Source organism: Populus trichocarpa, chromosome 19 (genome assembly GCF_000002775.5).
Source record: "Populus trichocarpa isolate Nisqually-1 chromosome 19, P.trichocarpa_v4.1, whole genome shotgun sequence".
Taxonomy (NCBI): domain Eukaryota; kingdom Viridiplantae; phylum Streptophyta; class Magnoliopsida; order Malpighiales; family Salicaceae; genus Populus; species Populus trichocarpa.
This window is the reverse complement of record NC_037303.2, coordinates 5,558,515-5,630,603: the sequence shown is the minus strand read 5'-3', so window position 1 is coordinate 5,630,603 and position 72,089 is coordinate 5,558,515. Positions and strand designations below refer to the sequence as shown.

The 72,089-nt window shown below is 33.1% G+C and overlaps 4 protein-coding genes across 12 annotated transcripts; 2 read left to right on the top strand and 2 right to left on the bottom strand.

Moving 5' to 3' along the window:
• Positions 1-39,463: 39,463 nt before the first annotated feature.
• On the bottom strand, positions 39,464-43,109 carry LOC7459189 (cyclic dof factor 3). 2 transcript variants are annotated; one of them, XM_002325405.4, is made up of 2 exons: positions 42,870-43,109; positions 39,464-41,450 (listed from the first exon to the last, which is right to left on the bottom strand). In XM_002325405.4, the coding sequence occupies exons 1-2, from the start codon at positions 42,960-42,962 to the stop codon at positions 40,062-40,064; spliced, it is 1,482 nt and encodes a 493-aa protein (XP_002325441.2). In that variant the 5' UTR covers positions 42,963-43,109; the 3' UTR covers positions 39,464-40,061. The 2 variants fall into 2 exon arrangements, with proteins under 2 accessions (XP_002325441.2, XP_024446888.1); XM_024591120.2 differs by having other exon boundaries at positions 39,464-41,445; positions 42,870-43,106.
• A 13,369-nt stretch (positions 43,110-56,478) lies between these two features.
• Positions 56,479-59,120, top strand: LOC7459188 (uncharacterized). Its single transcript, XM_002325830.4, has 3 exons — positions 56,479-57,280; positions 57,577-58,719; positions 58,812-59,120. The coding sequence occupies exons 1-3, from the start codon at positions 57,194-57,196 to the stop codon at positions 58,944-58,946; spliced, it is 1,365 nt and encodes a 454-aa protein (XP_002325866.2). The 5' UTR covers positions 56,479-57,193; the 3' UTR covers positions 58,947-59,120.
• LOC7491066 (uncharacterized) lies at positions 58,714-61,587 on the bottom strand. 8 transcript variants are annotated; one of them, XR_002979255.2, is made up of 5 exons: positions 61,189-61,587; positions 60,507-60,752; positions 59,569-59,632; positions 59,279-59,355; positions 58,714-59,034 (listed from the first exon to the last, which is right to left on the bottom strand). XR_002979255.2 is itself a non-coding variant. In XM_024591017.2 (5 exons), exons 1-4 carry the CDS (start codon positions 61,381-61,383, stop codon positions 59,310-59,312), a joined length of 564 nt encoding a protein of 187 aa, XP_024446785.1. In that variant the 5' UTR covers positions 61,384-61,587; the 3' UTR covers positions 58,714-59,034; positions 59,279-59,309. The 8 variants fall into 8 exon arrangements, 6 of the variants coding, with proteins under 6 accessions (XP_024446785.1, XP_002325440.2, XP_052305520.1 ...); XR_002979254.2 differs by having other exon boundaries at positions 59,279-59,313; XM_024591017.2 differs by having other exon boundaries at positions 60,494-60,752.
• A 5,129-nt stretch (positions 61,588-66,716) lies between these two features.
• LOC7459187 (cation/calcium exchanger 2) lies at positions 66,717-69,176 on the top strand. Its single transcript, XM_024591258.2, is given in 2 exon segments — positions 66,717-67,534; positions 67,536-69,176. Coding segments are annotated over 2 exon segments (1,716 nt in total). The 5' UTR covers positions 66,717-67,235; the 3' UTR covers positions 68,953-69,176.
• The last annotated feature ends 2,913 nt before the right edge of the window (positions 69,177-72,089 follow it).

Sequence of the window (72,089 nt, the reverse complement as noted above, 5' to 3'; positions counted from 1 at the left end):
AAAGTTCTTATAGTTTTTAATCCCTTTAAATCAAATTTATGGTTTTTCTTCAATAGTAATAATATTTTTTTTCAAATTTAATAATAATAAAAATAATAACAATATTAAAAATAAGAATAACACTAATAATCATAATAATAATAATAAGAATAACAACAACAACGACGACGACGACGGCAACAACAACAACAATTTTTAATTTTACTCTTCAAATCAAATCTATTGTTTTTTTCAATAGTAATAATATTTTTTTTTCAAATTTATTAATAATGAAAATAATAATATTTATAATATTAATAAAAATAATATTAAACATGCCTGACTCAAGTTCTTATAGTTTATAATTTTACCCTTCAAATCAAATATATGGTTGTTTTTTAATAGTAATAATATTTTTTTCAAATTTATTAATTATTATATTAGCAATATTCATTATAAAAAAAATAATAATATTTATAATACAAATAATAATATTTTTAATATTAATAATAATATTAAACTTGCATGACTCAAGTTTAAGTGGGTCTGGCTGCAACGCCAGACCCAAGAGCCTTAGGTCTGGCTAAAACACAAGACCCAAAAGCCTTGGATGCGGGGTATGGCTGCATGGTCGTGTCATGAAAGTATTATAACTAAATAGAAATTTTTTTAATATTAACGAATGAAATTAAACAAAAAAAAAGATTAATTGAAAAGGAAAAAACAAAGAAAAAAAATAAAGCAACACTATTCCAATGAATAGTGCTTTGCGAGGAGGGGTATAGTAAAATCCCCTCATGAGATCACGATAATCTAATGAAAAGCACAAATCATGAAGTGTAATTCTCAATAAAATCGATATTAAAAGATGAAATTGAAAGAAAATCTAATTAAGAAATAGAAAAAAAATCTAAATCAAATAGGTTAATCCGTCAAACCAGGTTAACCCGTCAAACTTAGAATTTGTGTCATGAGAGTGTGATAACTAAATAGAAAAAAATTTAGTATTAACAATATAAATTAAACAAAAATAAGATTAATTAAAAAGAAAAAAAAAACAATAACTAAAAGGGATCTGCCTTTCACTGTGGATTTGCACAGTGAAAAGCTGATGCCTTTTAATAAAGAGTATAATATTAACCCTTTTAGTTTTTTTATCCTTATATTAAAAGTGAATACTATTTTCTTCCAAAAAAAAATTTAAAACATTTTTTAAAAATATAGGCCAAAATCATTTGAAATTTTACAAACATGTTGTAAAATTCATGCAATATATTAAAAAATAAACAATGCAAAAAGTGTTTTTAATTTTCTTTAAAAAAGATGCTCAAAAATAACTTTAGGATTTTTTTGCCATTTTTTTTAATTTTATTTTTATTTTTTAGACTTTGTTTGATAAAAAACAATTGTAATAAAACAAAACAAAATAAAGCCTAAAGGGTGTTTGCCAGCCACATCGTTAAACCAAAAGACCCTTAACAAAAAAGATGGCAAATCAAACAGGGTATAAGTTCTTTGACCCAGATTTTTTTATGAGCAAACCCAACTAGGTTGACCCGACTAGGTAGACTCGACTAGGTTGATCGGAAATCTTTGGTTCGTTCATAAACCAAACCAAAAACTCTGGTTTGACCCGAAAACAAAACCAAAGTAAAAAACCATATTAAACTTGCCAAAAACACAAAAACTAAAAAAAACTTGTACAAAACGGATCAAATGCACAAAAAAATGGAAAACACGAAGAACACCAAACGTGAATCCAACAACATGAACTCAGATTCAGACCAGATTTGGTCAAATAAAAAGCACATACATGTTAGAAATCATGCAAGGAATAATAATCTAGCATCCAATCTCTTCGATTTTCACTAAAAATTCACGGTTTTATCAAAATGAGTTTCGATTCAAAATCGAAAGCTAAGGCTTAAAATCTATTGTAAACATGTTATTTATGCAAATAAACAATAAATTACTTGTTAATCATGTATGAAGAAGTGTCCTGAACAAAGAAATGGACTAAAATTGGTCTAAATCATGTAGCTAAGGCAATGTTTTTGGGAAGAACACGAAGAACAACCCAAAACCAAACCCAGCAAATGTGAAATTCAAATCAGACCTAATATGGGCAAATCCAAGGGATAGACATGTTGAGAATCATGCAAAGATCTATAATCTAGTATCCATTTATTTAATTTTTCAACAAATCAATACAATTTGGCCAAAAATAGGTTTCGGTGCTGAAACAAAACCTTAGAATTTAAACTCATTAAAACAAGTTATTGATGCTTATGAATCATAGATTATTGACTAATCAAGTCTAGAGAATAGTTCTGCATAAAGAAATGGAGCAAAATTAGTCCAAATCATGTAGCTAAGGCAATGTTCTTCGCAAGAACATGAAGAACATTGCTTAACCAAAAACCTAGCAACATGCCCAAAATGTAGCCATTGTCAAGCCTTCAGAACTCATATTTTTTGCTTCTAAAACATGTTTTTTTTCTCAACAGGTCACACTAACATACACAAACATATTTGAATAAAAAACATTATAAAAAAACATCAAAACACCAAAATCAAGCTAGAGGCACAAATCTAAAATAGCAACTTAATACAACTTATATGTTCATGCAATATGGATTCAAAATTAGTTTTTTGAACCTATTTTATGCATGAACATGCATAGCAAAGCCAAGGTAAAAACCCTTGCATTAACATGCAAAAGGTAGGTAAAAATATAAATTAAAACAACATTATATATAAAAAATAAAATTAAAACACCAATAAATAATATAAATATAGAACCAAAATGAATAAAAAACAACTAAAACAGGCCATAAGGACCTGCTTTTGGATTAGCACTTCTCTCCCCCTCCTTTTTGTCTTCTAACACCCCTATCGCCACTGTCAAACCTATTTCTGGGTTATTCCCCAAAATTGCATATTTTTATTTTCAAAATAAAAATCAAAAAATAAAATAAAGGCTAGCAACGTGGAGAAATCAGGTCGTGGAGGATCTCAAGCATATGGAAAAATCAATCTGCAATTTTCGAGGAAATTCAAGGCCTAATTATACCTTATTATACTAAAAATGGAGAAACAAAGCAAATTCAAGATCACATTAAATGATTATTGGACGAATCTGCATAAAAATTAAGTCCACGAACATAATTAAATTTTTAATAGGACAATTTGATTTAATCATAGGCCAAATTAAATTTTAATTATGTTTAAGAATTAAATTGTGTTCAATTAAAGCATTTAATTAAGTGCAATGACTTAATTATACTTTAAATGGGTTAACTTAATTTTATTAGGGGCTGAATTGGTGAAACATTAAGTTTGGGAGTCCAATTTGAGATTAATTCAGAAGATTGAAATTTAAAAAAATCAAATTTAATTTTTACCAAGTCAATTGATTGAATCAGGAGCAAAATCACAAGAAAATTAAAGTTTTGGGGGGTGAATTAAGGGTTAAATTGAAGAAATTCGCAGCCAAGGACCATTATGCAAAAGGCTTCGAACTATAGTGGCTTAATTGATTGAAACCCGAGGTGAAATTGAAGAAATGAAAAGTTTAATGGTTCATTGAGGGTAAAATTGCATCAATCCAAAATCAAGGACCAAAGTGAAAAAGGTGTGCCAAGTCGGGGCTGAAATTGAAGTTGTACAGGGGCTAAATGACATAATATTTAAAGTATAAAGCCAATCAGGAGTGTACGTGAGATCAATTAGAAATTGAAGGACCAAAATGCACTTTACCAAAACGACGTCGCTAACCTTCAATTTTCTCTGAAATGACAACTGAGGGAAGCTACTTTGCAGATGCATTTAAAGCCTCTAACCTTCACCAAATTTGACAAAACTTGCATGCTAACCTGACATTTCTCTACAACCTAGTATGGTCCGTTCAGGCTGATTGACAACATAATGGCCGCGATGTTGGCCTAAAGTGACCACCTCAGGCAGCCTTGAATTATCAGATTTGACTGTCACATTGCCTACTTTGAAACAATGATTGAGATCATTTCCAGTCGAATCAAAGGCATAAAGTTTTCTCCAGTGAAGAAAAGATTATCCTCTTCCACCCTCTATAAATAGAGGTGGATTCCATGGCCTGAGAATGAAGAAATTTGGGTTAAAAGTAGGCGAAAAACCAGCCTCCCTCACCAATTTTCTTCCCAACCAACATTTCCTTCTATTCTTTCTCTCTCATTGCTGCCAACCACCTCATGTTTTTAAAAAGCAAAAAATAGATATTATAAGCAGTTTATGATTATCCATTAGGTTTCGACCAAAATATCAAAAACCCTTTACCAATTTATTTTATTTTATATTAGGGTTTAGATGTAGACTTTAATATTTAGAGGTGTAAAACTATACCGTAGAGTATACTCTCAAGTATTAAAGATACAAAGTGCAAAATAAACACAAAGGGAGATCTACCTTGAATTGTAGACAAGACCAACGAATAGAAATTTGACCTATAAAAATAATCAAACAACAATGCAGCTTATCTTAGGTAATGTATATTGGGGGTGATGTATCTTCCCTTTGCACAACCAGTCCCTTACCCAGACTCTCATAAACCATAGGTTCCTAGTAACCATAATACTAGATGGCGACTCCTGAACCTTAATCATAATTTTATGATTAAACCCACACCCATTTGTTTTCCCAACAACAATACCTCTTAGGAGGCACGGAAAGCTCGTCGTCAACTTGACGTTACACCCGCGACTGGATGGCGACTCCACTGGAAGTACCTTGTCTGGTCGGACTAAGCTTTGCTTGTTTGATTATTTGTTTATCTATTTATTTGTTTTGGTCTTTTTAATTTTAGCTCGTATTTTCACTGCTTTAGCATTTTTATTTATTGTTCATGCATAAGTACATCGGGTATGGGTTGATGCACTTGTGCATTTTGATTTCACGAGTTTACCCAATTTTAGGTTAGGTGGGGAGTAACAGTTTGCCTCATGACTTTCAGTCGGGGTTCAAATTCGTAAAACATCTAACTATGAACTGAATGTTTACTCGATAATGGCAGTCATACTGTGCCCTAACCATTCCTTGTAAACCCCTATACTGCCTTCATATAAGGTAGTCACTAGGCAGTTCTTAGACCTTTTTTAGACAAGGTAGAAAGTCTACCCATCATGTAAAAGCCTAGAACCTTCCCTTAGAGTATGGACTCCCTAAACATTCATTTTGCATGGGTTTTCGCCATCCATACCCAATTTGTATATTCATTTTTGCATCCATAAACATGCATCCATTCATTGTAAATAACATACATGCATCAGATTGAAATATAGGTCTCCAAAGAATTTATAACACCCGACTCTGACTAAGAAATATGGAAGATGAAGAACGCACCCACCATGACGCTTATTTTTACGAAGAGTTGGAGTCTTTGAAGACAAGCGTGGCTCGCCTCATTAGCCTACTCGAGCAAGCACTTAAAAATGCCTTTAGTGAAAGTCCTTCCATGTAGTCAACTTGAAGAAAGAATGAGCGAATATGGTTAAGAGCATCAACACAATCCAACATTTATGCAGTCAACGATATTAGCACCAACCATGTAGTCTGTCATAACCCATTTTTGGGTCACTTCCAAATTTTTTTTCCTTTTCTTAAAAAAAAAAAAACTGCACGGTGCCGTTTTGAACGGCACGGTGCAGCTTCTTCTCCCCTGCAAATGCAGAGACAGGGGAGAAGAGGATTTTTGAAATCATTTTACCGCTCACCCTCTCCTTCTCTCTCCCCCAACTTGGCTAAACCATGAAACAAGGCGCTATGACACAACCCATACCCTGCCACTATTATGGAAGAAACAGAGGCGCCATGCCTACAAACAGGCGGCCACCTTACCCTGCAGAGGTAAGGTAGCCCCGCTCCTCCTGCACCACGATGGGACAGAGCAGGGGGGAACTCCCTCTCCTTCTGCTTATAAATAGAAGGAGAAGAAAACGGCAAAAAGGGGGGCAAAAATTTTGGGGAAGGAGAGAAGCCAACGACTGATTCAGGGAGGGAGAATTTTTTGAGAAAAGAGGGAAGCAAGCAGGAAAGAAGCAGAAACAGGGGAGGGCGGAAGGTTTTGAAAAGAGAAAAGAGGAAAACATTTGAAAACAGAGAAGGAAGGAGAGATTTGAGAAACAACTGGAGACGCGAACCGCTACCATTCTCCATCACCACCGTCACCAGCACAGCCTCTCACCATCCTCCTCCCCCTGCTGCAATACCCGTGAAGAAGAAGAAGCCTTCGCCTCTGCACAGACAAGAAGAACAGCAGCAGCACCGCCAACGCCATTGCCAAGTCTTGGAAGTGAAAACAAAGAAGGAGAGAAAGGAGAAAGAACCACCGTCTGCTGTCCACATAGCCACCACCAGCGCCACCCCAGAGCCACTGCCGTCCTCCCCGTCATTGTTAACAGCCCCTGCACCGTGAGAAACAGAAGAAGAAGCAAAAACAGAGACAGACAGAGGAAAAGCAGAAACAGAGGAGAAATGAGGAGATGCCGCCGCCTGGAACCACCATCTACAGCCACATTCGGCCACCACCGTCACCACCAGCACCGTGAGCAACAACAGTTGCTACCACAGAAACAGAAGAACAGCAAAGGGAAGGGGCAGAGAACCGAAAGCAGCAGGGAGAAGAAAAAAAAGGGAAAAACAGAAACCGACAACTGCCACCAACCGCCAACTCCACCACCGTTTCCACTGCCGGCTTCAGGTCGTCCTCCCCGTCTAGCCAGCCATCACCGCCACGCCAGGTGATCCGCCCCTCTTCCTTCTTCTTCTTCTTCTTCTTCGCTGCACCATCTCCACTGTTCTGCGTGAACAGTGGAGAGTGAATTAATTCACTCTCCACTGTTCACGTAGCATGGATCAGTGGAGAGTGCTCCACTGTTTACTGGGCCGGACTTGTCCAAAATGAGTGGGCCGGGTCCAGCCCGGTCCACAAAAAAAAATTTCAAAAAAATATTTTCAAAAATTTGTAACTCTTCCGCGTATTTTTCTACTAAATTTTGCTTAATATTGATTTGTATTTTTACATCGTAAAAATATACATCCGGTATTAAAATACCCGGTTTTCGTCAAAACATTAAAAAAAAACATGTTTTTGTTCTCATGCATACGGCCGAGTCTCCAAAAATTAAAAAAAAAACTCATATTGTATTTTCATACAACAAAGAAAACTTAAAAAAATAAATTGTTTTAGCATGCATTTTGGCTTTAATAACCAGTTTATTAAAGTCACGAGAACTTGACCAATATTTCAAAAAACCAAAAAAAATATTTTATTTTCTTTTAATATCAGGGATTATGAATTTATACGTAAAATGTACTCCCGATATTAATAAGGTAGTTTTCTTTTATAGACATTAGAACGGTTAGGCTTTGCCCCATAAGATAAGAACCTCCTTACTGAGGAGGGCTTTTCTTGAACCATAGACGGACCAACAATTAAAAAAACATGACAAGACCGTAGATTTTTATCAGACAATAAAACAATGCAGCTTACCTTAGGTAGGACGTATTTGGGGTGCTAATACCTTCCCTTTACGCAACTAGTCTCCGTACCCGATCTCTGAGACCAGTTAGGGTTCCTAGTGACCAGAATACTAGGTGGCGACTCCCATTCTATTTTTTTCCACTTATAAAAAGATAAGAACTCCTTGTCTCTCCATATTTTCCAGATACACACACATATGAGTGAGGGTGGACGATCGCCGCGATGCCGCACACGTGGGACAGAATGGCGACTCCACTAGGGACCTTGTGGACTAAGCTTTGTTTTTGTCTGATCATCGTGTTTTATTGTTTGGTTTTGTGTTATTGTTAATTTTCATTCTCATTTGCTCATGCGCTTTAATTTTGTACATATTTGTTCATGCATTGTATAAAATTATTTCATGCATCATTCACATTTGAGGGGAATTATACTGGAAAAAAAACTTTAGGTTAAGTGGGGGACTAGCAGCTTACCTTACGACTTTTAGTCAAGGTTTAAGTTTGTGTAAACCCCAACTCTTCGCTGAGAGCTTAGACTGGTAATGATTGGTGCATATGTCATCCTGTTACCTACTGAGCCCCTATATTGCCTTCACGAGGGTGATCACTGGGATAGCAAGAGACCCTTTTGAGACCAGGTAGAATGCCACCCATCATGTAATGGCCCAGAACCTATCCTTAGAGTATAAGCTCCCCTAATATAGTCATCCATAACCAATACACATGTACATACATTTGCATATATCATTGTAAATAACATACATACACGCCAGGTTGAAATATAGGCCCCCAAAGAGTCTACAACACCCAACTTTGAGCGAGAAACATGAAAGATGAAGAGCACGCTCACCGTGACGCCCATTTTCAAGAAGAGTTGGAGTCTCTGAAGACAAGCTTGACTCGCCTCTAGCCTACTCGAGCAAATACTGAGAAATAACTCTGGGGAAGTTTCTTCCAATTGACCTATCATCTTTGTTCAAACCCCAACAACGACTCAGCCTGAAGAAATTGGGGGCAAATATGGTCAAGAGCCTCAACACAATCCAGTATTTCTGCAAAAGCTTTTGTGGGAAGGCTGCTGAAGGGGAATTGCACCACTGTTGCAGAATGAAGCATGTTCTTGTTCTGCCAAAACATAACTACCTCTGTTCGATCATGCCTGCAAGTTCTTGATTTTTAGTTTCAACTTGTTTCAGTCTTGTTAATTTGGCTCATAATGCCACAAGACTTTCTCTGTCAAATGAGCCTTTCTTGTTAAATAAGATCATATGTTTTCCTGTATTCATGATGTACCTTCATTTTTGTTGCCATTTCATGCAAATAACACACTAAGCTTAAACTTCACCCACGAAACCACTGATGTGTTTCCCTTTTTCCCTCCAAAATTATGCATCGATCATACATGTTCACAAGGATTTTTGGGAATTCAAAGTTTAGTACAAAACAGAAATCATATTGGTGTTTGTTCAAACAAACAAGTTCTGGAAATTCAAGTGATTACTTAGAAAGGTAACCATACTCCGAGAAAACCTGAAAAAAACAAAAACACCATGAAGTGACTCTAAAGCTGAGTTTTATTTGAATGAATAATGAGAAATCACTTTGCAAATTCGCATGAAAGCAAGGCTTACCGATCCTAAATGCATGCATTTGAGATGAAGAAAGGTCATCTTTGATAATCCTTTCACAAGGCTGAAATATATCCTTTGCAGTCCCTTTTTGAGCCTGGTAACATTTTTTGGAAATAACCTTGACTAGGATCACACCCTAAATTGGGGGCAAGTGCGAGAGACATAGAAAAAAAACCTCGATAATTGAAAGTGTCCAAACAATACTCGGGGGTATAAAAGAAAATTCTCAATCATCAAAGCTGCCCAAGTAAAGTTGGGGGCATGAAGAAAAATCCAAAGGATCCAAAAGATCTGAGCTTCTAAAAAATAACTGATATGATGATGCTTGACCAAGTGAGGAATGAAGAGAAAGAGCCCAAGCCCAACACTGGGGGGCACGATAAACCATTTCAAAAATAAATTCAAAAGACAAAAGGTCAAGAAACAAGCACAAGTGATCCTTAGTCTTGAAATCCCTTAAACACCTTTTAAGTTTGCAAATATCTCATTCTTCATAACCAATAGCCCAAGCCTACATTACGTGCCTAATCAAGCCCTTTCTGATCAAAGGCAAGTAATTTGGATCGGTAGGCAGTGCTTTCTCATGCAAACCAAGTCATTATTCATGCAAATAAAATGAATGCTTTGAAAATGGTTTTCAATAACCCTCAAATTGAAATTTAAACCTTTTGTGACCAACCAGATGTCACTTTGTGTTCTTCACATTTTCGTCAAAAGCGAAACAAAAAGTTTTCATCACATCTGAAAACCTCTCCATAGGAATCACTTGAATTTCTTTAGAATGAGTTTGCTTTGAATCAATGTCAAAATGATTTCTATGTCTGGAATAGCTTTGAAATTCCAAAATTTCAGCATGAAAACAACTCCTGGCCAAACCTTCCTTCACATAGCCTCATCCCTAAACCCGATTTGAACACTTGAGGGCATGATCAAGCTTGGGGGCAATCAAAAAATTCATGGTAAGGCTGGCTCCATGATTCCCTTTCTAAGAAAAATACCGGGCAAAATGAGCAACCCTTGAGATAAAGGGCGGAGGACAAAGAAGTATGATGACATCAAGTCCTTCCTAGAGGTCAAGATCACAAGATATGACTCGAGTAAGCAAAAGCGAAAAAACCATCGATGTTTACTATCAACACTCCAACTTTTGAGAAAAGAAAGACACCATGAAGAAATGGGGACCTATATTTCTCAGGTAAGTATACATGCATATCAATCATAATGCATTGCTTTCAACGTTGTCAGATCGGTGTTTCAACATCACCTTTTGGGTAGTGCGTTTTCTAACCCTACCTCATTTCGAGTGCGCCTTTGAGCCCTCACTTCCTTTTATGTGCGCCTTTGAGCCATCATTTCTCAGGTAGTGTGTTTTCTAACCCTACCACATTTCGAGTGCGCCTTTGAGCCCTCATTTCTTGGGTAGTGCATTTTCTAACCCTACCTCCTTCCGAGTGCGCCTTTGAGCCACCATATCTTAAGTAGTGCGTTTTCTAACCCTACCTCCTTCCGAGTGCACCTTTGAGCCCTCACCAACTTTTTTCTGGGTAGGTCACCCATTACAATTCGACCACTTCTTCATGGTTTTTTAATCTGGGTAGGTCACCCATTCCAATGAGGTCATTCTTCCACTTGGGTAGGTCACCCATTACAATGAGACCACTCTTTCCTTTTTCCTTGGGTAGGTCACCCATTGCAATAAGATCAAAATTTTTCTGGGTAGGTCACCCATTACAACTCGACCATTCTCCATGTTTTTTATCTGGGTAGGTCACCTATTACAACTCGACCATTCCTTCACCTGGGTAGGTAACCCATTACAACACGACCACTCTTCCTTTTTCCATTTTTTGGGTAGGTCACCCATTACAACTCGACCATTCTCCATGTTTTTTTATCTGGGTAGGTCACCCATTACAATGAAACCATTCCTCGACCTGGGTAGGTCACCCATTACAATGAAACCATTCCTCGACCTGGGTAGGTCACCCATTACAACACGACCACTCTTCCTTTTTTTCATTTTTGGGTAGGTCACCCATTACAACTCGACCATTCTCCATGTCTTTTATAGACATTAGAACGGTTAAGCTTTACCCCATAAGATAAGAACCTCCTTACTGAGGAGGGCTTTTCTTGAACCATAGACGGACCAACAATTAAAAAAACATGACAAGACCTTAGATTTTTATCAGACAATAAAACAATGCAGCTTACCTTAGGTAGGGCGTATTTGGGGTGCTAATACCTTCCCTTTACGCAACCAGTCTCCATACCCGATCTCTGAGACCAGTTAGGGTTCCTAGTGACCAGAATACTAGGTGGCGACTCCAATTCTATTTTTTTCCACTGATAAAAGATAAGAACTCCTTGTCTCTCCATATTTTCCAGATACACACATATATGAGTGAGGGTGGACGATCGCCGCGACGCCGCACACGTGCGACATAGTCATAGATGCATTTTCCAATAAGTCCCATAAGACCAAGTTATCTGATGGCATTGATCAAGATAATATGACGGTGTTGGAAGCCAAAATCAGAGCCATTAAAGGTGTAAACTTGTATAACCTAGTAGGGGCTGTAAAAATATGTCTGGTTCCGAATGTAATTGTACCAAAGAAGTTTCGTGTTCCTGAATTTATCAAATACACTGGAACACAATGTCCCATGACTCATCTCAAGTCCTATTACAATAAAATGACAGAAGTAGTACACGATGGAAAACTACTGATGCACTTTTTTCATGATAGCTTAAATGGGTAGCATTAAGCTCGTATATGAGATTGGACAACACCAAGATCTGGAAATGGAAAGATTTGGTGGATGCTTTTGTCAAACAATACAAGTACAAAATGAACATTGCTCCAGATATAACTAGTTTGTCCAATCTAGAGAAAGGGGACAAAGAAAGCATAAAGAAATATGCCCAAAGATGTATAGATCTAGCTACACAGGTGCATCTCCCACTCTTGGATAAAGAAATAGTGACTCTATTTTCCAACACGCTCAAGGCACCTTACTAAGAGCATGTGATGGGTAGTTCATCCTATTAATTTACTAACGTTGTGGCAGTAGCTGAGCTTATAGAGGAAGGAGTCAGAAGTTGTAGAATTTCTGCGTCCATAGAGAAAAAAGGATTTGAAGGGAAAATGAAGCAGGTCGACCATGTTGAAGGTGGTCATAAGGGTAAGAAAAACCAATTCCAAAACTACCACACTCTATCCCAAATTGCCAACATCAATCTCAACTCTCTATTTCCCACCAAAAAACCTGAGCCCCTAAACTTTCAAGCCAAATTGAAAATTTTCCAAAGAAGAATTACCAAAATGTCTAAGAACAGCTACCCTCATTACCACTGCCCTTGAATGAGATGTACCAAAAGCTGCTGAGCATCGGACATATAGCTCTAGAAACCACTCACGTCGCTGCAGCCACCTTACCCTAACTGGTATAAACCCGACCTCACCTACGAATACCATGCTGGTGCTACAGGACATAACATTTATTCATGCCGTGTCTTTACAGCTCATGCATTTGATTAAAGTTGAGTGGATAATGTTCGAAAAAACTCTAAATATAAGTACAAACCCCCTACCTAATCATGCTTCAGGTAGTGGATCGGTGAATGCACTGGAGGTGGAATGTTCAGGAAATCTGAAAGCACCAATAATGAAGTCAGGGTGCAAAAAAGGTAGCATAAGTTCTTGAGGAACTCAAATTTAAAGGCGTGTCTGCAGTTTGCTGTCCATACCAATAAGTAAATACCTATAAAAGCTTTTGTAAGCAGAATGGTCAAAAGGGAAGTGTACTAGAGTTAGAAAATGGAGACTGCCCCTACTGTGTCAAAAAATAATTGCCTCTATTTGATCATGCCTACAAAGTTATTTTGATTTTGTCATATTTCAACTTGTTTTAGTCATGTCGGCAATTTGACTCATGATGCTACAAGACGTTTTCTATTAAAGGAGCCTTTCTTATTAATAAGATCATATGCTTTCTTGTGTTCATGATGTGCCTTCATTTGTTGTTGTTTCATGCAAATAACACACCTATACAAGCACACCCTTTCACTCATAAAATCACTGCACCAAGAATTATTTGGTATCTTCCTCTTTTCTCTAAAAAAAAACTACGCATGATCCCATGTTTACACAAAGATTTTTCAGAAAGCAAAGATTTAATACAAAATAAAAATCAAATTGGTGTTTGTTCCAACAAAAAAGTTCTAGAAATTCAAGTGATCTCCTAGAAAGGTGATAATAAACCTATAAAAGAAAAACCTGAAAACAACCCAAACACTATAAGATGATTTCAAAGTTGAGTTTTAGCTGCAATAATAATGAGAAACATTTTGCGTAATCGCATGAAAGAAAGCAAAGCTTGCCAAAGATGATCGCTTGCCGAAGAGGATCGCAGCCATTTCTAGGTTATTCCCTAAAATTACATATTTTTCTTTCCAAAATAAAAATCAAAAAATAAAATAAAGGTTGGCAACGTGGAGAAATCAGGCTGAAGAGGATCTCAAACATATAAAAAAATCAAGCTGCAATTTTAGAGGAAATTCGAGCTAATTGTACCTTATTATGCCCAAAAATAGAGAAACAATGCAAATTTAAGGTCAAATTAAATGATTATTGGTCAAATCTGCATAAAAATTAAGTCCAATAACATAATTAAATTTTTAGTAGGTCAATTTGATTTAATCATGAGCCTAATTAAATTTTAATTTTGTTTAAGAATTAATTTAGGTTCAATTAAAGGATTTAATTAAATGCAAGGACTTAATTATACTTTAAATTGGTCAAATTAATTTTATTAGGGGCTTAATTGGTGAAATATTAAGTTTGGAGGCCCAATTTTAACTTAATTATGAAGATTGGAATTAAAAAACCAAATTTAATTTGTACCAAGTCAATTGATTGAAATTAGAGAGAAAATCGTAAGAAAATTAAAGTTTTGAAATTAATTAAGGGTTATATTGAAGAAATTCTCAGCCAAGACCAATCTGCACAAGGTTCCGAACTATAGGGGCTTAATTGATTGAAATATGGGGTGAAATTGAAGAAATTAAAAGTTTAATGGTCACTTGAGGGTCAAATTGCATAAATCTAAAACCAATGTCCAAAGTCAAAAAGGCGTGCCAAGTCGGGGATGAAATTGAAGTTTTATATGCGCTAAATTGCATAATATTTAAAGTTTGAATCCAATCAAGGTTGTATATGAGATCAATTAGAAATGGAAGGACCAAATTGCCCTTTACCAAAATGACGTTGTTTTACTATTCATCTTCTTCTTCTTCAATTTTCTCTCAAATGACAACTTAGGGAGGCTACTTTGCAGGTGCGTTTAATGCCTCTAACCTTTACCAAATTTGACAAAACTTGCACGCAAATGCTCATTTGACATTTCTCTACAACCTAGTATGGTTTGTTCAGGCTGATTGACAACACAGCGATCGTGGCGCCAACTCTAAAATGACCAACTGAAACAGCCTTGAACTATCAGATTTAACAGTTCTTGGTGCCTACTTTGAACCAACAGCTAGAATCCTTTCTAGCCGAATCAAGGGCTGAAATTTTACCTAGGCCACGTTTGTTTCCTAGAAAGTGGTTTCCGGGAACCACCTTCCAAACTTTCCTGTGTTTGCTTGCCTTTAGGAAAGTTGGTCAACGGAAAACACTTTCCAGTCAAAGGAAAATTTGACTTGGTTTCCAGAAAAGTGTTTTCCTTTTATTTTGGGCGGAAAATACTTTCCGGAAGTTGTGAAAAATTTAGAAATGTCATATTATTTACTGATTATATCAAATTTGATCCTCAAACTTTTGATTGCTATATATATTTTGTTTTTCAATTTCATCCCTTAGAATTTAATTTTTATATTAATTTTCGTCCTTATTTTTATAATTGTTATTTGCTTTTCCCTTATCATTTTAATTGAAATTTTTTATATATCAAATTTGGTCTTCATTCTTTTGATTGTTACTTATTTTATTTGAAATAATTTATGAAATGTTAATTATTATTATTTTAATTTCTTCATCTTTCTTTTTTTTATTTTTTAGATTTGATCTATATTATTTTGATTATTATTTATTTTATTTGAGATAATTTATGAAATTATATTTTTTTTCAATTTCATTCTCATTCAACTTTTTAATTTGTAAGATTTGTTCCTCATTATTTTAATAAACTTGAAGAAAATAAAACATTAATAAGTTATTATCCAACTCATTTTCCATGACATAACCAAACACTGGAAATTGTTTTTCAACTTATTTTTCATTACACTACCAAACATCGGAAAATAATTCACTTTCCCGGAATTCACTTTCCAAAAAGAAACTACTTTCCAGCAAACAAACGGGGCCCTAGTGAAAACAAGATTACCCTCTTCCACCCCCTATAAATAGTGGTGGATTCCATGGACTGAGAATAGAGAAATTCAAGCTAAAAGTTGACGAAAACCAGCCTCCCCCACCTGTTTTTCTTCCCAACCGACACTTCCCTTTGTTCTTTCTCTCTCACCACTACCAACCACCACTTCACCAGTTTTTCCGCCACTAGCTCCTCCACTCGTCACCAGCGTGACCACTGGCTGGCCACCCTCACGTCTAGAATAGCCACCGTGAACGTCTCTCTCTCTTATTTGGAAAACTCTTCTTCTTCCCTCGTGACCACCGCCAACCACCATTCCTTGTGGTGAAGCCTTCTAAGCCACCGTTCAGACCTCCTCATCACGGTCACAATCCCTGAGCCAGTTGAGCTCCCCTTCCTCTTCCTCTTCTTCTTCTTCTGTTCACTGTGTGAACATTAGACATTGATTATAATTCGCGTTCTACTGTTCATGCATGAAGAGTGAGCATGAATTATAATTCACCTCCACTGTTCATGCAATGAACTTTGGATCGGGCCCGACCCAGAAGAGAAAGAAAGATATGTTGGGCCGAGATCAGCCCAAATCTTTTTTTTGTCGAGATTGGCCCAATCTTTCTTGGGCTGAGTTCAGCCCAGTTAGTTGGGTCGACCCAGCCCATATATATTTAATATATATTTATTTAAAATATAATATATATTATAATGTTAAAAAAATAAAAAAAATAAAAAAAACCCTTTCAAAAAAATTGTAATTTTCTCTAATGTTTTCCTACCAATTTTGCATAATATCGGACTATATATTTACACTGTAAAATATAGATCCGGTATTAAAATACCTGTTTTTCTTTTCAAAAAATTTCTTAAAAAAAATTAAAAAATCTCAAAACTTAAATTAATTTCCCCTAAAAAACAAAAAAATATTTTGTTTTTATGCATACGGTCAAATCCTAAAAAGTTTTCCAAATATATTTTCATAAAAAGCAAAACAATTGCATTTTTCTCATGTTTTTAAAAAGCAAAAAATGAATATCGTAATCATTTTATGATTACCCATTAGAATATGACCAAAATGTCAAAAACCCCACAATGTTTTATATTAGGATTTAGATGCAGACTTTAATATTGAAGGTGTAAAACTACACAATAGAATATACTCCCAAGTATTAAAGATACAAAGTGCAAAATAAATGCGATGCTAAAATTCAGATTTTAGAACGGTTAGGATTTAATTTAATCAGATAGAGACTCTCACGAAGGGAGATCTACCTTATACCGTAGGTAAGACCAACGAATAGAAACTTGACCTAAAAAAATAATCAAACAACAATGTACCTTATCTTAGATAGGGTGCACTAGGGGTGATATATCTTCCTCTTGCACAACCAGTCCCTTACCCAGACTTTCGCAGACCATATATTCTTAGTAACCATAATACTAGATGGCGACTTCTAAACCTTAATCATAACTTTATAATTAAACCCACACCCGTTTCTTTTCCTAACAACAATACCTTTCAAGAGGTAAGAAAAGCTCGTCATCGCCCCAACATCACACCCGCGACTGCCACTACTCCAATCACCACCCTACCATAACAATTGTCACTTCTTTTGCAACCACCATAGTCTTATGAGCATCATCACCCATTACATTCCATTAACTTATTTTTCACATTATTACTTATTAAATATTTTAAAATTAGTTCTATGTAAGATGTTTTATTCTAAAATATTAGGATATAAAATAAAAAGTGAATGCTTTTTCCTTTAAGTATTATTATTTCTTATGGTTTAATTTCTATAAATTAGCTCTATCAACAATATGTGTGTGCATATATATATATATATATATATATATACACACAAAAAGCATCTTATACTTTAGTTTGTTTTTTGTTTTTAATTTAAGATTTAAGAAATTACAGTTTACATTATATTTATTTTAATAGCTATAAAGCTCTTGGAGCATCAAAATAACAAAATTACTATCCATAATTTGCAATTAATTACAATAATGTTATCCATAATTTCATGAACACAAAATTCTTTTAAACATTTTATCAAACAATTTCTGAGCATCATTGGTATTTTTTTTCTACTATATTTGGGAAAGTAACCAAAGAATTCATGAAAGTTTTGCATATAAAGAAATAATACAATTTATTCATTCAAGAAATACAATTTTAGACCCACCCAACAAAACAAGAACAAGAATAGAAACAGAATTTGTTAACAACTCTAAAGTCAGGTCGGATGAAATCAACATTTTAAGTAGTTTAATTTTTCTATGACCACTTCCATGCTTGTCTTCCTGTATTAGTACACTAACAGATCAAGCAATCAGGTAAGTATGGATGTTTTGTTGCGGTGAAAGTGAAACCTGTAATAGTTGCTAACGGGGAGTGATTTATACCTTCCAGTTTGGACATAATTTGCTGTGAGGAGTAATAAATTTGCAGACAACGAACATGCATGTGGAAGCTAAGAAAGGTTGCATTTTGCGGTAATTTGAAGCTTAATTACTAAAAAGAATTTCCTGCCAAAGTCCCATTATATTAACCGTTGATCACAACCTGATAAAATCAAAGGGCGGTCATCATCGACAAGCCGAAAGAATGATTGCAGCTCATTGATAGAAGAACCTTCTCATTGTCCATGCGTTTATTATATAAAAGGCAAGCATGTTTTTTTTTTTTTTAATTTGATTTTTTCGTTGATTATCGAGACAGACTATTAATCTGATTTTTTCCTTGATCATCGAGACAAATTATAATTTTTCAGATCTTAGATCGAAGAGATAAACAAACCTAAAATATGAGGTTTTTTGTAATTATCCTATATATATATATAAACATAGCTCTCAACCATATTTGTAAATCAGCAAGAGACCACGTAGATTTTCTTGTCTAGCCACACAACTTTCTTATGCTTCAAACATGAGTTCACTTTTACCAACATTCCACTATTACCTTGAAAGAAAATTAAACCAACAATGATGACTAAAAAATAAAAAGTAAAACACAAAGACAATGATTGATGTTGGTTAAGGAAGAACAGTCATTATATATAAGGTATGTCTTAATTTCTTTGGCTATGAGTGGTAAATCTTCCCTCTTCTTCATGCACATATTGCCGGTGTTTGATACTTTTAAGTCAATGGTGCACGCATATATTCCGCCTGCTGCCCCAGCATGTAGTAAAAAGAAGCCCAGGAACCGCATAGTTTGATAGTTTGGTTAAATGTCGAGCAGATTTAAGAGAAAAATGCTCAATACATGTGCCCTAAAAGCTGAACCTTATGTTGGTCGGTGTCTCTGGAAAATATCTGGAAATTCTACAACCAAAAAGGACAAGGAAAGAAAAGAAAAACAAAATAACTTTATTATATAAATGTTGTTGCATGTGGTCTGTGAAAGGTTGGCTGGTTACGGCTTCTGTCTCACTTTACAAGGTCTTCTAGGCTTTTTGGACATTAGCTACAAATGGAAAGTTGCCTAGTTATGTTAAAGTATAAGGAATCTCCATCCATTGTGTGTGGTGACAGGATTTTGTGTGTTACACTTAAAATCTAGATTTTTTTTTTGAAAATTAGAACTATTGATCTAAAATATCAGGGGAGAAAAAACAGTTTTAAAAGATTTTAATGAAATACCACAATTTATATATTAGCATTTTATTATTGTTTTGAAACAGAAAGGATGGAGTATGGAGACAAAAATGTGTTTGGTTAAAGAAACAAAAACAAAAACATAAAAATAAATGTTTTTGAGATAATTTTAAAATGTATTTATGTACTTTCAAAACAGGAAATACAGAGAGGACATGTCTACAGAGAAAATATTAATTATTTTTTGTTTGTAAAATATCATTGTAAAATACTCATAATTTCAAAATTGTCCAACTAAGACATATAAAGATAAAAATGGTTATTATTATAGTTTTAAAACCCAACTCAGTGATCGATTTGGGGCAATACTTGGGTCAGGCACGAGTTATAGGTTGGGAACCCGAGTTAATATATGAATAAAAATGATTATTATCATTGTTTTGAAACCCGGTTCGTGGGTCGATCCGGGGCAAGATCTGGGTTATGAATGGGGTTGACTATTGACTCAAGTTAGCATAAGGACAAAATAATTATTATCATAGTTTTAAAACTCAACTCGGGAGTTGGCTTGGGGTAAGACCCGAGTCACGTGTCAGGAGAGTCAACCCGAGTTAACTCAGGTCAATATAAAATAAAAATGGTTATTATCATAGTTTTAAAATTTGATTCGGGGGTCAACTTGGGGTAAAGCCTAGATCACAGATTAAAAGGGTTAACCCGGGTTAACCTGAGTCGATGTAAAGATAAAAAGTTGTTATTTTCATAGTTTTAAAACCCAACTCAAGAGTCAACCAAGGTAAGGCCTAGGTCATATGTCGAGAGGATTAACACGGGTTATCGTAAGCATGTTTTAAAATGCAGAAATGGATATCGTAACTAGTTTATCATTATCCATTAAGGCTTGACCAAAATACAAAAAACCCATAACAATTATTTTGTTCGGAATGTTAGGAATTAGTTATATTTAGGAAATAAATGCAATGCTAAAATTTGGGTCTTAGAACAATTAGGCTATAACCCAATAAGGTAAAGACTTTCTCACAAAGAAAGATCTACCTTGAACTTTAGACAAGACCAATGAATAGAAACACAACCTAGAAAAATAATTAAACAACAATGCACTTATCTTAGGTAGGGTGCTCTAAGAGTGATGCGTTTTCCACTTGTACAACCTGTCCCTTCTCCAGACTCTCGCAGACCATTAGATTTTCTAGTGACCATAACACTAGGTGGTGACTCCTAAACTCATAATTATAATTTTATAATTATTTTCAAACCTCATTTTCAACACACTTTCAAGAGGTCAACCCGTCGTTCTTGACACCGTGCTCAAGCATGACATAAAAAATAAAGACAATGATAGAATCGCAGATGAAGTAAATGTTGAAAATGAAAGATTGAGAAATGGCCAAAAGTAGAAAAGGCCCTAAACAGAAAAGATGAGAAAGATTTTAATTAAGGAAAGGCATAAAAATGTCAAAAGTTGATGACTGAAAGGGCATAAGTGAAAGAAACAAAGAAGAAACAAAACTGAAGGAAAAACACACATAAAAGATCGAAAGATAGAAAATAAAATACCATGTTTTTTGGTATTAGTTGTAGAGCCTCCTATCAAGGAAAATGTGATTGAGATTATTGTATCTTCAAATGATTAGATAAAATATAAGTTATCCATCAAATGAGGAGTTGGAGTTGCTTTATGGCCTTTGTTAAGATAACAAAAACATGAAGGATTATCATGAGATAAATGATGGGCAATGAGATTTAGTCTTCTTTCTAAGTTTGAGGTTGACAATGAAAGGAATGACATGATTATGGAGCTTCATGAACCATTGATTGATCAAGGTAAAGATTCTAGTTGAAATGAATTGCATGGTTATATGTCATTTCTTTTACAAAGACAACTAAAGAAATAGAGTAAAGTGAATATTTAATGGTAGTCCTAGGTCATTGAAACTCTCAAACACTTTTTGAGCCTATGAATTTCCCTTCCTTTCATAACCATGAGTCATAGTATGCATTACGTACTTTTAAAAGCTCTTTTAAATTAAGAAAGCAATTTGAACTAATAAATGACGCTCTCAAAATGTGAAGAGTTTTTCAATGAAGGTCATGGCTTCACGAACTAAGTTAATGGTTATTATGCATGCTGATAAAATGGTTGCTCAAAAGAGATAATTTATCTTGATAAAACCTCGAGTCTTTACTCAAACCTCTTGTTGTTGAAATCAAGACAAGGTCACCTTATCATGTACCATTGAATAATAAATCCAAAATGAGAGATTAAAATTAACACAAAAAACCATAAAATAGCAAAAAACAATTGTTTTCATTTTACATCAAGTCAATTTCTCTTTTCAAAATGCAAAATAATCAAAGGATTGCATATAATAAATGGTGTGTTGGGTCTTTGACCAAGTTAATTTCAAAATATTTTCAAAACTAGCATCCTTTTGGTTTCATTTCAACAATTAGGTAGGAACGGGCATGATCTTTGAAAGTCTATGGTTAACTATCGAGGAAAATGTGATTGTGTGAAAGTAAGTAGTCCATTGATGAGGCTTGCAAAATCATTTATGAAGATAGTGCAGAAAAGCTTGGTCAAATCAGTTGATAATGCTCAGATTAAAAAAGAAGAGTATGGTTCAACTAAAGGCATCTATCAGAAAATCTTTTGATAATTGTTGGCAAGATGCACATAGCTAATTAGATGCTAGTTTTTGAAATAATCCAAGAAGTTGAATGATTTGTTAAAATCTTTCATGATAAAGCAAACAATGCCATACTTAGAGGGCATGGTCAAGCTTAATAAATAATGAGAGCATTAATTATCGTGGACAGTTAAGGATGGGCACTGCACTTACATTTGAGTGAAGGATTAACTTACGGTAAACTCGAATAAGCTAGTGAATCAAAAAATTAAGAAAGCTTTGGATAACAAGTAAAGGAACCATATGACGACATAACATCAAAGAGGGAGGGCTATATTTCAATTAAGGTAAGGATGCATACATGTCATCTAACCCCAAAACATTGCATGAATATTTTTGAATTTTTTAGGAAAAATCCTCAATGACATCATGTAAGATTTTGATGAGTCTAAGTTGACAAGGAAAGAATTCTTGAGCTATGATAACAAGGAATCTCAATTAAACCCCACAATCAAGAAGGAAAATGAGAACCCTACTATTAGGAAATTCTTAAAAAAAGGAGAAGATCATCTATATCATCAGGAAAAGTTTTCAAGTCAACCCTGCAATCAGGAAGCACCAAGTTTTTGAGCCCCACAATCAGGAAGTACAGGTTAACCCTGCAATGAAGAAGCATCGAGTTTTGAAACCCCGCAATCGGGAACTATCAAGTCAACCCTACAGTAAAAAAACACCAAGTTTTCAAACTCTATGATCACGAAGTAATAAAAATTTTGATTTTAGTGAAAGAGAATCGCCAAGATTGGGATTTCAGGTTAACCCAGTTGAAGACAAAGACCATTTATGGGCTTGTTAGTGGCTGCTATTTTTAGGCATGGCTGATTTTTTTTTCTGGGTTTAGGTAATGTTCTTCGTGTTCTTGGGAAGAACATTGTCTTGGCCCCTAAATTTGGATCAATTTTGGTCCATTTCTTTACACATACACCTTTCTTATGCATGATTAACTAATAATCTTGTGTTTATTCACATCAATAACATGTTTAAATGATTTTAATCCTAGGGTTTTGGTTTTGAACTGAAACATATTATGCCTAAATCGTGATGATTCATTGAAAATCGAAGTGAATGGATGATAGATTATTGATCATTGCATGATTTTCAACATGTACATGCCTTTAGTTTGCTCATATCTGGTCTAGTTTGAGAGCCACGTTGTTGGGTACATATTGAATGTTCTCCATTTGTTCTTCGTGTTCTTCCCAAGAGCATTGCCTTAGCTACATGATTTTGACTTGTTTTGTTTCATTTATTTGCCTAGAACCCTTCCTTATGCATGGTCGACCAATAATCTAGTATTTATTTGCATCAATAACACCATTTCAAAGGCTTTTAATCATAGGATTTTGGTTTAGAACCTAAACTCATTTTGATAAAATCGTGACATTTTACTAATAATTAAAGTGATTGGATGCTAGATTATTGATCCTTGCATGATTTTCAACATGTATGTGCCTTTGTTGTGATCAAATCTGGTCTAATTTAGAACCAAGGATGCTAAGTTCGGTTTCAAGTGTTCTTTGTGTTCTTGTGTTTGATCCGTTTTGTTCATGAATTTTTGAGTTTTTGTGGTTTTTTGTTGTTTTCGGGTCAAACCAAGATTTGTTGTTCAATTTATGGTGGAACTGAAAATTTCAAGTCAACCCGGTCGTGTCAACTTGGTCTAGGCGACCTAGTCAAGTCGTGTAAAAAACATTAGGTCAAAGGGTCTCATACTCTGTTTGGTTTGCAATTTATGTTAAGGTTTTTTAGGTTTAAAGGTGTGTTTGGCGTACAGTCATTTGGCTTATTTTGAGTAGTTTTATTACAAGAAAAAAAATGAGTTTTTGCCAAACAAAGCCTAAAAAATAATAAAAAATATTTTTTTGCACATGGAAAAAATTCTAAAATTATTTTAGCATCTTTTTCAAAGAAAATTTAAAATATTTTTGCATGTTTTAAAAAACTATTACATGGATTTTACAACAAATTTGTAAAATTCTAAAGGATTTTGGTCCACATTTCAAAAATACCAAAACAATTAAGTTTTTTCTTTTAATATACAGGATTATGAACTTATACGTAAGATATATTCATGATATTAAATAAAAAGATAGTTTATTTTATTTTTTTATGTTGGCATTAGAACAATTGGGTTTTTAACTTCATAAGATAAAAACCTCCTTACTAAGGAAGGCTTTTCTTAAACCTTTGATTGACCAATGGTTAAAAAACCCAACATTTTGTTAGTTTATATCAGACAAAATAAACAATGTAGCTTACCTCAGGTTAGGCATATTAGGGATGTTAATATCTTCTATTTACACAATCACCCTTACCCAGACTCTGAGATCAATTAGGGTTCTTAGTGACCAAAATACTAGGTGGCAACTCCTATTTTTTTTTCTACAATAAAGGACAAGAATTCCTTATCTTTTCCACCTACATCATTCCCGATGATATCGATCCAGGAGAATGATCGCCGCGACGCCGTACACGGGTGACAACTATGGTTATTATAATACCAATAATTTTTATACTCAATATAAACTAAAGTTAAAAAAATATATCAAATTATATTTTTTTTAATATGTAAGTTTGACAAGAATACATATTAAGAGTAAAATAGACTTTTTTATATTTCATTATGTCTTACACACCATAATAAAAAATGATACATAGATAATCATTTTATCTTGTACATCACTACCAAACACAATTCTATTTGTTTTCTTTTTTGTTTTGTCTCCTCTATCTCCATTATTTTTATCTTTTATGTCTCGGGATATTAACTAGACACTACCTATATGTCACGACTTACAATTGCAATATCTAAATTTTTTCATGATTGATAAACACAAGAACTAAGTATGTCGCGATACTCAATTGGAACGTGTAACAAAACCCTACAACAAAAATTTAAACAATACCCTAACCCCAAACCATCATCTTAACTAAGCCCAAACCTCATAATTAAATTCTAAACAATACTTTAATCCTGAACCCTCGCACTAACTAATCTTAAACTAGGGTATTGTTTATTATTTGATTTTAGAGTTTAAGAATCATGATATTTTTAGCTTTCATGTTTTTTATCGTGACAATTTTTAGATTTTGTGATTGTATCATGATAGTATAAAATAATCTACTATATGTTGTTTTAGGACCGCCACACTGACTTCACAGCTTGTTCCTGATTAGGTACAGCTGGTGCATGCACATCAAAGCTCAACTACTGTGTTTGTCCATATATTGCAGTATCGGGAATCGTCAAACAAAACTATCTACTGCATCTTCCTTACTGCTAGATCACATTATTTGACAATCTTATGAAGAATTCTGCAATCATATGCTAAAAATCTGCAGTAAGAAATTAGGGAAAATTACTGAGAAAGGCATGCGTGATCTTCACCTTGTGATACTGTAAAGATTAAATGTGAAATGACATGATAATAATGTATATCTATCCTATATTTATTTAAAAAACGTTTTCTGAATAAATGCAACTAAAAGTTACTTTTGTCGAGGTGTGATCATACAACATTTTGAAACCCGGCAAAATTATTATGTAATTATGTTATATAAAATCACGAGTTCCTTGATGGCTTTATTATGTTTATATCTTATGCTTATAGCTTTTCATTTCTTCAAAGACTTAGACATTCCATCATAAATTATAATATAGTTTTTGTAATTATACAATTGATTAATTGATTAATTCTAGTATACCAGGGCAACCCAAGTTTCCCTTTGAAACCTGTAAACCAGGTCATGGATTCCATAAACTTTAGTAACTTTGTTTTTCTAAAACCATTTTTTATATATTTAACTATATATTACAAAAAATAGATAATCATAAAATTTAGAAGTAACATAATATTGGGATGTTTGTTTGATATCGTAATAACTCTATAGAAAGTAATTAAAATGAAACAAATTATAAAGCATGATTCTCAATTAATTTAATATTAAAGAATGAAATCGAAAACAAGATTAAAAAAAAAACTTTTTGAGAAAATTGAAAAGGTTTTAAAGGATAATGGACTAAACTGAAAGAATAAGGAAAACATTTTTGGTTGTGTGAAACACACGCCAAGGTGTTAAAGAAGTCCACAAACTTTAGGCAGTGTGTGAGATGTCGTCTGAGCTCCAATCAGTGTCGAGTTCAATGCCATGAAAAGTGTTACGACGTCCTCTTCTATATATGAAATCGTGTGTTGAAAGAATAAGAAAAAAGTTTTTGGTAATGCGAAACAATCATGTGTTATCATTCTTCCTTATAAGATTCAATTTTTTCTGATACAAATTAGCGAGCATCACCAAAAGATTCATTAAAGGTACCAGTTAGACTTATTACAAGGTCTAAAAATAAGAGGATCCAAAAGATATTGATTGGGATGATTCTTGATGTTTGGGTTAACAAGTTGTGAATTTATCAGATTAGACCTTCATGTATTGTTTAGGTTATATCTTAAGTTACAAGTGGAATTTTGCTTTAATTCAAGTTGGAATAAAAACCAGACATATCAAAATTTCCATTCATTTATGGTATGTTTAGAAACTTATTTAAACAAAAAAGAAAGACATGTTTGAAGTTATGCTTAAAATCTACTAGCAAAGAATCCTTATTTTGCAATGTTTTTTTATGCAACAACAATCCTTTTTTTACAAGAAAAGACATGTTTGAAGTTAGGCTTAAAATCACGTGAAAGCAAGGACTATTTATATTCTGCTTATAAAAAGTGCAAAAAACTCCATTCTGAATATTAGAAATGAAATGTAATTCCGCTTATAAGCATGTTAGATTCTATTTCAAAACGTGTAGAAAGTTCTTTTTATGGATAGTATTAAACATTTGAGAAAATTATTGTAAGTATCCCTATGATATTGTGTTTTTATCATTTTTATATATTTTTTATATTACAAAAACGATACCTATTAATTGTCATCATATATATATATATATTTAATTTCATCAGCATTTTTGCCTTTTTGTTTACAATATGACCAAAGCTATAATGATGTCACTTGAGATTTAAGGTATAATATTTGAAAAATAAGATATTAAAGTGTCAAAAACATAATTTTCTGTAAGCATTGTTTCTACTTATAGTTCACAATACAACATAATAAAAAATAAAAATAAAAAAGTACAATACAATACAACATAGTAAAGCCAAATACGTTCTAATTGCACATTTTTAACATAGAAATTTATAAAAATCCTACAGCTAAAATAATTTATCATGCCAGTTTAATTTTCAAGAGTACATGAAAAACCTGCAAAAAATAAGCATGTTAAGAATTTAGAATAAAATTATATCATCACACCATAGCATTAACAAATCAAGCATATATTAAAATTTATTTTCATAATTACACATATAACATTTTTACATCATTTACCATAAACATTTTCTCTACCAATAATTAGTAGTAGTATTGCTCCAAATAGAACCTTTTATATCAATATCTAACATATAAGCCCCCAATGTAAACTCTTGGCTAAAAACAAAAGGGAATAAATTAAGATTTAGAAAAATTAAATTTTTATATCGAAAGTGAAATTGGAAAAGACAAAAAAATAGTGTAGCATCAAAAAATAAAATAATAAAAATGGGTGAAGGAATATTCATATTATGCTTAAGGATGGGAAAAAGGGTAAGTTACCCTAGAAAAGAGTATAAAAAGAAGGGTGGTTTTCTTCTCTTCAACCCGACAGCTACAAACAAAAGGGGAAGAGAGGAAAATTTTAATTTCTCACCAAAATTCTTAGAGAAACCAAGAGAAAATTAAGAGATTTAGTGAGGAATTGAGAGAAACACGTACACACACCTTTAAACACCTAATTAAGAAGGAAAAGGAATGAAAAAAAATCAAAGGAGAGGCTTGCACAATCACGACAGGAAGGAATAAAGAAAGAGGATTCGAAAAAGTTTGGACAGGTTGAGATTTGAAGACTTGAATAATGTCTAGTAAAGGGTTTCAGACATACTCTAGCAATTTCATGCAATTCGAATAACATTTGAGCTAGAAATTATGAATTTTAGATTAGGGTTTGTAGAAAACTTTTAGGAAAAATGTAAATTGACTATGAATTAATTAAATTTGGTTAGTTAGGTTGTGTTGGGTGTTAAATTTAGTGGAATTTATGAAGAAAAATATAAGGTCCTTAAGAACCCATGTGACCAACCAAAGAGGAAAGTTAGGTTTATGATGTATAATTACTACCAGAAATTTGGAAAATACAAACGGAAACACCAATGAAATTTTTACCAATGGACTTCTCCATCACTATATCCCTCGGTAAACACCAACAAAAACATTCCTTCAGTATATACCAAGGAATTGCAATGGGAAAAGAAAAAAAAATAGAAAAGTACAATGACGTGTAACTTTTATTAACAGCTTTACCGATGGAACTAACCCGATAGTAAAGTTCATCCATAGATATACCGATGGAATTATAGATAGTATTACAATGAAATTCAAAAAGATAAATCATATAATGACATGAAACTTTTTACCGACAGAATGATCGATGGGATGACTGACAAAATTATTCAGTTGGTAAATCCACCGGTAATATTTAATTTATGACCTGGCAATCGACCCTCCTCTCCTCTCCTTTAATTCTATCTTGATCCTTCTATATTTTCTTCTACAACAAACAACAGAAACATCCACCCACTCCCCCTCTCAATCTTAACACAACTTAACCTCCTACAACAAATCCGGCAACCACAACACTCGATTTGTCAGCATCCGTGTTCTAATATAAATTTTATTGAGGATTCTTCACCTTAAGTAAACAAATCTATCCTTTTTTTATTTGAACACAATTTAAAACTGTTAATTTTTTTGGCATATTTTTGTAGTATATGTATTTTGTTTAGGTGTTTATGTTTCATAGTTTTTTCTCATACATGTGCCTTTGTTATATGAATTTATAATTTGTATATGTTAGGGTTTGTTTTAGATTTTATAAAATTATATTTGTTTGTAAATTGATGAAACTTGTGTCGAATTTTTGACTTAAGTGTTTCCGTTGGTATATTCTAGTGGCGATGAAAACTATTCCCCTTCTCCCTAGCATTGTTCATGGTGTCAATTTCAAACAGGTATTCCAATGAAATGTTTCCGTCGGTATATTTCAGTGGTGATGAGAAATGTTCCCCTTCTCCCTAGCATTGTTCATGGTGTCAATTTCAAACAAGTCTATCAACAAAATGTTTTTATCAGTATATTTTAGTGGCGATGGGACCTGTTTTCCTTTTTTCTGACACTGTTCAGTGATAATTAATGCTTTTTTTTACCAATGAAATCACCGACAGAATGGAAACTTCAACGCTCTGACAATTAATGCTCATTTTTATTGGGGTACACTTTCCCCAACAAAATGGGTATTCCAATGTGGTGGTAATTAATGTTCTTTTTTATTATTGATTGGTTACTCTTTTACCGACAAACTCACCGACATAATAAAAAACCATCGGTAATATTTGGAGGGTATCTAAGAATTTTCGTGCAAAATGAAAATTTCAACTTGACTTCACCGACAGAAGCACCAATAGAAAATTTAAAGATATTAATATTTAATATTCTATCATGAATTCTGTTGATATAAACCTATTATAAAAGACCACGAGTGCAACAGACAGGGCTTCATCTTCTTCATTCTTCTCCTTTCTTACTCTCTCTTCTTCTCTCTTATTTCTCTTCTCTTCTTTATCTCAGCTATTCACGAGCCGAAATCAAGCATCATCTTCTCTTCTCATCCTAAAGTATGTTGTCTTTCTTTATTTTTCTTCTTATTTTTCTTTTTTTTAGTTTTTTTAACAATATCTTTTCATTTATTATGTTTTTGTTTTTTGTTTTTTCAATTCCCGACCGAAACTAAGCATGCCATAAAGCTAATAATTTTTCATTACTTTTTCTTCTTTATTTATGTTTTTCTTTGCATTATTTTATAGAATTTTAGTTATTATTTTGTATTTATTTCGTTTAGAATAAGTTTTTGTAAATTTAGGATCATAAATATTACCACTTGTAAATAATTATGTTGAATTTTAGTTGTTATTGAAATATGTTTTTCATTATTTTGTTGAATTTTAGTTATTTTTTCCAATTTTGTTGTTCAATTTCAGTTAAATGTGTATGATTAATTTGAAGTATTATTTTGATTTTTTTAAAATGTAAATTAAATCATTGTAAATTTAGGATTAAATATATTACTACTTAGAAGATCTGAATTTTGTGTGAAATTCAATTATTCTAATTTGTTGGAAGAAATTGAATAAAATCAACTAGTTTGTGGCATATATGTTGTGTATTTGTAGGTTTTAAAATTTTAGGTAGCCTCTAATATAGGGAAGGTGCTATTGAGTTTTTTTAAAAAAATAGAAATCATTTAATTTTTTTCATTAATATGTGTTGATCCCTAGGGGAAAGTCTATTGCATGTTGTGAGGATAGGATTGCTGCTAGTTCTTCTAGTCGCGATGGTAACAACCACGATTCATTAGGTGCCGACCAAGAACAAGCACCTGAGGCACATGCATCGACATATTACACAGGGTCATCGAGTGCGATATGTCAAGCAGGGGTCCCATCACCACAGGATCCATTTACCCGCAAGTACGAGGTCTAGTGGAAGCATTATCTTTCAATATAAGTTTGAATCATTTTCACAACAACATGCTTAATAATTTTTTTAAAATAATTTTACTTAACAAATGCAATTTTAGATTTACAAACATTGAGGCTATCAGAACAATAACATCGGCCTTTAAATTGTCAATAGAAATTCCATTATTTCAATAGAGGTAGGTTTCCAAACATCTTGAATTGAAACTGCAGGTTGATGCACGGTTTTCAAAGTTTAAGTTTATTATTAACTTAAATTTTTGTTTTATTATGTTAATTTGGTTTCCTAATTGAAATTACCAAAATTTACCTTTTATAAATTTTTATTGCAAGGAAAAATTTAAATGGGAGAGAGCGGATGATAATGTTGCTAGAAGGATTTTGAAGAATCACGCTACAACAAGATAAGATTGAAATCAGGATAATTTTTTTAATCCAAATACCAAAATTTTATTTTTCATTTACTAATAGATAATTTATTGGTAACATATAGATTGCATGTTTTTTTTATGATGCCTAAAAAAATCAAAAAAATATGCGAGAGAAAGTGAGCTTCCAGCTTGGAATGACATGGTGGTTTGGAAGGATTTTAAATTGTCATATATCTCAAAGGCTATATGGGAAAAGTACATTGAGCACGTGATGTCCATGCTATTCACACAACAGTCACAGTCCGATGTGGAGAATCAGAACCGGCTTGTTCACGGTTCCGTTACCACCCACACTAGTAGCCCCGTTCTGTTTGTTTCGCATACGAAGCGGATGGTAAGATTATTTTTTATTTCTTTCATTTTTTAGTTTGTTATTTTTAATAAATATATTTAATTGACAACATTTTTATCTTGCAAGCTACAATTCTTGAACGCGAGACAAGCCTGATGGAGCTCTTGGTTGAAACACATGTGTAGAGTGATGACCGCTTAAAAAGGGTGCAGTAGTTCATGGATAGCCAACCTCAGCACTTTGTGATATGTTGGTTTTCAACCACTAATTTTATTAAGTTATAATTTCCTTCAATTTGATGAATTTAGTTTTATCTTTCCAGGAACAACCACTTAAAGGAGAGATACGGGGACGATTCTTTGCCCCATCCAAATCTCGATTCGGATTTGTGGTTGGAGGCAGGATCGTCCAGTGGGCCCAATAGAAATCAGATGTACGGACTCTCTAACATGCCGAGAACTTGTGTACGAACCATAATGTTTTGACTGTTGAACATTTGCAATCGATCCAGAGCACTCAAACTATAAAGTACAAGATCGGGTGGCTCATTGCAATGAAAAATATGAACGACTCATTTTTATGACATTAATGAGTTGTTATATGATCATCCCAATATGGAAAGATTGGCTAGACTCATGCTAGTTTGCTGGAAGATTTTAAGCCTCTATTGAAAAATGTCATTCTCAATTGTTTGGAAGAGTTACTGGGGCCTAATTTGAGAAGTCTAGTTTTCAGCCCAACTAGAATTACTACAATATTCCTCATGTATCTAAAAATATGGTCTAAAGAGTACATGAAGGTCTGGTCTGGTAGGTTCGAAATTTTAACCTATAGTTATGTCATATCTTCACTAGAGCTTTTATACACCTCCATACACTTAATTTATTATCTAATCAATCCTAATCGTATTAAGATTTTGTATTCAAGTTGTATTCCTAATGCAATTAGGATTTTCACTTTTTAGCTCTAATGAATTATCTCAATGTGTTGTTTCTAGTCCTTTGCTTGAAATTGTGCTAGAAATGCTTTATTTAGCTCCATTTTACACTTTGTATCTCCATAACACTATAAAGCACAAAATAAATTATGTTATTTTAAGACATAAAACATGCATAAAAGACTAAAACTAAGGTACTAAAAAATAGAATAATACAAGTATATCATATGGCAACTAGAAACCTTAAATGGCCTTCAAAGTTTCTAGTTAAAGGACTGATTTTATTTTTAATGATAAAGGTGCCTAATATGCTTACATGCTAAGAGTTTCCCTAAACTAGTACCATATGTTTTTTTTTATTAAAAGTAAAAACTATGATGACACGAGATAATGATTTAGGATTAGACCCATATAAAATGCTCGATCCTCAGTTTTACAACATGAGCATTAGACCTGAGATGATGGTGAACAAATGATAGGCATATATGCCTTTTCATGATTATTGTTGCACATGGCAGCATCGCGACGATCGTTTTCTTGAATCAAGATCTTAGATGTGGGTGAAAAGAATAAATAATTCTTATTTTTTATCAATTAAAAGACTTGGACTTATCATCTAGTATTTTTATCACTAAGAACCTTAATTGGTCTTCAGAGTCTAGATAAAGGAACTAGTTGTCTATAAAGAGGACAATATCACCCCTAGTACACCCAACTTAAGGCACTATTGTTTATTCTAAATAGTAATATGTTTATTAGTCAAAGCAGGTTCACCCTAATATAATGGATCATTGCTATATGGATTGAGCATAGCCATTCTAAAGCCCAAACATATTTTGTTTTCATGTTTTTTATTTCTTTTAATATTCAGGAATGCGCCTTATGTATACGTTCATAATATTTGATGTTAAAATAAACAAATTGATTTTTTAGTGTTTTTGAAATATAGGTCATGTTCTTATGATATATCACTATTTTTCTTGAGTTTTGGTATTTTAAAAATGTTAAATCATACCATGTATTGTATTTTATTTTTTTATGCAAATATAATTTTTATTTGAGATACTTGGCTATGTGTAATAATAATATTAAAATATATTTTTTAATAGAAATATTTTGTTCTTTTTGTAGAAGGAAACTAGTTTATTTAATATTGAAAAAACACCTCGCATGTAGATTACAATTCCAAAAATTTAATAATAAAAGGAGCAAAATATGATAGACATAAAAAACTTGTTGCAAATAAGTCCCTTGAAGACATAAAAATTGAATTAATTAAAAAATAAAGGGTTATGTTTGGCAAACACTAAAAAAAAAAACGAAACAATGCTAGAAGAATCAATAGGGCGTGTTTGTCAAACACACCCTTAGCTAAAAATCATAAGCTTAGAAATTGTTTTAATGCTGTGTTTGGCAAGCTCTCTTTAAGGGCAAAAATGCATTTTTTTCCTTTTGAAAATTTATAATTAGCCAAATATGTTTTTACCATTTGATGGACTTAGTTTAGCCACGTGTGTTGGGTTTCCCAATTCAAGCCTATAAGCTCAAAAAATGACCTATAAATAGAAAAGAAAGAAATAAGATCAAAAGGTATTTTTACTTGAGTTTTTCCAAGAACATGAAGAATATTCATATGAACCCAGAAATTGAATCAACGAAAAAGACTAAACAAAACCATATAAAAGTCATAGAGAGATTAAACAAGGAACATTAAAGCATAATGATGCATCAAATGGGAAAAACATGTCATAAATCGCATGAATCATACCTGAAAATCTTTAACCATAACCCAAGCATTTAAAAGTGCTTAGGATCTATTAATCCAAAACTAGCTTCAAATAGATAAAATAAGAGCATAAAGCAATCATGTATAAGTTTGAGTTTCAATTTAAGTACACAGATGGATCAACACATTAGTTTTTAAGAAATTGAAAACGACAACCTAAGAACCTTCATCATAAATCTAGAAAAACCCAGAAGCCAGCCAAAAAGGGCTTAAATCCAGAAATTGACTAAAATGTTGTAATATTGGCTGAAACCTACTTCAAACACAATTATGATGACCTATTAAAACTTTTAAAACTAAAAGAAAACAAGTAAAAGAAACAAACCAATAATTCACCCACATTATCAACAGAAAACTAAAAGCACATTTCTAGGATCGTTGAACACTATTACATTAGTTTTAGAACTTTTCTTTCATTATTTTTAACATGTACACAAGTTTGACTAAAATCAACATCATGTCAAAGAACAAATTAAGATCATAGTCTAGGCAAATAAAACATCAATGCATTCAACCAAAACAAAACTAAATGATCAACCTAAACTCCAAAACATCAAAATTGACATTCAAACATGCTAATTACATGATTTTAATAATCAAAGAACTACAAGTTATATACTTAAAACCATTTTGAACTCATTTTTTTTTTCTAAATAATGCATATTAAATCTAAGAACAATAATATACTAAACATTACTTCTAAATTGAAATGAAATTAATAGAATTAATAATAAACAAGTAAAATATAGACATGAAAGACATTAAAAGAGAGGTGTGCCCATTAAGCTATACCATCTCACCAAAGATTTAGGTATACCTTCTTGAATAATGTAGCTTTTTTTTTCTAGATTTTCTTAACTTTTTCTCTCTATTTTTTTGTAACTAGAAACCAAAAATCTTCTATGTTTTCTCTATATTTTTTATCTCCAAAAATCGACCTCCCTACTGCTCAAGAGCATCTGCCCTTTTATAAGCAAACCAAAATAAGAAGTTGTAAAACCATGGTGGTTTTTCCAAGAGATTTTATGGAAGATTCTTATTCTTTCTCTTCCAAAACCCTCATCTTGAAAGTAACTATGCCTGGTTTCTATTTTTATCTTTTTGAAAATTGAATCCAAGCATGAGGAAACAACTCTATAGTCTTTTCTTTCATGGGTGAATTTTTTTTTCAGTCATATCTAAGTGGGTTGGGTATTTTGTCAAAATCATTGTGGATATTTCAACATAAACATACCATTCATGGACCTGAACCTTGTAGAGATTATGCAAATTTACCATTAGAAACAAACCTCACTTGATTTGGAGGTCTAGAACTCAACATTCATTGGTTAGAAGGTTTTCCCTTAATCAACTTGAATCTGCTAATGCAGGGGAGGCATTATGCCAAATGAGGTATAAATGTTTGATAAGGATAGCTTATCCTTGTAAAGAAAGTGTTTCTCAGTCGATTGGTGCTAATCAGAGCCTTTAAGGTGGTTGAAAATGTCACAATTATTCGTATGAAAGTGGCAACTCAATTACTCTTCTCGGCTAAAGATGAACAAAAAGAAACAATGACTAAATGACGTGCCATTCATTCTCTTCATTAAAATCTAAGTGACATGTCATTTGTCTAGACCCTAAAAATTATGGTTTTTAAATAGGATTTTTAAGAATTTTAATTTAGTCCTTATTCTTTCAATTTCAGTGTATACATCCTTAATCAATCACAAAACCTTTTGATCTCTGGAATTTTGGCTCTTTAAAGTTTCAATTGGGTCCCATGTCTTCCAAGTATTGCAGATTGATCCGAAGTAGACTTCCAAACTTAATTTTTTTAAATTGAGTTCCTAATTGAATCAACAAAACTTATTAGAAGTTTAATTAAGTCTTTGAACTTAATTAATTCTTCTAATTTTGGCCAAATTGACTTTTAAACTTAACTTGTTCTTAAATTAAGCCAATTAAACCTTTTAGATGTTTAATTAAGTTCTTAAACTTAATTAATTCTTCTAATTTTGGTCAAGTCAGATTTTAACCTTAAACTTTGTTTCAAATTAATTCTTTCTTTAGCCCATCTTATCAAAATATTCCAATTCGATTATTCTTGTAGCATTTTGACCTATTACTGCTAAGGGCTTGTCCCATAAATATTTTTGGATTTTAAATTTCTAATTGTTTTTATTTTTTGAATAAAAATTGAAAATATTATATATATATATATATATATATAAAAATTTGGGGATCGAAAATTAAGTTATGACAATTATATCGATTGAAATGGGCCTAAATGCCACCTCTCACAATTAATGGGTCTATTTGGGATTATATCGATCCACCCCAAATCCATTTACACTATCAAATAAAGGTGTCCCAAAAAGTAACACAAGAAAAATTCATCACACATGCACATCAACATGAATATAAAATATTCATATTAAAATAAAAAAATGAGTATATACAAATAAACATCAATATTAAAATTTTACATATATTTATATTTTAATTTTTTAAGAACAATATTGTCACCGTAAATGACTTTGTTTTTTGAAAGCAACTAACTAGAAGAATGAGATAGTAGCTTAAAAGGGTATTGTCAGTGGGCACTCTCAAATTCAATAGTCCAGGTTCATAAGAAAATAAAACCTTTTATATTTGTTTCTTATTACTTTTTTATTTAGAAAAAATAATTTTAAACTCTCTTGTCCTTAACCTAGGATAATGACTAATGTTGGTTCATTTATTCTAGGTGGACTTTTACAAAGTGAAATTGACCCGTTAATCATTAACCTAGGAGAATGACCAAAATTGGCTCATTTATCCTAGGTAGACTTGTGAAAATAAAATTTCAACCCGATATTCATTAACCTATGATAATAACCAAAATTGGTTAATTTATCCTAAGTGGACTTACAAAAATAAAATTGTGCCAAATACAACACACACAACCAACAATTCAAAAACACACTTTCGCATCACAAAACAAATTCACAATCTCAACACTAACAAGCTTTCTCAGCTATCCATAACACATTACCCAATCAAAATCATTCTAAAATAACATATGGATTATTCAATAGCATGATATCACTTCAAATAATAGCAATCCATCACAATAAATAATCAATCTTTTATCAAAAAAATCAATAATATATTAATCATACTTAAAACAATTATTTGGCGTTTGGAATCGACCTTCTAGAATGGCTGGGGTCATTGGGAAGTTGCTAGAGTGGTGGTGGCAATATTGACAATTTAGACAATGTTGGTGCGTGGGATCACGCATCGTTACTATTACCAACGCGTGGGATCACGCATCGTTACTATTACCAACGCGTGGGACCACACACCACTTCCAATGAGGGGTTTTTTTGGAGGATTGGGAGTGCCTTCTCCTTGCCTTCCTTCTTGCACTAAGAGTGATGCATACTAACCACCACCTATGGGAAGAAATCTAACCACTCAAAGTTTCGGGTCTTCTCCTCCTCTCTCCTCTTTTCTCTTGGATTGTCTCTCTCTTGTCGAATGCTTAGTTGCCCTACCTGGTGTTGCTATCATTTATGGTTGTGAGGTGGACTGTTATGGTCAATAATGGTTAGAAGTTGTGCTACCATCGGTGGTGATGGTGTTAGCCAAATTATTGTGTTGTTCAATTCGAGTTCACAATCGAGAGGAGGAAATATAGATTGTTTTGGTTGGAAAACAAGGAAGCTACTAGCTTCGTGATCGATGATGTTGCTTCCATGATAGGAAACCTTGTTGGCTGTGGTTTGGGCTGAAATTCAGCAAAGAACAAGAAAGAGTTTGATGTGTGTGTGAGAGAAAGAAAGAGATATTTTATTTTCTCTCCTTTTCTGCCCGATTTGATACTCTTTTTCTTTCTTTACTCCATTCTTAAAATCTCCATTTTAGGAATTTTTGTAATATATTGAAAAATAGGGGTAAAAAACAAGTGATGAAAAGTAGAAAGAATGAATAAAAGAACAAATTTTAGAAAAACCAACAACAAAGGAAGCAAAGAACTTAGGAAATTTGTGGATTTACTTTCCACACATCCAAAACACCTATTTATAGAAATTGAGAACAAAAACATTAATTACTCATAATTCATTAATGTTTATTAATTATGATGAATGCTTATTAATAAATATTCATAAATTATCACAGTTCATGAAAATTCATAAATACATTCATTCTTATCACATTATAATTAATGTATGTATTAAGAAGTTTTAGGGATTAAAAATCACTAATCATTACAAGGACTTTATAGGAAAAAAAAATATTTTTCACTAATCAAACCAAAGCCCAGACTCATGAGCCCACTAGCCAATCCACAAAACTATTTTAAGTTTAAAACTTTTTTTATCCAAAGTTATTTGATAATAATTTCTCATTTATGTTTAATTAGTTTTTAAAACATGTTAATATTCCAATAAAGGTTTTAACCCTAAATGTGAGTGAAGCTCAATTTTAATTTTGTCTTAAAAATATCCATTACATGTTTTATAAAACCAATTTCAACATAGGTTTAACTTCACACCATCCTACTATATAAACAACAAGCAAAACTTGTTTCTTTCCTATTTCAGATTGGAGTTTTAGAAGGTTTTGGGTTTTTTTAAAACACGTCAACCAAGAGTTTTTTAGATTAATTTTTTATTTACCCACAATTTGTTTAAATTGTATTAATATTTTTGGTTAAATACTTTATTTTGAATCTCACTTTTATAGTGGCCTTAGAAGTGCCTTTCCAACATGACTTTACTGCTTTTATCTCGGAAACTATTGAAACCATTCTTTCCAATGAGATGACTCACAAGGCACAGATTCCTTAGGAGTGGTGAATCATTCCTGTCACAGGAAAGGAACTTTTTCTGGAAAAAAGAAGGAATATAATCACAAAGATGAGCTTTATATACTGTGATTAACGAAAGCACGTACTTGGCACAGTTAAAAAGAGAGTATAAACAGGAGAATAGTTAAAAAGTTAGCTCACCATGATCTTATATACTTTTTTTAAAATTTATTGTTCTCTTTTTTTGTTTATGATTGAAGAGAGATGATAGATTCATGATCTTCTGTTTTTTTTTTTAATTGAAGTTTGCTTTGGTGATTTGATTACATTTTGCTTAAAAAACAACACTTCCCATAAAAAAAAATGTTTTTGTAAAAATTTTTTAAAAAAAAGTGAATAAGAAAATTTAGTTTTTAATAGAAACATACATTTTTTTTATTCCAAATCATTATAGAGTTTTTGAATTTTTCCAAATTGTTGTTACTTTTTATTCAATTAAATATGCTGCTAATAAAAAATATTTTTTGTTATCAAAATAAAAAAAATTACATTAATCATAAGATAATTTCAATAAAAAAATAATGCATTTCTCATTAATAATTTATTTGTTTTTCTTTGTACAAATAAAAAACCAAGAAAACAAGATTATTAGACTCGATCAAGAGCTTGATCTTAACCTAGTTTAATCGAGTACAATCCAAAATATCATTTTAATATTTAAAAAAAAAATCAAAACCATATCATTTTTAAATCAGGTTTAAACTAAGTGGAACAATTCATGAGGACACCAGTTGTAGGCTGAGTGATTTGCTTTGAAACCAGGATTGCTCCCTGTACCATGTTATGGAGTCGTCATGTTTAATAACACCCTAGCAGGCTAAAAGAACTTGGGAACAAATTTACACAGAAGTCGAAACCTTAGATGAAGTCCTAAATCACTGGTCTTTACAAACTCCGGAAGAGATTTACCATTCCGCTCGACGTGGTTGAGGTATAGCCAACAAGAACACAGTTACAGAATTTCAGAAAAGATCCTCCAGCTTCAGAAAACATTGGTTAGCCTTCTAATTCACATACAAGACGGAGCTTCATCTTATTCTTCTGCTGAATCTAAGCAGTAAAAGAGGCATATGAGTGTATTAGTTGAATCTAGATAGGCTGCAGACCATAACAACAACTCATTTAACAACCCCTGTTATATACAATGTTGACTTGAAGAGATATGTGTTGACAGCGCCTGCTTATATTCCAGCATTTGATTCCGAAGAACTCGTCTTTCAGGCTTAATCAGAATTAGATCAGCAGGAATTGCATGCAAATTGAAGGGAAGCCCAAGTACCCATGATATGCATAGAGAGGATCATGGGAGTGAGGTTCACCGTTCAAAATTTCAGCAGGTGTCCTTTAGCCACTCTCCTGGAAGGTTTGAGAGCGAGAAAGAGCTGCCGGGTTTGCTTCCAGTACATTAGTGGCATCAGATACATGACCACAGCCTTCTGCTTTGGTTTCAAAATTCTTGAATATAGTACCTTTTGATGTGGGATCCTTCTGGGCAGGCGGGAGACCAAATGTAGCCCGTAGAGGACTCTTTGAAGCCTCGCTTGGGTCATCAATTCTCAGAGTTTTCGGAACCAATATACATTTTTCTGTCTTTTCTTCATCCATAAATTTTGAATCTCTAGAATGCTTGCCTAATTTTGGTGAGCCATTTCCCGAGCAATAACTGGTGGTGGTAGAGGATGATGGAGTAAGGCAGCCATTCGATCCACACAGTGGTACATTTCCAGTTCCAGCAGTCCATGTGGGCATGCAACCCCAATAAGAAGCAGGTACAAATTGCAAAGGAATGTTGGGCGGACAAATGCTGGGAACTGCCAACATTGGTGTGGGGCACAATTGAACTTGAGTGGGAACATTTGTTATGCAAGCCTGGCCAGAGGAGTACTGAGCTGCAGCCATGGAAGTTTCGTTATTCCAAGCTGGATTCCAAGGAAAAACCCATGAAGGAACAGAATAACAAAGCAGAGAATGTGGAGCGCTGAGGTTGTTAGAAGATGCTGGCATATCAACTTGCTCCTGCATAATATTTTCAGGCAATTCATTTTCACAAACAATGAAAGATGCCTTGGATGATCCACATGAGGGCGGCTCCTCTCCATTATCTTGATAATTGACTGAACTCATCTCAACATATCTTTTTGGGTCTCCAAGATTAAGCACGGTCTCCATGGAATCACAAAGAGGTGCTTCAGGACCAAATTTTAGAACCGTCCCATTTGCTGTTGAGGGACTCAAAGTGGTCGCAGATTCAACAGATGATGAAAGTTGGTGACCGGCTGAGTCTGAGTTTTCCATCCTGGCAATAGGCATTCCATCAGAAGATACTAATATCTGACGATATTGAGTAGCTAAGTGCTTATTCTTCCGTCGGCCAGCACCAATAGGAACATTTCTCATTGTTCCACCAGCTGTCCAATATCTTTGGCAATTCTTGCAGAAATGCCTCGGTTGGTTGACATTGTAGTTATTGAAGTAACAGAATTTTGTGTCTAAACAGTTGCATCGTGGACACGGTAGAATTTTATCTGGCTTCTTGAAGACTCTCTCTTTGTCTGTGCCATTAGTCTCCAGCTGACCTTCCTTAGGCTTAGCAATTACTTCTGTCTCATTCACTTGCATTGCAGCTTGGATCTCTTCCTCACCTTGTCCTAAAGCAGAGAACATTTCAGGTTCTTCTGAGTTTTCTTCACTAGGACCCTTAGTTTCTAATTTTGTTATGTCACTGCAGCTGCCCTGATATTAAACAAAAGAACATTAGAGTCGGAATAGAATTGCAAAATTAAGGGGAAAAAATGGATTAGCAGAGTTGAAATGGAATTAAGGGCCCTATATATCTTCACCACATTACAAATAAAAGGAGTAGCATTATGCTGAAAGAATTTAACCAGGAATAAAGAGGGGAAATTTTGAGAATTTGGTTCGCTCGAGACTAATCAATTTTTCCAGTTTTCCAGCTACTTTCTTCTCTTCCTCCATCAGACTTGTATCATAAAATAAAATGAGCGTGCCTTGAAGGGATCATGCTCAGCCACCAAAAAATGCAGTTATCACATCAAAGCATGATTTACAAACAAGAATATTTATTTAAAAAAAGGCAACTTTTGATAGTATACAAAGAATGGGAAACAAAGTTGAAAATCAACCTGCTTTAAACTTACAAGAAAAAATAATGGAGCAGTTGGGAGTATGATTGCCATGATTAAATCACTTTTGATGCAACAGGAGAAGTATGATGAATTTTTCGTTTTTAGCCCCACTACCAGTCAATTGGAAAACCAGAATCACATGACTAATTCTGATCACAATATGAAAATATTTCAGAATTTAATTCAAAATGAACAAGGAAGATCAAATGCAACATACAACCTATTTTCACAAAGCTTTTCTCATTATAAAAGATGAAAAACAATATTTCATAGATTTTCCTAGATAAAGTAATTTCATCTTTCGATTTACAGTCCACGGTTAAAACAGAAATGAAAGTACTAATTTGAAATAAGATGTATATCATCGAGCTAAAATCACACAAACATAAAATTAATAACTTGAATTTCTGGCATCGAAAGACAATTCTGGGCCCAATTTTTTCAAAAATTCTTACTTATATTTACATCATTCCTCAAACAAGTAAATGCCTTCTCAAAAATAAACAAATGAAGGAACAAATGAAAAGAGAAAAACATACGAGGAAAGGAAGTTTCACGTTTGAACAACAGAGGAAACAGAACCTGCGTTTCGAACACGATATCCCAAGAACAATATTTCTACAAACAACAGATGACATCCTTTATTCTTAACTACAAGGCTTACAAAAACTTATAAACCAAAGACCTTCGGTATTTCCCATCAAGAAATGACCACTTTTTCATTCCAGTGTTTACTCAACCAAAAACCAATAACACGAAACAACAAAATACAGTCTCTATTATATTAATTTTAAGATTAATTTAAGCTCAAGCTCATTGCTTCTTGTATCAAACTAGACCAAAAAACAGCCTAAAACATTATATTAGTGCACAAACCAATACAAATCCAACAACCGAGGTAAAATCTCAAGACTTTCAGCTATAAAACTTAACTAAAAACCCTCTTCAAAAACTACATAAAAAATGCAAAATGGGAATATCGTTATATACATAGATGTGGGTGTACCTTGGCTAGTGGTTCGGCCGGAAACTGAGTGTCAGGCACCGGAATCTTTCTACCAAAGAGCTTGAAAGCTGGATCTTTGGACTCACCCTTCATGGTTTTTTTGCTGTATCAAAATAAAAGTTGCAAGCTTTGAAGAGCAGTGATAGTGACACCAAAACCCATATAGAAATTAGTACAACAATATAAAGCAAAAGGAATGTCAAAAAAGATTGAGAAAGAGAGAGATGGAAAAGGATAGGCTTTTCTCTTTTCTTTTCTTTTCCTTTTAGTGAGTAATAAGCTTTATAAAGTAATTGTTGGGGACTGTACGGGGTGGGAGTGTGATTAATATTGTCTTTTAAAATATTTATTCTTTAATATATATTAAAATAATATTTTTTATTTTTAAATTTATTTTTAATATTAATGTATTAAAATATTTAAAATTTAAAAAATATAATTAAATCATGGTATCAAATTCCGCTAGTATGTTTGGGAATGTGGTAGCGGTTACTTTTTAAAGTGTTTTTTATTTCAAAATATATTTAAATAATATTTAAAAAAAAATTATTTTTGATATCAGTACATTAAAATGATTTAAAAACATATTAATTTAAAATAAAAATAAAAAATAAAAAATATTTTTAAAACACAATATCAAACACAGCCTAAAACAATTCTTTCTATCACTAAAAGTAAAAAATCACAAATCTCTGTCCAAGTTAATCCACCTTGAAAAAGTCCCAAGGTGAAGGGATCAGAAGTTTCATTTTTTAAAAAAAAAAAAAAATTTTGTTTTTCTTTGTTTTTTCAGATATTCAAATTGTTTTAAGATAGTTTATAGAAATGAGAAAAAGCCATCACGATCACGATTATCTGAGTATTATTATTATTATTATTATTTGTCTACTTAAATGTTATCGGGTGTTGGGTTATTTTATATGTATAAACTAAGAAAACAAAATAATACAAGTTGTCTTGTTGATTATGTGTTTGAGTTTATCTATTATTATTAAAAAGCAAAACTAAAAGGAATTAATTTTTTTTTCAATTTAATTTTTTATGTTGTGTTGATTGATACTCGATAATTTATTTTTATTTAATTTTTATAAAAATTTTAGGCCTTGAAAAGCAACCCGTCATAATATCAATGCTTGGTTTCTCCAAAAAAAAAATTCAATTTGATTGAAATTAAAAAATATATAGCATGTAATTTACTTTTTATAAAAAAAAGGAGGGTAGATTCTTCACTCTCACTATTTTTTTTCTTTTCAATTAGAACTTCTAATATTGTGTTGTTGGAGATTTAGAGTTGATAATTTCTTTATACATCTTTTCATGTAATTATCTCAATTACAAAAAGTCATCTTATCATTATATTTTTGTCTTTTGTGCTCAAGCTAAAAAAAAAAAAAAGGTTCAATTTTATTATCTTAGAATAATTGAAAATTAGAAGCAGAAACTATATTAGTGAAATAATTAAAAGTCTTTTAAAGAAAATGTGTTAGCATCATTTCTAAATATTTTGTCTTTATGTTTTGTCAAAAATCATTGTTCAAGTTTTGAAATTATATGATTAAGTTGAAAACTTTATTTTTCTTTCATTTGAGTCCTTACGTGTAAGAAAGAGAGAGAATGTTGTTGGATTAAAATGAAAAAAAAAAAAAGGTTTACAAATATTCATTTTTCAACAACAACAATTGTAGTTTTTTGTGTTAGTGGGTTCTATTTGGTTAGAAAAGTTATATTTAGGTCTTCTTTTTTATTTTTCTTGCCCCAAAAAAGTAGATCAGGCTTTAGAATTTTATTTTGATTCAGGTTGAGTTTTTTTTTTAGCTGATTAAATAGTAATTTAATTCCCAAATAGGTGTTTTTAGGTCCTTAAAGTAATATTTAGGTGTTTTCAGCAATCATAAATGACCAAAATTTATCGTGTCGCTTACCACAGCAAGCAATATGTCACCTTCTATTTTTGTTTTCTTTTAAATGAGGTAGGGCAAACAACATGTGATTCGTTCCTAAAATAATAAAAATTAAAAATTAAAGGGCCAAGGAGCATGGGTTTTCCCAGGCTTGTGCTCTTGATTTTTTATTTTTATTTTTTTTAATTTTATCTTTTAATATTTATTTGTTTTGAATTGAACAACATAATTTGTTTTAATTTAATATTTATGGGTTTTTTCACAGTTTCAAGCAAAAACATAAACATAAATATATCATCATCTATAACAATTAAAAAAAAGTTTAAGATAAATTAATCCTCTTTTATATATATATATATATATATATATATATATATATATATATATAATTTAAACTGATATAAGGTTAGTCTAAAAGATAGTACTCCTGTCAAACTTCTTATATAATTCCAAAAAAAAAAAGAATAAATAAATGAGGTGATTTACAAGAAAGAGTACCATGGCCATCGCTAACATGAAAAGTGGTGGCATAAAAGGAAATGGGATTTGGTGACAGTTGGCATCCGAGTCAGCCAAGAGATGTAGTGGCTATGGATGGAGCTGACGCAAGAAAGAAAGACAAAAGCAAAAAAGCAAAAGGAACTTTTTTTCTTTTCGTTTGTGGCCCGAAAAAAGAGCTTAAACTTACAAAGACGAGGCCCTCCCCCGAGGCACTCGCTTTTCTCGCCGCCTTCAAAGTCTTCGCCGGCTAGCTCCTGTGAGGGAGGGAGGGCCCTTGGATCTTCTTGTACTCGTTAAACAAGGAAAATTATAAAACAGAAAAGAACCTCTCTTTTTCGTTTCTTTTTCCTTTTTCTTTTTCTTTTTGTAATTGAATAAATTCACAGGAGTGTGCAGTGGATGATGTTCTCATGGAGGTAGCAACAAAACTACAGCAACAAATGGGTCCAATTCCTAGAAATTTGCATGCAAATTGGGTCGGTTCAATGTTTGATAAGGCAAATCGTGTTATTTTTTTTTATTAATGTAGGTGTTTGAGCCAGTTTACGTGCATATCGACTCATTTTACGGGTCCTAAAGTTAACAACTATGTAACTCTCCAGTGGCTCTGAAATTTGTGGGACTTGAATTGATGATCTTTTAAAAATAAACTTAAAATCTAATCAGTTAAGCTACACCCCTTAAAATTATAAACCGTATTATCTTAACACTAGCTTAGCTTGCAAAGGAAAAGATTGTTCACAAATAATCGATTTCTTAATGTAATGGTACTTCTTTCCCTTTTTCGATCATATACTTACTATTTAAGTAAAGTGAAAGGTTTCAAAATATGTCAGTGTTAAGTCCTCATTTTTACGTTGTTGGATTACAAATTATTCCTCTTGGATGTCTTATCCTCCATGAATAAAAATTAGGGTTTTTAAGTTCAAAGATTACATCATGAAACTATAAAAAAAAAATTAGAAAAAGTTCTGATATATTTCTAAAGCCTGTAAATTAATAATTTGATCTTAAAAACAACAGATAAATTGTTTATAACAGGATTTAAAACTAACACATGTAAAAAAATTCAAAGTTAAATAGAAAAAATAATTAAAATACAAAATTAACTAGAAAAATAATTAAATAACAAGAAAAATAATCTTATAGATCTAATTTGAGGATATTCATGTGTCGAATGACCGACTCTACCAATTTCTACTAAATAAAAGATCTAATTTGAAATTTTACACTTTTCGTGTTGTTTAGTTGAGATTGTAATGACCTTAATTTATATATATATATATATATATATATATATATATATAATCAAATTTCAGCAGAGTTTTTTTTATATTATCAATACCAAGTTATCAATTCAATAATATCACAACCGACATCAATTAATATGATACTAATCCCACCATTCAGGACTATCTCAATTTAGTCATCACATCAATATCTCATTATCTTCAACATTCATTCAATAAAATCAAGAAATAGCAATTTTCACTATAACAACTAATGGAAAAAAATACTTGAGAAGTGAAAGTAAAGAAGCATTACAAAAACATGAATCACAATCGAGTAAGTTGATATATACATAAAAGTACATCATCCTTAATTATATTTGATAAGTAAGCATAATTATGTTACAAAATTATATTAAAACAAAATACTAATTTACTCTATAATTACATCATATAATTTAAGCAAAAGACATAAATCTATGGCAATCGTAATCAACATGACGATGTAAGGTACCTGAAAATTTATTACATAATTATATTAGGTGAAATCTATGTTATAATCAATGATGATTTATCTCTATGGCCTACACATGTATATACTCAAGTATTCATATAATCTTTTTTCTTCTTTATTCAATACCATTTATAACAAAAACATCAGACATGTTGAAATTCATCATTAGTTCATTCCTATATTTATTTTATCACTAAATTATCTAAATTATTTAAATTGTCCAACACTTTGGGTACTAACCCATCATTCCGGGATTTAGTTTTTTCAATTTATCATTCAATGGGACTTTAACTCCATACCTAGGTCACGGATACCATTATCTAGGAAATCAGTTTTCTCAATCCGCCTAATAGCCACGAGACTAATCCTATTAACTAGGAATTTAATTCCTCACTTCGCCTGGTAAACAGGGCACCAATCTCATTAACCAGAGATTAATTTCTCCATTCGCCCAGTAAGCAGGGCACTAACCCAATTAATCAGGGATTAGTTTCTCAATCCGCCTAGTAAGTAGGGCATGAATCTAGTTAACCAAAGATTAGTTTCTACAATTTATTACTCATATCTTTTTTATTTAACATGGATATAATTAAAGATATTTGTAACTAATGATCAAAACACTAATAAATTTCTAGAAGGTGACGAGCACTTACCTGATGTTTGTGCACGTAATGTGGTCCCTTGCTGTTGATTGGGTCTCGTAGCCTTTCCTATACCAAAAAAAAAAATCACTAATCATTCATTTACCATAAGGATCAACTTTATCTTCCATATAAATTTCATTTTCTCACTTATTCACATTAATATGTCCTTGTTCTTGTCATTTATATTGTTTATAGTTGTTTTCTTTTTCATTTAAATTTTCATTTCAAAATCATCACAACTCAATATGATTTCCATATCTCTTAATTTAACCAAACTCAATATTCAAATATATGCTTAGCCGAATTCATTGTTCATAAAAGGAGTAAAATTTCCTTTTGATTATTTACATTTTTAAAAAAACAAAAATCCTAGAACAAGTCAACAAATCCATGTAAACATGTTTCTCCACATTAACAACTCAAACTCTCCTCTTTTTGGTAATTGACCGAAACCATTGGAGAGGGTATAGAAGGATTACTTTTTTTTTTTTTATGAAGTCTCATCATTTCCTTCTATTTACATTTATACACATGTTATTTAACACAATTTTAATCAATTGTATTAATTCTCCAATTTTCCCCAATTTCTTCCTCTTTGTCGAATATGCCCATTAAAGGGGGCAGATTTGTTTCTTTCATTTTTTTTTAAATTAACCAATCTTATTTCATGCTTGTAAATATCATTCAATCATAAAATGCATCATTACAACAATTCACATCACAAATCCCTACAAATCCCCATATAATATTAACAATTGCTTTTCTTCATCAAAATATAAAATCAAAACAATTAATCACATTGGATAGATACATGACCTCATCAATTGAATGATGTTTCAATGATGGAATACAAGAAAATTCCAAGTTCTATTCTCTTCCTCCTTAAACCTTAACTTTTGATTTTTCTCTCCAAAATAACCCTACAAACTCTTAATCACCCATTTTTTATTCCTAATTATACATTAACTACCCTAATTACACCTCTTTCTTTGATGTAATTTAGTAGAAAATGAGTAAAAAAAAGTGATTCCTCGCTTCTAAGCATGAAGAAACACTGACCATGAAAGAAAAAATTGGGTATTTATATACCAAATTTCTTATTATTTGCATATTTACCCCTATTATTTCATATTTCCTTTTTGCCCCACTAATGTTTTATTTCTTACATACTTTATACCATAACACTTTTCTTTCATTTAATCTTACCTCTCCTATCATAACCTATTTTGGGTTATTCCCTAAAATTTACTCCTTTTCCTTTTAAATAAAAAAAATAAGAATAATAAAAAATCAATCAAAATAAATAATAATAGCAAGAAGACTAGTACTTTGGCAAAAGCAAGCTGAGATGATTTCAAATATAAAGAAAGATCAAGCTGCAATTTTGAATGAATTAGGAGCTTAATTGTACTCCATTGTACCCAAAACTGAAAAGACAATGCAAATTCAAAGTCAAATTAAATTATTATCAGATGAATCTGCATAAAAATTAAGCCCAATGACATAATTAGATTTTTAATAGGCCAATTTGATTTAATCATGGGCTAAATTAAAAGTTTAATTATATTTAAGAATTAATTTGGGTCAAATTAAAGGTTTTAATTAAGTGCATGGACTTAATTATACTTTAAATAGGTCAAATTAATTTTATTAAGGACTTAATTAGTAAAAAATTAAGTTTGAGAGCCTAATTTGGGCTTAATTGAAAAGATTAAAATTTTAGAAGATGAAACTTAATTTTTACAAAGACAATTTAAATCAAGGGAAAAATTAAAGAGAATTGAAAGTTTGGGGTCAATTAAGGGTTAAATTAAAGAAATTTACAGTCAAGGATCATTTTGAAAAAGGCATCAAACTCTATGGACTCGATTGAAATCAGTGGTGAAATTGAAGAAATCAGAAAGTTTAATGGTTAATTAAGAGTTAATTTACATAAATCCAAGCCCAAGGACTAAAATGAAAAATTTCTGAAATTCAAAACTAACATTAAAGTTGAACATGGGTAAAATTGCATAAAATTGAAAGTTTAAGGTCAATTAGAGGTTTAATTGAAGAAATTAAAAGTCGGAGGACCAAATTAAACTTTGGCCAAATCCCTAAATTAAAACCATAAAGAGTCCAAAACGACACCATTTTGAAAAGAAAAAAAGAAAAGAAAAGAAAAGAAGAGGAACATACTAGACGATGTGTCGTCTAGTTACTGCTCATCATCTCCTTTTTTTCCATCCAAAAGCTGAATGGGTGGCCACATTTTCAGAGCATTTAATACTTCTTCTCTTCACCAAATTTGACACACCATATACCACAATAATGGCCTAACATTTGATCATACCCCGATATAGCTCTTTCCGGTTCATTGACACCACAATGGCCGTGACGCTAGCCCAAAGAGGCCAACACAAATAGCCTTTAACAATAAAAATTTGATAGTTCATGATGACAACTTTGAACCAACGGTTAGGATCCTTCCAGTTGGAATCAAGGGCCAAGATTTGATACTAGTAAAAGCAAAATGTCCCTCCTCCACCCTCTATAAATAAAGGTGGATTCCAAACATCAGGCATTAAGAAATCAGTGTGCAAAGTTGGCAAAAAATTATCTCTTCCCTATTTTTTCTGGCAATTTTATTCTCTCTCTCTCTCTGCCGCTTCTTCATCCACCAACCATCTCACCACCGACTTATTCATTACCAGCTTCACCATGATTTGCCAGCACAACCACCAGCTGGCCACCCGTAGCCCTTCCAACAACGGTCACGCTACAACAAGTTTTTTTTCCCTCCACCATGGCCTCTCTAGCATCCACCACCATCCTTACATCGGTCCTCCTAGACCATCAACAACAACCCCCATGCCAGGTAACCTTCACCCCTTTTTCTTCTTCTTCCCCCTCCCCCGTGGCAGCTGCATGCAACAACTAAAATAATTAATATGGTCATTGGATCGGGCCAACAACCATGTAGGCCATTATTGGTAGACTGAGATCTGATAACACAAATAACCATTTTGGCCTAGCCTAGATGAAGATCTGATAACACAAATAAGTGACACAATCAAAACAAAACAAGAAGAAAAAACAACAGAATTTAGAGTGTTTGTTTTTGTATTTAAAAAGCATTTTTAAAATTTTTATTTTTTAATTCAATTAATTTTTTTATGATTTTGGATCGTTTTGATGTGCTGATATCAAAAATAACATTTTTTTAAAAAGAATATGTATTATTTTGATATATTTCTAGGCAAAAACATTTCAAAAAATAACCGCTATCACAATTCCTAACACTATAAAAAAAAAAAAAAAGTTATGGTGGACACAAATAGGATAATGTAAATAAAACGAAAATAAAGGGGGACACTCACCATACTATCTTGGGTTATCAGGGGATAATGAGAGGCGCTAAGATTAATGATCCAGTTTCATTTGCAAGACCTCAATAATATTGACACTGCATGGAGTGTAGTAGCAAGCTGGATCACTAGACATTCCCCACAGAGCCAAAAACTGAATAACTAGACACAAATTCAGCTATTTCTCTATGCTCTTTTTCTGGAGCATCAGCATCCACATGAATCAGATAGTAATTCCCTGGATGCATGGTACAATGCCTTCATCACACGTATTAGCTTCTTTGTATCACCTCTAGATGCTGATATCAAAATAAGCAAATGTTGCTAGATATGGTTTGAGGTCTTTCAGCATGTTTAACTTAATCAAAGGGTTGTATCTAGCAATAAGCGTGGTTAGTTTTGTTGGGTTGTATAATGGAGAGAAGAGTATATTGGGGCCGCCATGAATGAGATCATGAAAATTTTGATGCCCGTTTCATTGAATTAGAAGAAAAGGAAAGGGGAAGTTTTGGACGGGAAGTTGGGTAGTGAAGGAAGGGAGAAAGGCAGTAAAAGTTGTTAATGGTGAAGGAGGGCATTGTGAGAGGTGAGAATGCATGGGAATGATAAAAAGGCATGGAAGTGTACTGTGGTAGATCTTGTTGGAGAGGGTTCTTGCTGTGGAGGGAAGCTGGCGTCCAATTGTCACTATAACAGTTGTTATTTTTTTTTTATTTGTTTTTGAGAAACACATTGATTTCATTAATATAAAATTGATGTATAACGAACTAGTACATTTACATTACTCAGTTTTAAAAAATGAAAACAAGAATTTATTACAAAAGAATATATCCAAAAAAAATCTTCCACCGTATTGACGAATTATAGTTTTTTCATTTCTAAACAACATCTAATCCAACAAAAAAATAATTTTTTTAGAATTTTTATAATCAAGATTTATTAAAAAATCATTTTTTTTTCCAAATTATGCACTTAAATAGACTTCCTATGATTAGGGGTGAGAAAAAAACCGAAAAACCAATTAAACCGAGAAAACCAAAAAACAAAAAAAAACAATTAGAATTTTTAAAAAATCAACCGGTTCGGTTCGGTTTTGGTTTTATAAGCCTGAAACTGAAAAAATCAAACCAAACCCAAACCGAAAAAAAACCGAGTCAAACCGGAAAAACCGAGCCAAATCAGTTTTTTTCTAAAATAACCAAACCGAAACTGGTCGGTTTGAAACCGGTTTTGGTTTTTAAAAAAAACCCGCTTTGATTATTTTTTTTATAAAAACCGAACTGAACTGAAAATAATCACCCCTAACTATGATAAATCAAAGAAAATTAATCGATATGAAAATTTTAACGGTTCAATATTATTAATAGATGTTAATCTCTTTGAAACAACAAAATACAATCTCCAAACTTTTATTCATGAGACATAAATATAATATGAGAAGTTTAAACAAAAACATAAGAAATTTTCAACCATGAAAAAAAAAAAAAACAATAACAAAAAGGGGTTGTCATCGGCTTCTTTTAGCTGGTGAAGGCTCAACTTGAGATTAAAAGGAGGATTTTGCTGAGAAAAAAAGAAGAGAGGGAGAGAAAAAAAAAAAAGGAGAGGAGTGATATTTTTCTCATTCATTTAGAATACCTTTCTTGAATAGACTTATGTCTTTATATAATTTAATGTGTTTTTTTTAATTAATAGGTAGGTAAATCTTCGAATAATTCGTTAATCAAACTTAAATATCTTCTCTTAATAATTTGATGATGGACCCTCCACATCGTCTTGATATATTTAAATGAGTTTAATAAAAAAAAATTAATATTAATTTTTAAATTTTGGAAGTTAAAGGAGGGAGTATATCTAAAAATAAAAGGAAATTTATAAAATTAATAGTAGAAATTTTGGATACATGAGATATGTGGTAGAAATGCATTGAGAAATGAAGCTAGATGATGTATTTTGAAATGAAGTTTTATTATAAAAAAAAAGATATAATTGTAATTTTAAGTGTTAGGAATTAAGGAGATAAAACACTCCACTCAATGGAAATTTTATATTTTAAAATAAATTATTATGATAATTTATTTTTATTTAAATGATGGTAGCTAATAGCATAATATAATGTATAAATGACCATATTTTCATATTAGAGGTATTTTAATTTAAAAAATACTATTTTAATTATTATTTCTAGATTAGAAATTATATTTGTATCATAAACCACCAAATTAAATTGGAGATAAGTAGTCATTATAAATTTTAAAAAACAAGAAATTATATTATTAGTGATCTTTTCATCACCATTATAATAAGATCTCCAAATTAATTTATAATTTTGAAGTAAATATAGATAACATATGTATAGATTGTGTGTTTAGTTTTCTATTTGATTCATTATATATTATTATTGATTATATTGATATTTTAGGAGTTTTTTTGGTTATTTTTTCAAAATAAAATATATTTGAACGAAAGTTATAGCCATGTCCTATATCCGTGTCCCTTCATGAGATGAAAGGCAGAAAGGATCCTAGGTCGTTATATATACTTCCATGGGTCTGCTCAAAGCTGCAGCTCCTCACATGAGCTAATTCAATAGATGGTGGCCATAGTCTAGTCTCAGTTCTAGCTTGGCCCAATTCCAAGAGCCACAACCAAGCCTTAATAACTTTAACTACTTAGGGTTTATAAAAAAAAAAAAAAAAACTAAGAAGGCATCACTAAAATCAACAAGAGAAATACCACCAACAATATAGATAGTCTTAATTATGCAATAAAAGAATTAATATCAATTTTTTAAGGATTTTTCTTCTATTTTTAAAGATTTTCATCCAAAATAATAAAAAAATAATGTTTTTTTTTTATAAGTAACACTACCAGATTTAATAATTTTATCGGTGAAAATATTTGTTAGTATTTACCTGTGATTATTTTATCAATAGAAAAATAAAGATAGTTTGAGAGTAAAAGTGATATAGAAATAATCCTGAGGGGTGTAGCTCACTGGTCAGATCTTATATTTGTTCCCTAAATGTCACTAGTTCGAGTCTCATAAATCTCATGGCTATTGGAGACTTACATGGTCGTTAACTTCAGAGCCCGTGGGATTAGTCAAAGTGCGCGCAAACCGGCCCAACATCAACATTAATAATAATAATAATAATAAAAGTAATATAAAAAGTAATTTGATTGTTTTCAGGATTTGAATGAGTTGTTTTTATAGAGGATTGCAATTTGTCTTTTGTCATGTTCCATGCGGCGCCTATTCACATGATTATTGGTTATGTTGAAAGCATTGCATAATTTAAAGTGTTTTTTTTTTTCTCTTTTTCAAGGATATGTCTATTATTTATTGAGGGTGGCATCCTCATACTCGTCGTTGGGCAACACGACTGCTCCATCATCCGACAACCATTCACTACCAGCGTCGATCTCCCTGTGATGTTCCAGCCACAAGCTCAATGTAGAAAATCATAACAATCGTCACCGCTTACAAAACTTCCATTGACTCGGAACTGTTTTATCCTCGTTCACAATCCGCAGTGGAAATTGTTGAACTAAGGGAGGGGTGGCGGCCACTCCCTATGGAGAAGGCAATGTCACCAAGAGAGGCCTTAATTATTATCATAGATATAGCAAAGAGCTAAAGACCTCTCTCGCTAGGGTGATGAGAACGTTAATCCAACTTTATGCTTCTATTTGACTTGTGATCTGGGGGTCTTTTGTTCATACCAACAAGTTCTTCAATAGTCAACCAAAACTAGCCTATTATCCTATAATTTAAAAACATGAGAAAAATACTTATGTGCAAGTATTGTGTAAATAAAGTGTTTGCACTGTGAATAACACTGTAGCGTCATGGGAGCATTGTCTTTTCTGTGTTTTTAGTAAAAAAAAATGTTGTTGGGTCTGGCGTAGCCACCAAACCTAATGCCACTAGCCAAACCCAAGGAAAAACACTGTGCAAGTACCGTATACATAGTGTTTGCACTATGTACCACACTGTAAACATATAGTGTTAGCACTATGGACCACACTATAGCACCAGAGGGCGTTGTCTTTGCTGTTTTTTTAGTCAAAAAATACTATTGGGTTTGACTTGGCTGCCACCTAATGCTTTTGGGTCTGGCATTCTCGCCAAACCCAAGGATATTGGGTCTGACTAGGCAGCCCTACCCAAGGGATATTGGATGTGGCTCCACAGCCAAACCCAAGAATATTGGGTCTGAAATCGTAGCAAGACCCAATAGCATTTGGGCCGCTAGACCCAAGGTTACTGGGTCTGGTTGGGTCTCCAAACCTAATTGCCTTGCCAACCAAACCTAAGGATATTGGGCCTGGCTCCGTGGCCAAACCCAATAGCATTTAGGTCTGGTTCCACCGCCAGAGCCAAGGCAAATGAGTCTGGTTCCACCGCCAGAGCCAATTACGTTGCCCGCTAGACCCAAGGATATTGTATCCCGCTCAGCAGCCAGACCTAAGGATATTGGGTCTGGCTCCGCGGCAAGACCCAATAGCATTTGGGTCTAAGTGCCTAGCTGGACCCAATGATTTTGGGTCTGTCATTTCCCCCAAACCCAAGGCTCCTTGTGGTCCGACTCGGCAGCCAAACCCAATAGTATTTGGGTCTAGCTTTACAACCAAACTCAAGGATATTAGGTCTGGCTCCACTGCTAGACCCAAGGCAAATGGGTCTGACTAGGTCGCTAGACCCAATTGCCTTACCCACTAGACCCAAGGATATTGGGTCTGGCTACGCGGCCAAACCTAAATAGGTCTAGCTAGGCTGTCAAACCCAATTGTTTTGTCCGCCAGACCCAATAGAGTTTGGATGTGGCTGTCTAGTCGAACCCAATGCTCCTTGAGTTCGGCTCGGCAGCTAGACTCCATTTGGGAGGCAATTGCGTTTGGCTATCGAGCCATACCCAAGGCTATCATGTCTGGCTCGTAGCCAGACTCAACGCTCTTTAATTTAGCACTCTATACTTTTTATATTTGTTTTATATTTTTTAAAAAAATTATTATTGATCCGCTGCGGAACGTGGGCCTATATGCTAGTATAATTATATTTGTTGTGCATGGCAAACACTTTGAATCATGGAAGGAACCATATCTATATCTATATAAATATGTGGAAGAAAACCAATAGGCCTCCCTAGAAATCAATAATTCATTTTAAGAAAACAAGTCCAAAATCATTATACTGCAGCTCAAATTTGATTGCGCGCTAATCTATCTGTGTTTGAACTCTCCTCTGCAAAAGCATGGAGAATGTGTATTTTATAATTTGAAAGATTGTCGAGCAGCTTTCTTGTTCCCCTAACTAATCCTTAGTCATCCCACCTAACGCAATTGACTTGTTTGTTTATTTGGTTGGTTAACAGTCGTTATCTACATGCAGCATGCACTTGCTAATTTGCGCCCTCTGCACTTGATAATATTTAACATTTCTACTCTTCCAACTTCGGAAGGAGAGTGCTAAGGCTTGGAAAACGGGGAGATTTCCTTCGTCGTGTAGCCTAACGTCGCTTGGGCTTCAAGAAAGATTTTGAATCTTCTTCCACTTATTTCCCAGTGAAGACACATCAAGATCGTGCTACCTTGAATCTTGGTTATCTTGGTAATGCGATATCTGCAGTATTTGTAGGTTAACCATTACACACTGATCAAATGATAACAGAAGCCCAAAATTGGTCAGCATTTAAGCCTACCAAACACCTCTCTTCTCATCAAGAAACAGTTGTCCATTTATCTCTACTTTTCTCTTTTCTTTCTTGTGCAAAGCTAACTGCGTCACGAGAACCAGCATAGACCTAGAGAGAAGAGACCCTCTTCCACAAGTCACTTCTGTTGACCTATCTATCCCTCACCCTCTCTACCTTCCACGTCGTTGCACCACATCATCAAAGCCAAAACTCATGCACAAGGTTAAATACGTGTCAGATCCAGTGGAAATGTGAAGGAGAAGGACTTGGACAGTTTCTTATAGAACTTCATACGATCATGATTTGCTAGGAACACTTGAACAAGAGCGATAGGACAAAGATTTTTGTGAATCGTGGCTGCCAAGAAAGTGGAAGAAAGAAATTAGAACCCCAGAAGTTATTTGTTTTAAACAACGAAAGACCAAGAATTTGAGAATTAGATTCAGAATAATCATTGAGGTGTAGCAATCAAAGGAAAGATCCAACGAAATGAATGCTGCAGCTACAGGTATTAATGTGCAGAACTTCCACATTCAAGATCAAGAGGGAAAACCTCCATCCATAATCCCCATCAAGGTTCTTTCTCCTCCTCCTCCTACCTCAAGTCAATCTCTTGATTTTGTTTTCTTCACCCATTCTCCTTCTCTATCAAAATAGTCAAGAATTCCCAAGGTTTAATAATTTATCATCTTTCTTTGTCTTCAACATCCTCTCTCTCTAATAGTCTTTATTGATTCTTTATTTCTTGTTTTTAGTCTTTTTAACTACTCCATTGTTTTGATCATTCATTTTTTTATTCTTCTTGAGCAGCACATACTGTGAGTTGACTCTACAAAATTATTATCTACCAACTCGCTTTGTTATTTTTGCAGGTTCAAGAATCAAGCGTCCAGATTGAAACCGCGACGGTGGCGGGGCTATTAGTCCAGAGGCTCTTTCGAGCCCTCTTCTTTGTTCACATCCTCCTAATCGCGATACTAGTAATCTGCCTCGCCATCCGTGGCCTCCTCTCCTCCCACAGCCACCATTTTCACCCTAAGAAGTGGTATCCTCCACTCCTTGCTGCAACAGCATGCGCTGGGATTGTGGCTTTCACATGGCAATGGTTCACTTTCCGCAACCCTTCAAGAGCCCTGAGAGCAGCCTTCTGGCTTAGCCCCTTGCTAACCTGTGCAGTAGGCGTGCTGTTTGTATTAATTAGCTCTACTGCAAGTTTAACAATAGGCGTCATTGCTATAGTTCTTGCCCTGATTCTATCCCTTTATGCTTGTTGGGTGAATCCTCGATTCGATTATGCCACCAAGGTTTTGTCAGTTACTGCTGCTTCCCCTCCTGCCAAGACCACCACATTAATCAACCTCTCAATCATCCTAAGCATTTTGTATTCCTGTTTCTTGGTATCTGGGATTGGCGGAGCCACTGCTGTTGGAACTGTGATAGACACTTCGTTCATTTTGGTGATCCTTGCGAGCCTGGCATGGAGTACGCAAGTGATGAAAAACACACTGCAAGTTACAATTGCACGCATCAAGTACCTACACTTTGCATCTGGGGCAGATATGGACTCGAGAATAGCTTTACGGGACACAATCAAATATTCAATGGGAAGTGTGTGCATCAGCTCAGTCCTTGTGCCGATAATTACCGTAATCCGTGGTTCAGCCCGAGCAATTAGTTTGATTGCAGGGGGCACAGACGAGTTCTTGTTTTCCTGTGCTAATTGTTATTCTGCTGTTGCTGCAACACTAGTTAACTATGGGAATCGGTGGGGTCTTGTGCAAGTAGGGGTTTATAATAAGGGGTTTGTGCAGGCATCCATGGACACATGGGAGATGCTCAGGAGAGTTGGGTTGGAGCCTATAATTGACAGAGATCTGACAGGGTCTTTCTGTTTTCTTTGTGGGATGGCAGGAGGTGCGATATGCACCCTGGTTGGAGGAACATGGACATTTGCCGTTCACAAGAGCTATGCTACAGAAGTGTCAATCTATGCATTCCTGATTGGCTACTTCATGGTAAGAGATCAGCTATCTTTAGTATTGTAAACATTTCTTACAACAGTACTTGGAAACTCACAAAGTTCGATGACGATTTTTTTTGCTTGCAGTGTCGGATAGCAATGGCATGGCAACAATCATGTGTTGCAGCTTACTACATTGCTTACACAGAGAACCCAGAGAACCCACGGCTTGACCCAACTATACTATTTCGCATTCAAGAATTTCAGAGACGTGGAGCTTAACAATCATCTGAAGCTAACTTCATCTCGCTTGCTGACTCCAGATTCATTGTTTTAGATTGAAAATTTGAAACACGACCAGACACACCACCTACACTAGAGCAACATCAATTGATGTTAAAAGGCATGTGATTCTGTGAAAACATTATAATTACAAATTTTTGATTGTTCGTGCAAGATTAATATGGTCACACTCCAGACAGCAGATCTCAGGTCACAGAGGATCAAATTCCAAGGCAGTGCAAATCATATCTACCAAATTTTGATCTCAAGAGTAATCATGTTAAGAAACTCTTTTAACTGCATATGTTTCAAGCTCCATTTGCAATACTTACCAAGGCAAATGAATGCATCTCCATTGTTGCATCAACTGAATGGAAGGGAAATGGAAACAGTAAAATCAGAAGCTTTCCTATATAGTGAAAACAGATCATTACAATTCAAAAGATCAAGAAGAATAAACTATAGACGAAGAATGCCATTGAGAAATGAAGAAGTCAAATACACAAAAATTTAATACAGTAATGCGAGGCTACATGACTACAAAAACTATGACAACCTGCAAGTGCTAACATCAAAGAAGGGTACAACAAAATGCACTGAGAAAGAAAAACACAAAAGTTACTTGGGTCCAAGATGACCTAGGCCACCACATTCTGAGCACATGATGTTCCCTGTCCCACCACAACCTACAAAACCAAATGTACCATAGGATCATTTTCTTTGCGAAATATAACACAGCAGATGAAGATAACCAACAATCAGCTACCATGCTACTGTTCTGAAGTAGCATGCAGCGATCATACCACAAGACCAAGCCTCATGGACGACTACAGGCCAAGCTAGTCAACGTTTACTACTTCCCAAATATGTACAGAGATACTCTAATGTATACTCACTACAACATATCCTCTTGGTGAGTTGAAGTTAACAACAAACATGAATAGACATCAAAATTTATAAGCTAAGGTGAATGGTGAAAAAAAGGAGCCCTAAAGTGGTAACTAATTGAGCTATTTTGCGGAAAGGGATCTCATCACAAGAAATAATTGTCGATGGTATGGCGGTAAACAAGTTTTCTTTTATAGTAGCATTACATCAGAATCAATTCTACTCAGTAAACTTGCCCTACATAACGGGCTGATGACACACTGAAAAGGTCCTGCTGAGCCTAAGCATAAAGGGCTTGCACGAGCCAGAAAAAAGTACATTGCACTTTCTTGAAATACAAAATTATTAATTTCCAGAAAAAAGACTTGTGACATGCGGATAATTAACTCCATAAAACAAACAAAATAGTAATTGACTTGGCCAATTAGCTCAGAAAGTAAGCACATTGTTCAATTTGTAAAAAATGTAGGCTTTGATGATGACCATAGTTTGCCATAACAATAAAATGGTTTCACCAATAGCTAGTGACCAATTAACAGTTACTATTCAGCATGATCTTGACGATAGTCAACTAAATAAATTTCACATGAAAAATAAGCGATTACTTTTTGAAAAAGAAAATTGTTAGAACATGCACTATGAAGCGAAAGAAAAATTACCTAAGCACCTGACCTTGACAATGATGCCCTGGCTTTCCATTATAGAGTCAACATATAAGCCAGAACCAGAGCATGTGGTGCAGAGAACAGCGCCTTTGGCTTGGCAATCAGTGCACCGAGGATTATCTCCAATTACTTTTGCAGCCAACGAAACACCTACGGGCTCCTCAATTCTCTCCTCTGGTATAGGCTTATCGTAACAAAACAGAGATTCAAGACTGCTTCTTCTTCTATGCACATCTCCCATTGAACTTGACTCCTAAAACATCAAACAACAATTCCTGAGGAACTCGTGCATTGAAAAACACATGAAGATGAAAAATTGACTGCTCGACAATAATTAGCACACCCATGAATCTCATTTCACGTATAGGAAAATATACCAGCAAAATCATTTAATATCTTTTTATTATTCTGGGAGTAAAATTGATAAATCCATTATTTTTTTTAGCACACCCTTATTTATTTACTTCTACATTATACCTTTCTATAAATCCTTACACAAGCCTAGACATTGGTTGCTCTCTCATTTTATGAATTGAGAAATGCAGGTGCACAACAGCAGTCATGCCAAAATTTGTTAATACACAGAAGAAAATAACATAATAATAATAAGTGATCACCTACATTCCAATACAGTTTCCAAAAGAAACATGTACCCGAAAATAAAACAAAGAAAGCAAAAAGGAACTAACCCCATGAGAAGAAGCAGAAGGAAAAACAGAGCCATTAGGAGTGATGGCAGAGATTTTTGTGATGCACCCATTTCCACTGAATTGAAACCCATATCCAATCTTATCATTCCTCAGTATATTTGATGATTTTGGTGAAGAAGAAGAAGAAGAAATGGGCAAGAGAATTGATGACCCAATTCTAATTGTAGAACCCATTGAACCCCAAAATACAAATTAAGAAATTAAATCAAGAAGATAATACAGAGCTATTATGTTTAGAATTATCAAATTATAAGAGATCCAAAACTCAAAACTTTGGAGAAATCGATTCTGTTTTGTGGTGTTTCTTTTTAACTTTTATGAGCTTGTGTACCTCTCGTTCGTTGTTAACGATGCAAAGAGCTCGAAAAGTTTGGTGGGTGAAATGAGATCCTATTTTATATATGGGTCGTGAGTTTGAATTTCAATACAAAACTTAAGCCTATGGGGCCCAAAACGTCTTGCATTATTTATCTTTTGAAAATATTTATAATAAAAAAACTAAGTTTTTTATGAGTAAATCTTTCAAACCTTTAAAAGTAAACTAAATGTAAGTTTTATAGATAAAAAAGTTCGCTTTAGACAAATTGTGTTTTTTATTAAAAGAAGAAAATACTTTACAAGTCTTTTTTTTTCTTGGAAAATTACTCTTAGCATTTATAATTTGATCTAAATTATAATTACACATTATAATTTTAAAAAAATATAATTTTCATTATTAATTTTATATGAGCGCTAACATTTGACATTTTATTAATTGCAAAATACCTTTAAAGTTTTTTCGTGAGTTTATTTTTTTTTATTGTAGTTTAAAAAATTATATTAAAATTTTAAATTTTATATGCACTAACACTTAGTTTATCATTATTCATTTTAATTAATAAAAAACCTTTAAATCCTTAAAATAAAAAAATTATCATTCATAATTTATAATTAAAATATTATCTTACGTAATTCCTCAAAATAAAATCCCTTTTAAACATTTCAACAAACAATTTTTGGGCATAAACATTTCTCTCAATTTTCTCTTCATTCAGTGTGCCAAATGAGAATAAACATTTCTCTCAATTAAAATATGTATTGTTGCATGGACAAAAGCTAGGAAAAGCAAATGAAGAAAGAAATAGTAGCAAACACATGTAAGGAGAAGAAATGGATAGTTTTAACCATCTAGATGGTGGCCCAGTAGTAAGAGTTTGGGACTAAAAGGTTTGCTCCCTCTGTGGTTTCAGGTTCGAGCCCCGCGATTGCTCATATGATGGCCACTGGAGGCTTACATGGTCGTTAACTTCAGGACCCGTGGGATTAGTCGAGGTGCGCGCAAGCTGGCCCGGACACCCACGTTAAACTAAAAAAAAAAAAAGTTATAGTTTTATCCCATGCACCAAAACAACACTGTTTTGGTGCAATTTGTTTTAAAATTATAATATGAAACAACATTGTTTCACTTAAAACTAAGTGAAACACATTTTTTTACTCAATTTCATTTTTTTTAATATGAAACGTTATCGTTCTGACATATAAAAATTTCAAAATGGTCCCTTAATTTTGATATTTTTTGAATTTGGCCCTTGATTTTTTTTTATTTTTCCATTTTCAACTAATTTCAACCTTATTCTCAATATTTATTCAATTGCATCCCTAATTGATTAAAATGGCCACTTAATTTCTCTACCTTTTTTGATTTGATCCTTAGCTTTCTAATTTTTAACTATTTAGCCAATTTTAGTCTTTTCTCAATATTTCTTCTCAATTTCATCCTTAATTGCATTTTTTTTTCTTTCTTTCTTTTTATCTATTTTTCTTAAATTTCTTTTTTGAAATATATATATATATATATATATATATATATATATATATTTCCTTCATTTCTTTGTGATTGAAATATATTTGTTTGAATATTTGTTCACTTTTTTATTAAAACACTTTTTTATATATATTTGAGTGGGGTCCAAAATTGGTTTATAACAAAGGGATCCGTTTGTGATCGCTTGACATTCCCTGAGTTCTTGACAACACCTGTTACCACTATACTTGGTAGGTGTTGATTGTCAATCAAGGAAAAGACTTCGGGAAATACCTACCTTCTATAAAGAGCGGCACAAACATAAAAAATCATATTAAGTTTTGTCACTTTCACCATGACCACTATTATGATACTAAGAAACGTCATGTCCTAAAATAGGAGATTAAAAAAAAAATTTAGGGGATGCTTCCAACAATATATGAAGAAGGAGATGCAACCTGTAAAAATAGGAAAAAGTCCTCATGATGCAATACATGAGATCAAATAACTTTTAGAAATTGTATCTCCATTATTTTTTAAACTTTTGAATAAAAGCATTAATGTTTCTCCATGTTTTCAATGCCTCCAATAAAAAACCCCATGATGAGATCTTCATATCTCCATTGAATTCTTCATCTCTCCAAACATATCTCTAGGTCTTCAATAAAAAAATCTCTACGATGAGATTTTCATGTCTCCAAATAAATTCTTCATGTCTCTTAACGTGTCTCAAATGTATCTAACAAAAATCTTCACAACAAGATCTCAATTGAAATCTCTATGTCTCTATACAACATCTCATCGCATAATATTTTAACAATGCTTTCATTTAATATTATTTGATTTACGAAGACATATAAAACTTATCAAACTTTCCTTTGTTTATAAAAATGTTAAAACAAATATGAAGAGAACTCTCATGCAAGCATGTTAACGAAAACCATAAAAATGTATCATCACTATATAAAACAATAACTATTTTATTTCTCTTTTTTTACAAAGTCTTCAAAACATTATTGTTTAAAACACTTGGGGGGAAATGATGGTATAAAAAATTCACCAAAAACAAATTCATGGGACTATAGTTCTAATTGTTGGGGCCACCTGCCCAACACTCAACACTCACATTAGTTTATTCAAAACTACCCTACCCTAGCACACACCTTTATGTATTTTTTTCAGTTCCTTGAACCATGCAGGCACACAAATTCTCTATGTAAGCATGCATACCAAGTGCATACAAATGCAAACCATGCACCACCTTTTTCCACCGATGGTTATTTTCTACCTACACTTCTCCACCAATGACACAATAAGCATCACAATCAATGATAACAGTAATTTCTCCATCAATGATGCAATTCCCCTCTCAATGCTCCATGAGGTGACAAAGGTTTATAAATACCTTGGTTACTTGGTAAGAAAGGCTAGACAATTTTATACATAAGTTATAATCGTTCAACATTTTCAAGAACCATAAATGACCATTAAACAAGCTTTGTAAAATCTTCATAGACATACACTCCTTATAACTTCATTCTATTTATCACTTATTATACATCATTTTATGGTCTTATATTTACTAACATAAACATCATAGTGTCTCTCGTTTCCACATGGGACTTGTTTTTAAGAAATAACTCAGGTTAGAAATATCAACTTATATTTAAGACCAATCAACAACCTAGGACCAACTATCAAAATATCAGTTCTTGTCTTAAGTTTTCACAACTTTATTAGTTGAGATTTGGGATAGTCCACAAGGTGCACATCAATTTAATTATTGAAGAAATTATGAACTTAGCAAGTTACTATAAATCATTTTCCTAATATATAGCCTTATAAAACTAAACATAGTATCCATATAAGAAAAAAGAAAAAAAAAACAAAATCTCCCTTGTTATTATTTTAAATGCCCATGGAGATGTTCTTTGTGCCATTTAGAATAAACTAGATAGGTGGCCCATATTACATTGCAAGCCACACAAAAAAAAAAAATTGAACTAAAAAAGAATGTTTAGGTATAGAAAAACCTTTTTAGTAGCCAATGATTCAATTTTAAAACCTCCCGACTCATCTCATTACCTAGCTGATATTTCAAATCAAATCATTTGAGAGTTATCTTGATATGATATAGTGACTTGACAGGTTCAAAGACAAGTACGATAATTAGTAGAAATATGGTCTGGGTTTAAATATAAATTTCAAGATGACATATTCTTTCAAAAATATTGAGATGATAACTTATTGGATTAATCAGAGTTTCGCAGCCTAACTCATCAAACCCGCGACCTAGGTCATAGGCTCCATCAGGTTTAATTTGTTTAAGACTATTTTTTATTTAATCATATAATAACAAAAATAATCACTCATAAAATCAATCATTAACACAATATCAAAACATTTGCTTGAGATTTCAATAACTTTATAGAAAGTAAATTGAATAAATTATGAAGCCCGATTCTTAATCAATCAAAGTTAACCAGCTAAATCCATGACTTGGTTCATGAAATCAATTGGGTTCAACAATTTTTTTATTTTTTATTTTTTATTTAATTATATGATAACAAAAATAAATGCTTGCAAAATTGAGAACCAACAAAATATCAGAGCATTTGTTTGACATAATAAACCTATAACTATCAAAATGAAACAATTTTGTTGCCGAATTAAAAATCAACATAAATATTAAAGGGTGAAGTTTTAAAAAATCAACAAGAAAATTCAATAAATATCTAATTATGAAGGGTAAAATTAAAAAAAAATCAATTTAAAATAAAGGTCAGGTATGCGACATTGGTTGACTTAGCGCTCCTAGGCCTAAAAATAGTCTAAGGCATACGGGCCTAGGGTAGCCCATGCATATGGGCTTACTTATTTTCTTCTCTTTTTTTAAGGAGCGGACGACAACCCTTTTATTTTTAAAAAACAAACAATAAACAACATGTCACATGTTGTTCTAGATTTTAGCCATTATAGATGTCAAGAAAGTTAGGTAGCCAACTTCCATCGAAAAAAAAAGCCATTTTATCCCATGTTTTGTTTTCCAAAAACACTTGAAAAATACTCTAGGGACCTTAAAACACTTATTTCTAGTATCAAAGTAGCATTTATTCGGTCCCAATACCTCAAATCAATCTAAATTCAAAAAAAAAATCTCGATCTCAAATCTACCTTCTCAGGTGATGGGAAGGCTAAAGAATATTTCGGTGAAACTTTTGTCATCAAATGAAATTCATGGATATCAAAATTAGGACCAACAAATGATTTTTTCTCTCTCTACTACTAAAATTCGACAACTCTTTTTTCTCTCTTAAAACAAAGGGACCGGGAAATAAGAAAAATGATCTTTTTACCAAAATTAAAATTTTAAAATCTAAAAGTACAAAAAAATTACCATTTGAAAGGTAGGATCAAAGTCGATTTTTTATGTAAATTTTGAAATTGCTACTATTTTCTCTGTTTATTTCACTCTAGTTCTTTATTTTTTAATCTTGTATTTTTTTTAATGAATTTACTTAAATTAGCTATCAATTTAGTTTTATAAATGCAAAATCAAAAATTAAATTATGAATTTAAAAAAAAAAACTATCACAATCCTTAGTGCTGCTATGTATGGTGTTTGATAAGGCTACAAGTAAGGATCACGTGCTGTGGTTCCCTTTTGTTTTTTTTTTCAACACTGAAGTTTCCTTCTTTTTTTTCAGTAGATGTCAAGTTGCAATCGTGAGACAAGTGTACCAGTCCTTCATTAACCGTGTCACTATGATTGAACAGTTAGATTTTCTCACGTTGTATAAAATCCGTGACTTTTACTTGCTGTGGTCCAGTCCAGATTCTTTGCTTTGCCTTTGGAACCAGAAACCAGGAGATTCCTTCCTCCTTTTTGAATTTGCTCAAACACACTTCATCAAAGAGGTTAGTGTTGTTTATGTTGTTTGGTCCCATGGTCTTCATTTCTTAACCAAATCTTAGCCACCAAAGGAGTTTCTTGTATCAATCTATATACTGTACCCAGTTCTTTATCCTTGATTTAGTACAATCTAGTTGTCTAGATAAGGGGTTTTGATTAAGTTTTCCTGATGGGTTACTTATAAATTCTTTACCTCTTTTTTTAAAGTTGTTGCATTCAAATTTGGCTAAAATGCTGGCGTAGATGAAACTAGAAGTCTAAGGAGCATAGACCCTATTCCTTAGTTATAAATTTTTGTGTTGAAGAAAAAAAAAATTTGAGTTTTCTCTGATGAGTACCATGGTCTCCCTATCTGAGCACAAGAGAAGGGTCTTATTCTTAAACATCTCTTTTCTATTGGTGGCATGTACTTTCTTGATTGTGCAATTCAATTCTGCTGAATTTCTAGTACTGAGAAGTGCTGAACCTTTCAAGGATAATGGTCAACAAGACTGCCAGGGATTGGTTAATCTAGATGACTACAAAACCAAGTGCTTTTACTTTAAATTACATAATCCATGTGTCTCTCAAGGCTATATTGACTATCTTTACCTTTTCTATTGCAATTTCGAAATATTTCCTCTTTTGGGCTAGTCTTCTTTTTCTTTGGCTCCTGGTATTGTTCTATCTGTTTGGGAACACAGCTTCTGAATACTTTTGTTCTTCACTTGAAGACTTGTCTAAGCTGTTGAATTTGTCTCCTACAATTGTCGGGGTTACCCTCCTTTCACTTGGAAATAGTGCCCCTAATGTTTTTGCTAGTGTGGTGTCTTTTATGGGTGATGGGACATCAGACTTTGGCTTTAATACAGTATTAGGTGGTGCTTCCTTTGTTACTTGTGTGGTGGTTGGAATCTTAAGCATTTTGGCGAAGCAAGAGGAATTTAGAGTCAACAGGGATGCCTTTGTTAGGGATATTTGCTTCTTCCTTTTAGTTCTTGCATCCTTAATTTTCATTTTGATTTATGGCAAGATCAACATGTGGGGTGCTATGGGCTTTTTGTTGATGTATATTGTTTATGTGATGGTTGTTTACATTTCACAAGTCCATGGGAATGGTAGTATAAATGAAAGCGAAAGGGATCATAATTCAAGTAATGGAAGTGATTTAAGCATACCAATTTTAAGCAGCATGGAAAAAGGGGAGCACAATTATGTGAAGGAAAGTGGTTTTGAATGTGGTCCTGAAGTAGAAATGAACAAATGTTGCTTTTGCGTAAGATTATCAGCTCCATGTAGTACACTTCTCCGAATCCTTGAGATGCCTCTTTCCTTACCTAGGAGATTGACAATTCCTGTTGTTTGTGAAAAGAGATGGTCCAAGCCAACCGCAGTTGCTTCAGTGACATTAGCACCAGTTCTCTTATCAACTCTTTGGAACGCCCAAGATGAGTGTGCCACCTTCAACACAATCCTAATAGTAAATGGAATTGGGTTGATGTTCGGAATGACATTTGGGGTTCTTGCATCTGTAAAAATTGAGAATTCAGGTCCACCGAAGAAGTGCTTGCTTCCTTGGCTAGCAGCGGGGTTCTTAATGAGTGTGACATGGAGTTATATTCTAGCTCAGGAACTGGTAGGCTTGTTAGTTTCACTTGGGTATATATTTGGAATTAGTCCTTCTATACTAGGACTAACAGTTCTTTCCTGGGGGAACTCAATTGGTGATTTGATAACAAATTTGATTTTGGCTGTGAATCGTGGCCCAGAAGGTGCACAAGTTGCTATATCAGGCTGTTATGCAGGTCCCATTTTCAACATCCTTTTCGGTCTGGGATTGTCTCTGTTTGGCTCAGCCTGTTATGCGTACCCATCACGTGTTGTGATCCCAAAAGATCCATATCTATTGGAGACAGTAGGCTTTTTAGTAGGTGGCCTGCTTTGGGCACTTGTTGTTTTACCCGGGAGAAATATGAGGCTTGATTGGGTGCTGGGAGGAGGACTCTTAGCTATATACTTGATGTCTGCTTCTTCGAGGGTAATTCAAACTTTTAGCTCTCCGATGTGATAATACACATGGTTAGCTGTAACTAGCTTCCTTCCTGTACAGTGATTGATAGCTGTAGAGTAGCACTTCAGGTGATGAACTAACTAGCTACTTCTGAGTGAAAGTTTATTTATTTCTTTTAAGCTTCCATGAAAATTAGAATGGCCCATAAACCGTAATATGTAATCTTGATGACACAAATTTGAAAGCTATCAGAATGAATTCAGCAACTTGTTTGAAAACCATTTTTGCATAATTCATTTTTATTGTAATTTTGATGAAATAATGAATTTATACTAATGTGCGATACCCTGGTATTTCAAGACCCGAGAATATTAATCACAGAACATTTCGCAGAGCAATTAATGGGGCCTGGAGTATTTTCATATATAAAGCTGTTAGAAAATAATTTGGGATTTCATTTGATTCTCCCACTGTTGGATATCATGATTTGATCCTTGATTTTAGTATTGTTTCAACATGATTCTGGAAGATATTTGTTTGATTTATATGCATGTATGATTATTTTTCTCGTTAAGTAGGAGATTTAAGTGTGTGAATTGCATGCATGCGGATGCAAATGATGGAACTTGGGATTTGGGATGGTGATATGCTGCCTTGTCAATCACTAGTTTAGCATGGTTCTGTCAAGAAAACAGATTGATAGATGTAAATATTATGGGTTAGCATAGCTTCAAATATGAAAAGGATCTTGTGTTTTTCTTAGCAGAACAATACAGAAAAGAAATTTCATCTGATTGATTGTCAGGTTTTGCTTTTTGCGCATCTTTAGCTATCATGGTTCTTTTCTCCAACATGCAGCGATTTCCATGTTATATTACAGAGAGACTCATTTACCAAAAATCTTGATCAGGTTTATGCTCTGCAGCACTTCAATTTTGCTCATTCCAACGCAATGAGGAATTGAGTGATTCTCAATATTTACGTTTTAAGCAGTTTAATGGTGATGCAAGATTATCTGGAGGCAGTCATTTTTCTATATTCCCAGACCCCACTACTGGGAGGAAGCAACCAAACTTATCACATTCAGCTTTGGTCCATCTTAGTGGCCGTGATAAAATATTTCCTGGCTAAGGCACAAGTAAAAGTCCAAACTCCAAACTATATCTAGCTAGAAACTGAAGGTTTTGATGTAGAAATGCCAGAAGCAAAATAATAATCGATATTGGAAGCGAATGAAGATGACAAAAGCAGAGTTGCTTTATTATATTATGAATCTAATTAACAATATTCATAAGTCAACAGAAACGTCAGCAGAAAAGGATTAGATTCAATGGAGTCAGTCAATTCGGCCTGCGTGAGCTGCATTAGCGAACAACAGAGTTCGGCCCCAGTAGACATTGCTTACAGAGCTTGTGCCAAATTTTTTGTTGCAGGTAGGCAAAAGAGAATGCAAATGATTATAAAGATATGAGACTTCGGTAGACAATCATCTTTGGAACCAAATCTCTCAAATTTTATTAATATCAAATATGTCCAATAAATAATTAGTAATATCAAAGATGGCTCAACTCGGACCAGAGAATGCTAGCCAGGGGACTCGTCTATGTTGCAGGTAGGCAAAAGAGGAAGGCTATGATGTTGTGGATTTGTTTTTCAAAGTCATGAAAAACATTTATTAAAAATATGATATTTGCATTTTATTAAATGAAATGAAAAATATATGAATTGATAAATTATAAAAATAATTGTTAATGTTAATTAAAAAATAAAATTGAAAAGCTAACATTATACTTGTATTCAGATACTCCAACTCTTATTGGAAATGAGCGTCATGATGAGTACATTCTTCGTCTTTTATATTTCTTAGTTGGAGTCGAGTGTTGTAGACTTTACAGATTGGAGCTCTTTGAGGACCTATATTTTAACTTGATGCACATATGTATGTTATTTATAATGAATGGATGTATGTATGTGTATTAATGCAAATGTGTGTGCATGCACATCGGGTATGGATTAACCTTTTCAAAGAGCTTATCCATGGCTTTTTTTTTGTTATTGTTGTTGAATACAAGCAAAAGCTCATGATCTAATCATCCCATACTCTTTTTAGTAAAGCCATGGTTTTAGCTTAGAAAACCCTACGGAGTTCAGGATTATTGATAAGGTCTATCTTGATGCAAAATGAATTATTAGGGAGTTCGCACCTTAAAAGCAGGTTTTAGGCCATTACATGAAGGGTAGGCTCACTACCTGATCTCAAAATCGTCTATGAGCTGCCTAGTGACCACCTTTCATGAAGGCAACATAAAGGTCTACAAGGAATGGTTGGGGCACGATATGACCGTCATTACTGAGTAAACACTTAGTTCATAGTTGGATGTTTCACGAATCTGAACCCCGACTGAAAGTCATGAGGCAAACTACTACTCCCCACCTAACCTAAAAATGCAAACTAAAATTAAATAGACCAAAACAAATAAGCAAATAGTCAAATAAGCAAAGCTTAGTCCAACCAAATAAGGCGTTCCCCAGTGAAGTCGCCATGTTGGGAGGCGCGCGAGGGGCATCAAGCGACAACGGGTCTATCTCCTGAGAGTGTGTGTTGAAAAGAGCGTTTTAGGTATTATCATAAAATTATGATTATAAGGATTAGGAGTCGCCACCTAGTGTTATGAGTTATTAGAAAATCTATGGTCTGCGAGAGTTTGGGTAAGGGACTAGTTGTGCAAGGGAAAGACCATCACCCCTATTGCACTATTTGCTTTTCTATCAATTAGTCTTGTCTAAGGTTCAAGGTGGATCTGTATTTGTGAGGAAGTCTCTATCTTATCAGGTTGAATCCTAAACATTCTAAGGTTTAAATTTTAGCATTGCATATATTTCATTGTATCTTTAACACCTGAGGGTATGCTTTGCTTCATAGTTTTACACCCCAAATATAAAAATTTACATCTAAACCTTAACACTTAAAATATAAAATGAACAAAATGATTGGTTAAGGGTTTTTGATATTTTGGCTAAACTCTAACAGATAATCATGAACTAGTTATGATATCTATTTTTGCATTTTAAAACATGAGAAAGATGTTTTTTTATTTTTTTATATATAAAAATATGCTTGAAAAACATTTAGGATTTGGTTGTATACATGAAAACAAAACATTTTTGTTTTTTTAAGAGGAAATTAATTTAAA

What these genes read in the sequence shown, in the direction of transcription:
- LOC7459188 (XM_002325830.4), top strand. Translation starts at nt 57,194, where the DNA reads ATGAATGCTGCAGCTACAGGTATTAATGTGCAGAACTTCCACATTCAA. An exon ending in CATCCATAATCCCCATCAAG is followed by an intron (nt 57,281 to 57,576) that starts GTTCTTTCTCCT and finishes TTATTTTTGCAG; the next exon opens with GTTCAAGAATCAAGCGTCCA. An exon ending in TCCTGATTGGCTACTTCATG is followed by an intron (nt 58,720 to 58,811) that starts GTAAGAGATCAG and finishes TTTTGCTTGCAG; the next exon opens with TGTCGGATAGCAATGGCATG.
- LOC7459189 (XM_002325405.4), bottom strand. Translation starts at nt 42,962, where the DNA reads ATGAAGGGTGAGTCCAAAGATCCAGCTTTCAAGCTCTTTGGTAGAAAG. An exon ending in CGGCCGAACCACTAGCCAAG is followed by an intron (nt 41,451 to 42,869) that starts GTACACCCACAT and finishes GTTTAATATCAG; the next exon opens with GGCAGCTGCAGTGACATAAC.
- LOC7491066 (XM_024591017.2), bottom strand. Translation starts at nt 61,383, where the DNA reads ATGGGTTCTACAATTAGAATTGGGTCATCAATTCTCTTGCCCATTTCT. An exon ending in CTTCTGCTTCTTCTCATGGG is followed by an intron (nt 60,753 to 61,188) that starts GTTAGTTCCTTT and finishes TTGATGTTTTAG; the next exon opens with GAGTCAAGTTCAATGGGAGA. An exon ending in CTAGGTCATCTTGGACCCAA is followed by an intron (nt 59,356 to 59,568) that starts GTAACTTTTGTG and finishes TTCACTATATAG; the next exon opens with GAAAGCTTCTGATTTTACTG.